Source organism: Dendropsophus ebraccatus, chromosome 8 (assembly GCF_027789765.1).
Source record: "Dendropsophus ebraccatus isolate aDenEbr1 chromosome 8, aDenEbr1.pat, whole genome shotgun sequence".
NCBI lineage: Eukaryota > Metazoa > Chordata > Amphibia > Anura > Hylidae > Dendropsophus > Dendropsophus ebraccatus.
The window spans coordinates 98,303,626-98,375,714 of NC_091461.1; the positions used below are offsets into that span (position 1 = coordinate 98,303,626).

Genomic DNA, 72,089 nt, shown 5'->3' on the forward strand with positions numbered 1-72,089 from the left:
TATGCAATGTAACATGCACTATAATTAATAAAAAAATTACATTTGTAGGGGAGGGGGGTTATGAAAGTGTACAGAACATGGCCTTTATTTGCTGTGCTCCCACCACTATCTTGTTGGACAGCTAGTCAGTTACCATTGGATCACTGTGATGCATGGATGAACTATACCTGTTAAGAGTTTGCCATTCAAGCAGGTTTCCCATAATAAAAGACTAATGGTATATTGTGTAGACTAGTAAATACACACAACAAGGGGGAGTCAAAATAATGGAGCATTGTTACCAATAAACTTGTTCGGTCACCTCACCTGCTCCTTCCTTCCATTCACTGCTCAGAAAACCCGGAACAGAGTTAGGTGAATGGAGAACATATCACCCAGCACCTCAAATGAAGTAAAATCACAACTTCATAGCCTTGGATGACTTATTTCGGCACACTCACCTTGCCCACACCCTCTAGTGTTACAAAGTTACTAGAGATGAGTGAACTGGGTTCGGGTTCGAGTCGATCCGAACCCGAACGTTCGGTATTTGATTAGTTGGGGGCTGCTGAACTTGGATAAAGCTCTAAGGTTGTCTGGAAAACATGGATACAGCCAATGACTATATCCATGTTTTCCACATAGCCTTAGGGCTTTATCCAACTTCAGCAGCCACCGCCAATCAAATGCCGAACGCTCGGGTTCGGATCGATTCGAGCATGCTCGAGGTTCGCTCATCTCTTAAAGTTACACATCCCCATATATGTGCCTCATAAATAGGGGAAGTCTAACTTTGTAACACTACAGGTTCTGAGCAAGGCAAGTTCACCGAAATGCATCAACCAAGTGTATGTTGTTTCCCGTTGTGATTTTACTTTATTCGAGGTGCCGGACCTATATGTTCTACAATGGAAGTGTGTTGTATTTCTTGCTTAGTTCTAATAAAAAAGGCTTAGGGTCCCTTAGTTGTAGACATAGGTGGCCAACCCAGAGGCCAGACCCCACCGCTCATTTATCCAATGAAAAATGTCATAAAGGGTTATCATCTGTCCACCATTGTCAGAGACTCCATTGAAATGATAAAATGTGATAATGTTGGTAGTATCACCACCGCACTGTGTCCGTAATTTATCAGATCATTACCATTGTGGTAGCTTCAGCCAGTGTGTTATATAAAGCAATGTGAGCTCTATAGAAAGGAGTGTTCCCAGAAAGGCTTGCAGCTGAGGGATCCCAAGCTGCAGTAACAAGTTGTAGGTTCCAAATCAATGAGATTTTTTTATTTTAATTTGCTGGAAGCAGCATTTGTCCATAAACGGTGAGAGTCCTCATTGGAGCCGTCTGAGATGGTAATGTACATTTACATATTATAAAAGGGTTGTCCTTGGAATGCTGGTGCTATGTGATATCCAGAAAGGCAAGTGTGTTGCTTAGACCCCCACTGATTGTTCCATAGAGTCGGGAGCATTGCAAGTGCTTTGTACAACAAAAAGACAAACTGATAAAAAGAGGAGTAAGAGCTTGGCTGCACACTTCTCTCTACTGGTTCTACCAATCAGAGGGAATCTAAAAAGTACATGTCAAAAGTTTGTTTTTTTTGATAATGGGAACACTTTAGTAGCATGTAGGTTAGACTTTCTGCATCCACCATTCAGCATTACATGAATGCAACTTTTTTTTATTTTTTTATCTGAATTGGGGGAAAGCTGCCATGTATACATACAGGGTATCCAAGCTCTTCCCTGCTGTGGACTCTTTGACTCTTTCATTGTTTTAATTCGGCTTCTTTAAACATTGCCCCATGACATTTTTTTCAGAGTAAACGGGAAGCACAACATGTGATATGCGGCTCCAGACTCCGCTGAACTTGTCCTCATCCATCCCATCATGGGAGGGCTTGGTCTTTGAATTTATTAGTTTCTGGATTAGAAATGCCCTCACTTTCTCCTCCAGCTCTGTGAGCGGCATGTCCTGATCCAGAGTTGGGTCATCAAGGAGCACGGTGAGCAGCAGCATCACATTCTTATACACCGCCGTTTCATGGTCACAATACTTATAGAGAATCAGCAGTGACCCTGCGGGTAGCATTTCTATGCGATTCAGCACTGCTGCCCGAGCTGAACCCTGGAAACTTGCACTTAGTTGATCATCAATGAATTCTTTAACCTTTTCATTGCTTCCAGATGCCCAATCTGATCCAGATATCACTATTCTGTCACCACTAAGGGAGGAGGAATAGACATCTGCTAGCCGTGTGCCAAGACAGAGCAGAGTTTGTTCTGCATCCTTGGCCCCTGTGAGAAGGATTATGGCCGGCTCTGTATTTCCATCCCACTTTTCCAGGTGGCGCTCTAGAACACGTCTACTTCTATTCCACATGATTGGAGACTGGTTAGTGAAAATTCTGGTAAGGTTTTCAAAGTCAACGGTGAGATCTTTCTTCACTTGTGGTCCGGCTACAAACTTTAACTTGCCTTGATTTATCATCTCAAGGACTGACTCTGGTGATGTGTAAAATACAGCCGCTAAGCCACCAAGTAGGAATAGCAAAAGAGTCAGAACTAAATATTTCATACAAGTTCCTGGGGAGAAGAAAAAAAAGTTAAAATATATCTAAGCCACAAGTTTTGATAATGTGTAAACTAGTATTTCTACATCCTTATCAGAAAATTAAAGGCCCCCATTACACCGGTCGACTATTGGCTAAGTGAGCATTCGTAAGAATACTCGTTCCCAATTGTAAAAGGGCGAGAGATTAGCAGAAGAATTAGGAACGACTGTTCATTGGCTGATTGGATGTTTTATACAGGCCACAATAAGTAAGCTGTGTAAGGGCTCATTATACAGGCATCGATCAACAAGTCATTGCTTGTTATGGGGACCAGCTCAGCCGGTCTGTGTCTATTTCATCAATAGGTTGGTATCTTCTCTTCGTGTTTCTCAGAAGTCTAGGCAGTGACCTGCTCAGTCTAAGGGCCCTATTCCACTGGACGATTATCGTTCAGATTATCGTTAAATCGTTCGAATCTAAACGATAATCGTTCGGTTGAAATGCAGTTAACGATTAACGACCGAACGAGAAATCGTTGATCGCTTTATAAGACCTGGACCTATTTTTATCGTTGCTCGTTCGCAAATCGTTCGCGTTGAATAAGACATCGTTCGGTCGTTCGCAATAGATACGAATGCAATAGCGAATAAATAGCGAAGAAAAAACGATCGCAATTACGATCATAAGTAACGATTATCGTTCAATGGAAATGAGTGAACGTTTTCAGGTCTTTCGCAATAGTGGTCGTTTGCGATCGTTAATCGTTAATGATATGCAAACGATAATCGTCCAGTGGAATAGGGCCCTAAATCGACCAGTTATAAAGGCACAGAACCTCACAGAGATCCCATATCCCTGAAAAGGACTGTCTGGGATAATTTGATACTTGCGGATGCAGGAGACATATCAGTGAGGTATACTTACCTGTCCTGCTCCGGTATCTTGGGTCACCCGTTCCTCACCGCTGTCAGTACTTCAGAAACATCCGGTGATATCCCGCTCCTTCCGGAAATGGCCGGTCAGCATAGATCCTACACTGTCTATGCAAACCATTTATTTTATGGAGAGAGCGAGATTTCACTGGATGTTTTCAAAACACAGACAGTGGCGAACAACAGGTGGCCCGATATCCGGCAATGTCGGCTGGAGCAAGACAGGTAAGTATACCTCACTGATTCTGGATAGGGGATAAGTGTCAGAATGTGGTGTCCAACCACTGCAGTCCCCAGTGATCTCCAGAATGGGGCTCCAAGCCTTCATTATGAATGGAGCAGCAAGTCACACATACAAGCTGCCATTCCATTCCATAGCTATAGGCCAGTACAACCCTCAGCTACCATAGACAATGAATAGAGTTGCAATAAAAGGTACTAACAGTTGTATTGCCCTAATACCCTAAATTTAACCATTCCAAATTAAAAGTAGTGTTACTGTCCATTTCTAGGTATAACAATGTATACATACCAACACAATGGATAAAGGACTTGGTAGGAGGTTTCTTTACAATGTTTGCTTCAAAAAGAAACAGAACGTAGAATAAGATAACCTATAATACGGATGACATGCGACATCATTCATATATCACACATATAATAACATGTTACCTTTCTGCCCAATGTTTCTTTCTGAATAGTGGTTTATCTTCTCTCCTCCGCCAAGTCCGGACCGGAAGTCTATGGAAAAAAAACAGTAATGATAAAAGAGAATGTAAAGAACACAGAATGTAACATTCTTACAGACAGGTTTTTGAATATTCAGGATTATCGGAAGGTCATAAAACAAACATTTAAAGGGGACCGGTTTATCCTCGGCTATTATCTGTCAGGGTCTCAGAACAGATGTATTATTTCCAGATGAAAAAAAAAAAAGTGATAGTCTCCATGTACCTTTCATTTGTTCATACGGATTTTTCTTCGTAACAGTTTCTGCATCATCTAAGACATGAAAAACAATAAGAGCGGCATTTTTCTACTTGTCGGAGCAGGGTTTATTAATAAATGTAATAATGTAATCATTTTTAAAGGACTCACATACCATCTGATGAATGTACATATAATCTAGACTGGTTGGGCTGTGTCATGGTATTCTCTGCAGTTAAAGTGAGAAGAAATTTAAGTTTTAATTTAGTAAATTTACAGAAAAGAAGGGGAACTACGAGAGAAATACAGATAAACACACACACCAAAAATATCATCCTCTATCGAGTGGTTTCTTCTCTTTATTGGGATAATATAGGCAAGAGAGTAATGAGGGTCACAGACATTAGATAAGTCTTGCCCTTGGTAGCCATGGCTTAGTGGGACCATCATCTAAGAAATCCCCTATAGTACCTACAGCAGACACCCTGTCATAAAAGTGGGGGGCAAGGTGAAGAGGCAGGTACCCTGAGTGACCCAATAACTGGTGGTAACAAGAGTTATGCCCCTATTCCACGAGTCGTTTGAAGGAGCAAACGAGCGCTATTAGCGCTCGTTTGCTCCTCGTTCCCCGCTCGCTGCCGCCGCTATTCAACGCGGCTGCAGCGAGCGGGTGAGTGCGGGAGGGGGCGGCGGGGAGCTGCGGGGGGGCTGCCCGGGGGATCGCTGATCGTCCGGGCAGCCCATAGGATACAGCAGCGCCTGCTGCCGATGCTCCTATTCAACGGAGCGACGGCAGCAGATCGCTGCTATATCAGTCGCTTGTTTTTCAACATGTTGAAAAACAAGTGACTGCAACGATCAGCCGACATGAACGATGTCGGCTGATCGTTGCACTCTATTCCACGGGACGAATATCGTTCGTAGCGGCCGTTATCGGCCGAATACGAACGATATTGCTCCTCTAAACGACCCGTGGAATAAGGCCTTTAGTCTGCTCTGTTTCTCACTCTCTTCTTGGAGGAGCGGGTTAAAATTAACTAAAGGAGGTTAGAACCCTCTTTCATATATAGGTAATAAAGTCAGTGATACAGTGATGCATCTTATTGATGGGGAAGGTGTACACCCAGCACACAGCCCATTTGCACACATAGTGCAAATTATTCGCCAATGCTGTGCTGACACCAAATCTCATGTGGCATTAAAATCTGCTGAAAAACTCTGCCCTGCCACAAGCTTCATGGCATTGATTTTTTTTAAGGCAGATGTAAGAATGATTATACCACCAACCTCTTATGTGACACCCCCCACACATACACACACACACACACAATAGTGCAACGCATCCGACGCTGAAAAACGTGTACAGAGCTACTACTGACAGAATCCAGGAGCTAAGCACTGCGCACACACACACACACACACACACACACACACGAACCTCTCCTTGTACCTTTGGGTTTTTGTTGATGGCGTGGATAGGCGAATGACCCCTCTCCGCGATCTGTGAATTATAGGGAAGCATGCAATGTTCAGCAGCATTTCACTGGGTGATAACTGAAAGACTTTACATATGACAAAGCAGCATGAACATACAATCCTATACAATGTAGATACAAGTAGCTGCATTTGAAGCTTTACAGAAACAAAATCAACCGGTTTGTATGTTCATCCAGGACTGAAATGATTTGGTGCAGATTTTCCTATTTAAAGCGAACCAATCACGCCGATTTTCTGGGTAAATCTACTAGCAGCACCTGGAAGATGTGCTAAAATGCTGCCTTAACATGTGTTCTGGGTCTTCTGTAGAAACGTTAGCTGCTGAATCTAATGGTGCGTTTACACAGGCAGATTTATCTGACAGATTTTGGAAGCCAAAGCCAGGAATGGATTTGAAAAGAGGAGAAATCTTAGTCTTTCCTTTATGACCCCTTCCCTGTTTATGGTCTGTTCCTGGCTTTGGCTTCAAAAATCTGTCAGATAAATCTGCCTGTGTAAACGCACCATTAGGGTCCTATTACACGGCCCGATAATAAACAGTAAACGAGCACTCATCTGCTAGATTGGCGCTCGTTTACTGAGCTATTACATGGGCCAATTATCAGGCAGCAGGGGCCGCATGGACATCTTTAGCGATGGCCGTGGCCAGTGATTGGCTGAGCGGCAAAGACCGAAGCAGAGGCAGAGCAGCACACAGCATGGAAGGCCCCAGAGGACACCCGGGAATGCGGTAAGGCGAGTTTATTACTTTACACTATAATCATCAGTCGTCGGCCGCGCATCGCTATTACACGTAGTGATGTGCAGTCAGCACCCGATGATTTTAATTCTGAACCTAAAAAAACAAACGACTGGCTGATGATCGTTTCATCGACTGATCGTTCTCTTTATTACAAGAATTGGCCGATTATCGCTTCGTGTAATAGGGCCCTTAGTCTTTTATTCTGGCGTGAGACAGGCAGGGAGCAGGGAGCTAGTCATCTGGGCCGTGATTAGTCTCAGCGCTCTGCAGGATGATCGACAGAAAAACAGGCCGGTTAGAAGCCTCTTTTCCTGTCAATCATCCTGCAGAGTGCTTTGACAGGCAGAGAGCCGTGACTAATCACAGCCCAGATGACTAGTCCTCAGCTCTCCCCCGGTCTTGCACGCCAGAATAAAAGACTACATTTCAGCAGCTAAATTTTTTACAGAAGGACCAAAACACATGGTAAGGCAGGGCTTTAGTGATTGGTTCGCTTTAACTTCATAAAATAAGTCTCCCTGTGATGCTTCTGTGGTTCCCTGCTGGCACATGTTTACATCCCTGCATAGAGGAAGGAGAAGCCAATCACTGACCATTTGTCCACCTTACATCCCCCTGGTGTCGCACGCTGGGGTGAACTAGAATCATGGAGAAGTGGGTGGATTCAAAGGAAATTAATAAATTATTTTAACCAATACACAAAACCAGAACTGGCTCCACTAAAATGCCATATGGAGAAGCCCAGCACCAATCACTGGCTGCGGGGCTGTCCCATCTTACTCAGTGATTGGCTGGGCAGGCTGTCTCTGAAGTGGAGGCTCTGCAGTCAGTGAAGGACACAGAGAGATTGCAGACAGGCATGGATATGATTGTTTTATATGCATAAAGAGAAATATATTAAAAAAGGTCCAAGCCTGAAGGACGAGAAAATGACTGCACATCTCACCCATATTTAATACTAAAGCTTCTCAGCTAAATTAAAAACCAAAAAAGTTAGTATATCATTTGATCAAACAATATTGCCTCACGTACCACGTGCAGTTCTTCTGATATACACAAGTTCCTACGCTAACAATGGCACAGTTGCAGTTGGCGACCACCACCATTGTAAAGCCAGCGCCTACAGGGGAAGGCAACTAAAAGGTCCAGCAACTCCAAAGTCGCAGAACCAAGCCAGAGCCAGGCTGGGTTCACACTACATTCTTGCAATCTGTTTTTTGACGGACACAAAAACGTGGTCGACCTCATTTTTGTGTCAGTCAAAAAAAGGATCCGTTTGGTTTTTTTTAATAATGGAAGTCAATGGAAAAACGGATCAAAACGGATGCACACAGTCGCATCGTTTTTTTTCATCATTTTTTTTTGCAAAAAACAGATTGCAAAAAGGTAGTGTGAACCCAGCCTAAGAGAAGGCATGCCCAATGATGTCATGTGATTGGTTTCAGCCAATGGTCGTGAGGCCATAAAAATCGTACTGTACACGCACAGACAGGTCCAATACTGGAGTAGTCATCAGTCTGTGCGTGTCTATCTCCGCCTGTATATATTAAACACTAAAAATATGATCTTTTTCCATGTACCTCTCTTGGGTTGATAGTAAGTTCTCTCCTCTTCTTCATCAGCTATGACACAAAAGACAATAATGTCAGCAGTTTTTCTATACAATAAACACTTATTTGGTTGAAACTTTGTCACATGTCAAAAGTTTTCACTGGTCGGAGTCAGTAGTGAAACCCCCACTAATCATTAGGTATAGCTGGAAAAAGTGCATAAGCTGTGTGCTTCACTCCACAGATCACTGCTCAAACTGACTTGGGAGCCCACCTTTATCATGTGGCAAGCCAGGGAGAAGCGCACGGCAGCATGCTCCATTAGGTTGTATCTAGCCATTACTGGGGGTCTCACCACCTATCAAAACCTCTGACATGTAATGTGACAGTAATGCTTTAGTGGACTCACATACCATCAGAAAAGCCACCACGTGTGCCAGACCGGTCAGACTGTATCCCTGTATAAATGGAGAAGCCAATATATAAGAAATATGCAGAAAACAACATCAACTACTGATACCCCACACATGCACCAAAATATCATCCCTGTAGGAGCATACAGTGATGGCTGCCAGGGAATATGGAGCTGGATACCGTCAGTGGCAGCACAAAGCCATTCGGCTCAGTAAAAACTATCCTTTTCCTTTCTACCCACAAAAATAAATAAAAAAAATCTAACAAACTGTATCACACAGCCGTCAGATTCCTTGGTACTCCCCACTGATAGTTATATGGTCCTCGACTGGTCTTTGTATACAACCCTATATAGATGACATAAGATCTGGGCACATAGACAGAGGCAGTCACTCACTTGGCCGCAGTGGTCGCCCTTATGTCACCCTGCAGCCTGTGATTGTCTGCTGAAGTCATGTGTCATGGATGAAGATCAGCAAACAAGGATCAGCAGGATGGATTATTAATCCCATACAAAAAAAATAAGAAGTTGCAAAAACAAAGATAAGAAGAAACGCAAGTTCTGGATTTACATATATTACACATAAACATACTTGTACTTCTCAGTGTTCGTTTCTCTTCCTTATATGATATTTCCTTTAATTCATCTGGGGAACACAATAGAAGTTAGTCAGCCGGACAAAGTATAAGGCCTCATTCACATGTCCAGCGTTTTTCAAGGAGGGTGATTTTGTCTGCTCTGTGAAAAACACTGCACGTCTGTTGATTGCATCCTTTTGGATGCGCTGGGTTGGGGTTTGGGAGGCACTGGTGTTGTCCGCGGGTGGATTTGGGGGGCTGACAGGAGCGGGGAGAGATGGGAGTGGGGAAGAAGGGAGATACGGGAGCAAGGAGAGGCATCCCATAGGGGTGGCACTGATAGTGTGAATACGCACACAGGATTTAATAGGCCCTAAAACTGTCCATGGTTGTGGATCTGCGACCCCAGACAATTTTACGGGACATGTCAATAAGGCCTAATACAGCAGAGGCTGAAGGTGTATTCAAACTGGGGTAAAAGAAAGTGTTGTTGCTCACAGCAGCCAATCAGATTTTAACTATTATTTTTAAAAAAAGATCAGCAAACTCATTGGCTTCCACGAGTAGCGGCTTTACAGCAGCTTAAAGGGATTTTCCCTTAAAGTGACACTGTCACCCCCTTTTGTGCATTCTGACATCTCTACACTGGTGTAAAGGGTAAATTAAGCGTTTTTCATACCTTATTTCATATCATACGTCATGGTGTTTGTTCAAGTGCCACTTAGCTCCGCCCACAATGCCACTGTTGGCACCGCCCCCTTGACACCCATTGCCCCGACTTAAAGGGGGTGGGGTCTAGACCTTTAGGCCAGCCTGTTCCAATGGCTGGCGAGGGGGCGGGGCCAACTGTGGTGTTGTGGGTGGGGCTAAGTGGTGCAAATGCAGTGAGGCCCCGCCCACTTAACACAATCTACAGTTGATAAAAGATTACTTTTTACTTGAACAAGCACCATGATTTAGGATATATAATAAGGTATGAAAACCGCTAAATTTACCCTTTACACCTGTGTAGAGATGTCAGAATGCAAAAAGGAGGTGACAGTGTCACTTTAAGGACAAATAGGTCTAGCTCCAGTAGTGAGATATAAGTTTTAGAAGATTTTTGCAAATTAGTAGATAAACCCCATGGCGTGTTCCAGTGAGCTGCAAAAGCTCAGCAATGTGTGGCTGTCAGTATGAACAGATTAGGCAGTTACTTGTGGAAAAATGGGCGTAACTTAGGACAGAAGGGGCGCACTCTTCTCCAGTTAGGACCAGTTTACAGGGGGAGGGGGACGTACTGGAGGAACAGAGCCACTTACAGAGAAAAAAAACAAGTGGTCTGAAAACAGGGTCAGTATGGAATTATTGTATGCCGCTAGTTTTATTTATTTGTGGTCAACACAAAGGTCCGAATACACCTTCAATAACTGATAGTCGATCATTAAGCAGTTAGATATATCTCCTATCCCCCATGTATATTGCACCCAGAGAATGCACAAACCTTTCCTAGTAGCTTCTGGCTTCAGATGATAAGAGGTTTCTTCTTTATCATCTGGAAGATAAAATGCAACATTAAAGGGGTATTCCCCCCAAAATTATTTTTGCATTAATACACTGCCCACCCGTAGCTTTCCATCTTTCCAATATCAAGTTATTATGGATTCTGCACAGTTTTGCCGTTATCTAGATGCGTTCACCTCCAGGGATTGCATAGAATCATCACATCTCAGTCCAACCCGACACGCTCCCTGCTCCTAGCCCCCAACCTCCGTGTCGGCATCACGTGTCCTCAGTCTCTTCAATGGGCCGGGTTAGCGCTTCTAACCAGTCTCACTGAAGCGAGGGAGGACAGTGAGACAGTGACAGCTGCAGCTGATCTCTGTCGGAGTCTCTGACAGCAGCCACCCCAACTGTGTAACCCCATTCACCCAACCCCCCTGATCTCATAACACTGTGTGCCCCCCCCCCCCCCTCTCGCCCTGGAGCTCACCAGCAATATGTATCCCCCCCCCCCAGCTTACCCGGTGGCCGCCCGCTGCGCTCCTTTCAGTGGAGCCCCCCAGGTCTCCCAGTGGCCGCCGGTGCCTACGGTCTGTAAACCCTCCGCAATTCACCCGGCGTCCGCCCACCTTTCAGTGCAGCCCCCCACGTCTCCCGTGCCCGCGGTCTGTGCAGTCCCCCTGCAGCTCACCCGGCGCGTCCGCCGCCCCGCTTCACTCAGTGTAGCTCCCTTAGGTCTCCCGTGCCCACGGTCTGTGCTGTCCCCCCGCAGCTCACCCGGCGCTCGCGCCGCTTCACTACCAGTGGCCGCCCGCGGTCTGTAAACCCCCCCGCAACTCATCCAGCATCCGCCCGCGCCGCTCCTTTCAGTGCAGCCCCGCAGGTCTTCTGGTGGCCGCCCGCGGTCCGTGTCATCTCCCCGCAGCTCACCCGACGCCCGCACCGTGGCCGCACACACAAAGACACTCTGTGCACCCCCCTCCCGGCTGTCCCGGTGGCCGCCTGCAGCACACGGCACTCCTGTGTATGCGGCCCCCCAGTCCCACCCCCCCTGCGGCCACCTGCAGCCCCCTCACCCCTGGACGCCCACAGTGCTCCTCTCCTGCTGCATCATCACCATCTCAGCACTGCTACATCGCCATTGCCATCTCCGCTCTGCTACATCGCCATCTCAGCACTGCTACATCGCCATCTACACTCTGCTACATCGCCATCTCAGCTCTGCTACATCACCATTGCCATCTCAGCACTCCTACATCGCCATCTACACTCTGCTACATCGCCATCTCAGCTCTGCTACATCGCCATCTCCGCTCTGCTACATCGCCATCTCCGCTCTGCTACATCGCCATCTTTGCTCTGCTACATCGCCATCTCCGCTCTACTACATCAACATCGCCATCTCCGCTCTACTACATCATCATCATCATCAGGCAAAAGCATTGCATGATGGGAAATGTAGTTTCCTTTCTTGCATAGACCATCTTTTAGAAAAACGTGTAACTCGGAACGGCAGCAGATAGAAGGACGGGAGACGGTTCAAAATACTCAGGGGGACTTGGTGAGTAAGACCAGCTAGGTTTGGGGGCATTTCATTTTTTTTAGCTCTTGGGCGGAATACCCCTTTAAATGGGAGAATGTGTAGAGCATAGGATTACATAGGAGTATGTGTAGAGCAGTCCTAGAGCTGTGGCTGCACTATGAAAACATATACTCATACCTTCAGAACTAGACTGCGACTGCCCTGTCTTTGTATTATCTGCAATTACAATTACATGAAAGTATAAATGAAGTTACACAGGAGCTATAAGGTGTATGGATATTAGATGCACAGAAGAATATGTACCTCTCCAGGCTTCTTCTTTATAGTACTGTGACTTGGCTTTATCTTGTGCAAAAAGATAATCAATTGAATAAAGAGAATCAAAGAGAATCTGTCACTGGTTTTACACATTGTAATCCAAAGGCACCCCTTTTATTTGTCAACCACCTTAATGCCCACAATGCAGGAATCATATGTTCAAGTGTGCAACATTTCCATCCTCTATTCCTGCCAAGAAATGCTGGGCACCTGAAGGGATTAGTCACACTCTGTGAGATGATTGGCTCTGCCCTGTGGGCACTCGAACTAGTTGACCCTGCCCTGTGGGCACTTGAGCTAGTCGGCTCTGCCCTGTGGGCACTTGCTGCCTATTTGTATATATTACAAAAAAAAAACTGCAGGCATGGCTATGAAGGTGCTTTTAACCCCCTACCTGGTGCTGAGTTACACTATATTAAATTTTATAGGGAACTGAACTCTTTTAGCCGCACCTGTCCTTCCCATACACAGGAACATTCAGCATGGCTGAGTGTTCCAATGTTCTCCATGGGAGGGGTAGGCTGCAGCGAGAGACCCAGGAGGAAGGTAAGACACATATGTTCCTCCTCAGTGTCCCAGGTGCTACAGGGGCTAGAGCAGGCTAGATTCATCTAAACAGCTGATAGTTTACCTTTAATTTAATTTTGAAAGACTTTTCAATAGGTATCAGAGACCTTTTCTATATCTTTCCAGGACATGTTCTAGAAGGCTGTGTATTTATTATAGTGTTATGTACATGCAAAACTTGCAGGGCCTGGTGAAGTATAGGAAAGCTTCTCAGGCGTCTGGAGGGAAGTATATACAACACCAAGTGACACAATGTTCAGGGTCGCACCAAGAGGTGGATAAGTAAGAATTCTTGCCGATGTCTTTAGGACTGGCCAACCATCTAATGTGTATGGTGGTCTCCTGACTCCCCCAACAGCGGACGGCAGGGAGGGAAGAATCCAGTGTTCATCTGACAGCTATGTGAAATGTATTGACAGATTGAGTTTATAATCATCAAGATAAAAAGTAGAACCCACCTACCTCTAGTATACCCGGTGTACTGACTAGCATAGGATGACTGCTTTCTTGTCACACCTGCAGGTTAATCAACACAATAAAAATCTTTGGATAAGAACATGTAATAGCTCAGGTATACATATAGGCATAGAAATGCGATAACCTGCCTGTGTACCTAGCTTATATTTAAGGTGCTGTTCCCTTTTCTCTTAAAGGGAACCGGTCACCCCCCCGTGCCGGGGTGACAGGCTCCCGACCCCCCTATACTCACCTGATCCCGCCGGGTCCCGCTTCTGGATCCGGTCAGGTGACGGAGATCTCAGCCGCTGCAGCCCGGCACGCGCTGAGAGATGAGTCCAACGCTCATAGAGAATGACGGAGCGCTGGACTCTCCTGTCATTCTCTATGAGCGTTGGACTCATCTCTCAGCGCGCGCGCCGGGCTGCAGCGGCTGAGATCTCCGTCACCCGACCGGATCCAGAAGCGGGACCCGGCAGGATCAGGTGAGTATAGGGGGCTCTAACGGGGGGTCGGGAGCCTGTCACCCCGGCACGGGGGGTGACAGGTTCCCTTTAAAGACGATGCAAAAGAAACAATCTGGGTAATTTACAAGGTGCTGAAAAAAAAAAGTGTTGCAGTGGGTTCAGCAATGAAAAAGCCATATGCACTTACCAGCAGAAATGGGAGGTCTCGTGAGGAAAGAAACGGAGTAATCTGCAGGTAAACACCAGAGAATTATTACCTTTGGGTTTCACTTTATGGACTTATGTGTTATAAAACAATATACACATACCTGTAGGGAGCGGAGACGGCTGTCTTACTGAACTTCCTGTTTTTAAAAGAAAGGAAAAAATAAAATATAAAACAGACTAGAAACAAACCCTATATATAGGCTGATCATGTGGTTGAAGGGGTTCTTCCACAAACAAAACTCATCACTTACATGCCGATCACAAGACCAGCGGTCCCGTGCCCTCCTGGTTGAATAGAGAAGCGGTCAGACATTTAGCTCTATGGGCCTGATAAGGATAGGCAAGTACACGCTCAGCTATCAGGCCTATAGAGATGAATGGTGCAGCAGCACACAAGTTAAACCACATCGTGACTTACAAGGGGCACATGGGCCCCCCATTCTTGTGAGGGTCTCAAATAGGTGATGATGAGTGTTGTTCTTTACCCCAATGAGTTGCAGGTCACTGCTGGATCTGACAAAACTGGATTCTTATTATTAGATTTTCAATCTGATTTCACTCAGAAGTCAAAGAATCCTAAAACTATACCTGAGCATGAAACATTTGTCATAGTCATCACTTCCTATCCACTTACTTGCTGGAGGAACATAGGACTGTCTGTCATGTTCAGATGTTTCGCTACTCCCACTATTATTGTAATCTGAGCCATCATCAGAGTTGTCATCCATGTCAGGATCGACTGTAAGAGAAGAACAAACCTTAAATCTCCCACACTGCATGACGTTGTGTGTATGTAGACTCTGGGCACGGAGGAGAAGCATTTTTTTGAATCTATATGGAAAGGTATACAGGTTCTGTTTTTATTATTTTATTTACTTGTAATATATTTTTCCACTATATATATTAGTCGCTGGCTGACATTAAGGGCCAGTTCACATGGAGCAAAAGCGGCGGAGAGAGAGAATCCCGCCTGTGACACAGTGTTTCTATGGGAGGGCTCGCGAGCCTCCTGTCAAGAATTGACAATTCCACCGCTTTTGCTCAGTGTGAACTGGCCCTAAGACTGGATCAGTTCCAGTCCTGATGGAAGCATTAAGATCAGCAATCACGGTGGTCCTACAGCATAGGGGTATCCAGGTTTGGCAGGAACCAGCATTCTTTGATCAAGTGGTAGATGAATTCACGTCTTAAAGGGATAATCTTGAAAAAATATTATTGTTTTTAATCAACTAGTGCCAAAAAAACTAAAGAGATTTATAAATTACTTGTATCTAAAAAACAAAACAAAAAAAAAACCAAAAAGCTTTAAGCCTCCCAGTATTATTATTAGCTGCTGTATGTCTGCAGTGTCCCAGAACAGAGGATTTGTTCTTATTTGTATGTTTCCTAATTATTCCTGTTCTGGAAAAATGGTCCCACTGCAAACTGTTTGTATTATGTCACCCCCGTCAGTATTCAGGTCTAATATTTTATTTATTTCCTTATGCATATTCATTTTGCCTGTATTCTAATGGTGTGATGATGCAATGGGCTTGGTGCCCTGTGACTATTCCTCGGCTGCCATAGTAACCCCAATAGCCGTCGAGCTTTGGCTGGGGATGCTATGTCACTTCCTGTCTACCTCGGTGGTCTTCTCTCTACCCTCAAGGGAGAAGGTTGTGTTGTTCTCTCCTCCACCTTCAGGAGGAAGAACATGCTCTGCTGCTTACAAGCAAGGCCGCAGCTCAGGGTGATTCGCTCCCCTGTTCTAGAGACAGTACTCCGGTCCAGTCAGGACCTTTCTCACTCTCAAGATTCTCTAAGATTCTCATCTTCAGCAAAGATCTGGGTGTCGTTCTTAAATCATTACTCTTCTCATCTATTATCATCAACAGCAAGTATTCAGTTTAATCCATTCCGCCCAGTATCATATCTCCGACACTACTACTCCCATCATTCAGTCTCCTTACTTCAAATAACACCTACCATCACAGCCTATTGCAGCATCAGTAGTGGACTATAGTAGGGGCGATCGGGGCGCCAGCCCGGGGCCCTGAGCTCCTGGGGGGCCCATGACCACCCAAAAAGACTTATACTTTCAGTGGTGTACTGTCTCCTGGCTACACTTCCGCCATGATTTGCAAAAAAAAAATCACTTTTTGGCAATTTTGCACAAATCAGGACATCATTACATTATCTGCCCTGTACTATGAACGCCAGGCTAGTGCTGACATAGTTACAGTAGGGGGGGGGGGGGGGGGGGGGCCAGGCTTGGTGAACAGCCCGGGGCCTATGGTAAAGTTAATTCGCCCCTGTGCAGCATCACCCATTGCTCAGTTACACTCAAGTTATATTCAAGTCTGCTTTCATCCTGGTTGCATCCAGAGAGACTTTTGCTATTGGTTACCACCATTACAATAAACGCACAACTACTGTTGTTTCTGAACCCTGGCATTGGTCTAGTTATTGGTGCCTTGACTAGGGACAACAAGGAATTGCCTGGGCCCCGCATGGTCAGGTTCCCGTGGGTTAGTCAGCTCCCCTCATGCCAATACCGTGACCTCACATCTGGCAACTGGCTACCCAGGTCCTACCCAGTACTACCACCTACTTCTACCCTCAGCGGGAGGCCCCAGCGCATGTCCTGCAGGAAGAGGGGTGTTCCTGCACGTGTATAAGGAACTGTCCAGAGCAGTAGCAAATCCCCATAGAAAACCTCTCCTGCTTAGGGAGCACACTGAACATGAAGGATAAGCTCATGCCGTATACATTGGATGAATTGAGGTCACTGTCAGGCATCTCCATTCAATGTATATAATGTTGGGAGCATTTCTCAGGGCATATGTTAAATAAAGGCCATAAATGTGGTCATGACCTGTTGGACTGTTCACACTTACCAGGCTTGGCGGCTTTCCGCGTGGATTTACTTCTGACGCTGGGCTCTACTGTGCTATCTTTTTAAAAGAAAAATAGAGACATTTATTCAGCATCAATTATTCCTCAGAAAATAATGGTTTTATTCTATATGAATATATTCTATAAAGCACAGATTCTTTCAGATAGATGACTTTTCTGCCCTGTCGTCTTCATGCAGAATCAGGAGCCTGAGCCTCAGAATAGGATGGCCACATACAAAAATAGTAGCATCAATGGTGCACAAGATAAATGGTGACCATATAAAACATATTAGTGCAGGGTCTTAGATGGAGTATCCACCCTGTATTACAGCCCTAGGCCTATAAATTATGTGCCAATTCAGCTCCTTTAAGGGGGTTCTAAAGATGGTAACACTGATGCTCTCTTCTTAGCTGTATGGTGCGGCTATGTGGGGTACTGCAGCTCAGTTTAAGTCAAGTGATCCTGACTACAAGCCATAGTACCATGTACAGCCACAATTCATATGGCACTGTACCTCTAATAACCTGTAATTGAAGGGGTTCCATTGCCCCTCACCTAGCTGATTGCCAGGGTTGAAATCCTTAAATATCCATGGTAGATCCAAAGAATAGGAAATCAATAAGACTTTCGTGGAAAAGATAAGTGTCTGATTGATGAGGTCCGACGGCTGGGACCCACACAGGTTACAAGAAAATCATGTGTGCTCTGTCTAAATAGGGAGTTGGTCGAGCATGTGTACTGCAGATCCATGACTACCTTTCTTTCATGCAGCATTAGTATATTTCTGGTCAAACTTGATCTTCAATAGGAAAGAGGATTTGTCACAAAAAAATAATCCTATCGGTGGGGACACATGGAGATCATATAGCATAGCTGATGTACAGTGGTATTAACAGCTGAACAGAAATACACACACACACACACACACACCGGATCCGCAGTGGATTTCACACAGCGAATTCGCAGCAAAATGAGCTGTGGATCCCTTGCCGGTCACTTTTTTTTATTGAGGTTACATACTCACAGTGGGATTGACAAGCCCCTTAATCCCCCACTGGCAGAGCATACCGTACCTGCTCCACGGCGTCTGCACATCCCGCTCAGCCAATCAGTGCGCTGCAGCAGAGCACTGTGTGTTTCTACCCTCAAAGGGAATCTGATTCGGTGTGTGTGCTTCTACCCTCAAAGCGAATTTACATTCCAAACTGCTGAAACTGTTAGGTCAAGGAGACACATGGTACCTTACATATATCAGTCTGTGCTCCCCCTCCCAAACCTGATCCTGCTTGGGACTCAGCTTCCAGGTGTCAATCAAGCAGGGATGGGGTGTGGGGGGACATTCCAGCTTGAAGTTATTCAAGAGCTTGGAAATGCCTCTTTTACTCCCTGTACCAGAAAATAAAAGCATGACTGTACATCCTGGATATAGGTAAGGTACCCTGTGTTTCCTTGTCTGGATATTTAACAGTGTCAGCAGTTTGGAATGTGAATTACAGCTGACAGATTCCCACGAGGACATAAAAATAAATAGTATGGAGAGTATGGAGTATGGAAATTACCTTTAGCGGTGCTCTTGATTTCTGGACGGACAAAGCCAGAAATATCTTCACTTACTGTACAGAAGAGAAGAAAGGTCAGAGAAAGCACATCCATCACATTACTTTTGGGTAGTATGTACAGTGATGAGTACAGACTGTAGGTATCCACAATGAAGAACATCTTCCAACACAACGCCTGGATTTCTGCATTACTAATAATCTGATTGTTACTGTGTAACAGTCAATTTGTTATTTATTTATTTTCTTTGCAGAAATCTATAGTACAAGTGATTTTAATAAACTTCGTAATACGTTTTATTAGGCAAAAAAGCCGTTTTACAGCTTCTCCCCCCCCCCCTCGCTTCTTATCTGTGCATTATCAGGCAAAGCCGTCTTCATTACAGAAAAGCAAGTGAAGATGGTTTTGCTGAGTCCATTATAACCTATGGAGCAGGAAGGGGTCGAGGGGGATGAGTGAGAAGGAAGAGGAGACAAGCAGCTGTACAGTTTACAGACTGTCTGGGCACCTAAAGTGCTGAATTTTCAGAAAGGTCACTGCTTATCTGGGAGCTTGGATAAGTTTGCAGGATGTTGTGCTGTGCAGGGATGACTTTTCTCCTCTCTGTTCTCACTCATCCCCCTCGACCCCCTCCCTTCTCCATAGACATAATGGACACAGGAGTCCTGCTTCTTCTGAAGTGAGGGGGGAGGTAGGAAAACTGCTTTTTCACAAAAGGGAACACTTTTGCTTAATGAAACTTATTACAGAGATTCTTAAAATCACTTGTACTATTCATATATATATTTATTTCTGAAAAATGACATATAAATGACACTCACACTTTAAGACTAAGTTCACACAATGTATGACAGCGGCAGTTCTGTGACAAGGCGGTGTCACAGAATGTACCGCTGTCTGAAGTTCAACCCGGCCGGTATTGCAGTAATGGGCCTGTGAACTTTATTTATTTCCTTTCACCCGTATGTGCCCGCGTTCCACTTAGCCATTGCAGACAACGAAAAGTCCGGAGACATTGGGGGAGATTTATCAAAGATGGTGTAAAATAGAACTGTCTTAGTTGCCCCTAGCAACCAATCAGATTCCACCTTTCATTCCTCACACACTCTTTGAAAAATGAAAGGTGGAATCTGATTGGTTGCTAGGGGCAACTGAGACAGTTTCATTATACACCATCTTTGATAAATCTCCCCCATTGTCTGCACTGTCAGTTTTCTGTGCAGCTGCATGGAATCTTCGACCGGAGTGTATACAGGCTGTATACAGTCCGTCCGGGATTCCATATAAAACAATGCAATGTATTTTTTCAATAAATAGTGGCCGGTGTTGCAATTTGCAACAACTGCCATTAGTAATTGAAAAAAAATGTTGTGTGAACGTGGCCTAAAAGGGGATTTACAGCCAAAATGGACTGATGGCCCCAGGATAGACCATCAACAGCTGATCACCCACTGCTCATTAGCTGTCTAAAGTGGAATTCTTGGATGCAAATACAATGTACAGGGAAAGCCTCCATACACTGTATAGTGGTTACTGCGACTCAGCTCCCGTTCACTTCAATGGTAGCCGCACTGAAGTAACACAGCACATGGAGGGAAGTTGTTTAGAATAAAAGTGACCGTTTTACCCTTTTGGTGCTGTAGCAAATTATATTACATTTATACCTGGAGGCTCATTTTGATAAAAAAAAAAGTGAATGACAACAGAGTGTTTATATTACTTAAATGAAAATGAAGCTGGGAGCTCCGAGTAATCCCACCTGATAATATAGACTGCCACACAGGGGGGTTCACATATTCAAGACACGGACATATGATGATGGATGACTATGTGAACACACAACTAAGCATATAAGATTATAAGTGTTATTGTATGATAATGTAAGAACTCTATAGGAGTAATGTTAGATCAGTGGTGCTTCTGACTATTACAAAAACCAAAGACTTAGAAGTTGGCATTGGTCTTGGGGGTCTGATGGCTCTTTCTGGATTCATCTCCTTCTCATTTTCGCTATGTATCTGTTCCGTCATATTTTGAGCAGCTTGCCAATTGTACTATAAGCATAAATAAAGCTTTTGAATAAGAAAAAAAAAAAAGTTTGCATTGGATTGGACATGGCATGATGGGGGTTGTAGTTCTGCAAGGCTCCTGGGATCTCTCCAGTCTTGTAATATGCAGCTATTTAATAAAGATTTTAACATAATCACTATTATCTTTCTTACCAGGTTCAGGTGTCTGAGGATTGGTTTGTGTGATAGTACTCACAGATGGACTGTCATAGGACGGCTGGGGTGCATTTACTAAGACAAATTGTGGTTAAAAAAAAACAAAAACAAAACAAAAACAATGAATGAAACAAATAAATACAAAGAAAATGTGAAAACAAGATGCTTTTTTGTCGTCGTAGTGCATGAGCTTACTGGTCTAACCTACAGGTCCTGTATATAAGCTTTATCCTAGTAATCTGGTGAACATATATATACTGTATGCCTGCACTGATCTGGAGAGCACAAGTGGGAAAATCAAAAAGAAAAAAATAAATAAATTTCTATACAGTGTGATCCAGTTCTCAATTTTCAATGGCCCTTACACTATAAAAAGAGGAACCCCTCCCCCTTTAGCTGTTGTCTGATTACAGAGTTCTATTTGGGTTACTATATAGCGGAGTCTATGGCTGGGGCGTTGCACCCCCCCTCCGTCCTTCCTCCCCACCCTCTTAATCATTAGGAATGCCACTGGAACATTTTCTCCTGTCTGAACATTGCACAGGTGCCTGTGGGCACAGGGCTGCCAGTTTAAAAGTTGTTTTTTTAGAACAATAACTGCATCACTTCCGAATGGACCCCAGGACAGATCTTGGATTAAAAGCAGCTATCCAAAGGTACAAGTGGTTTTGGGGGGTCAGATTGTGGGTACAGAGTCACTTTAAGATAGACTTACAAAAGGAGTCAGTCTTGTGTGCACAAAGAGCAGGGGAAGAAGCGCTCAGTTATGTGCTTCTCCCAGCTTGTTCTGGGGATCATGAGGGCCTAAACACCCAAATTCTGACTGATCCAAACTTAAGACGTGTCTCTACAAAATCAAGTGGAGAGTAATCCGTCACACTTCTATTTCCACAAAGGCGTTTCTCCACACATTTGTGTCTGGTGCTGTAGGACTTTTGATATACACTTCAGGCTACTGTTATCAGACAGCAATTCTGTAGAATAAAGAAGCGGACACGGACATTGTTTTGTGTACTCACTTTTGCGACCCCTAAGTTCGTATGTTCCTGGGGGGGGGGGGGGGAAGAAAAAAAAAAAAAAGGTAGGGAAAAAATTGGTAAAGTTGCTTGTAATTTAGTAGCTAGGGTATACGCAAAATGTTAAAGTATAAAAGAACATAAAACACAACAAACAAAAAAAAAAGAATCCCATGTTAAAGATAGAAAGAATGTGTAAGGGTATGTTCACACAAGCAAAAATTGTGCTATAAACCACACAGTATCCATTGCCTATCAAAAAAGCACTGAAAGAAGAAGCGATGACATTGAAATCAATGCAAGCTTAAAGGGGTTATCCAGTGCTACAAAAACATGGCCACTTTCTTTCAGAGACAACACGACTGTTGTCTCCAGTTCAGGTGCAGTTTGCAATTAGGCTCCATTTACTCCAATAAAACTGAGTAGCAAAACCCGCCCAAGCTGGAGACAAGAGTGTGGCTGTCTCTGGAAGAAAGTGGCCATGTTTTTGTAGCGCTGGATAACCCACTTAAAACAAACCTATGAAAATCCACATCAAAATCAGCACTAAAAACCATACAGCGAGTTCCACACTGATTTTGAGTCCAGACTCCCAACCACAATTGGTTCCCTTTAAGGGCTTTTTACGCAAGCGGATTATCAGCCAGGAGTGTTGGTAAAAATGTGTAAAAGTGACAGCGATCAGCCGCGGACAGGGAAAATGTCTGATCGTAGGTTTCAAAATTCATGGTTATCAACCAACATCTCCCTGTGTAAACAGGGTTTTGTGTGACCGATAACAATAAAAGACAACCGATGGCACAGATATTTATACATCCATGTTGTCAGTTTCTAGATCTCGAGCAGCAGTGTATACTTACCATCCACGCTGCTGTGTGATCCGGCATCCCACTCTTCTGTCCTCCTTCTGCTGCTGTATCTTCAGGCCACCACCGCTGCCTCCTCCAAACTGACTGACAGCTGGAGGAGGCAAGGCTAGAAGATACAGGACGAGAGAGCCGGTAGAGCGGGATGCCAGATCACAAGCAGCATGGATGGTAAGTATACATTGCTGCATCTGATCTAGAAACTGACAGCACCGATATACACATATAGCCCGGACCCTCAATTTCTCGAGCTGTGTAAAAGCGTGTTTGCAGCTGCCCAAAGATGAAATATCTCTGTAATGTAAAAGGACCCTTAGGGGTCATTCACACGTCCGTAGAATCCCGTCCATACACGTGAATGACCCTTGAGCCTGGTGTTGTCACTGGACCAGGGGCGGCTTCAGCTGTTTGGGACAACCCCTTTAAAAGAAGTTTAGTAGATGAAGTATAAGCAGCCAGCAGGATAGAAGATTCGCTTAGGGCAGGTAGGAAAGCAGAGCGACCACACAGGAAAGGTTTTATATTAATACTTACTTTTCTCTACAGGTGTGGAATTGCCTAAAAAACAGGAGGACATATTAATGACACAGAGAACCTTTAGTCTATATAGAATTCTATATACGGTGAAAATTTTTAAAAAAGGATTTTCTCCTGCAGTTCTCATGCCGATGAAGGTGTACAGACGGAGAATTAGGCCTCATTCAACTGCTTCAGAGAGCACTACGCTAAAGGGGTACCCCAGCGAAAACCTTTTTCTTTCAAATCAACTGGTGTCAGAAAGTTATATAGATTTGTAATTTACTTCTATTTAAAAAGCTATGCGATTGCGGAGGGGAGATCCCTTCTGCCTACCGGGCCGGGGCTCAGCGTTGCACTGACGCTGATCCCGGCTCGGCAATCCATTCATCTGATCTGATCGATCATTGCTGTATTAAGTATACTGCAGTGATCTCTATGGGAGATCACTGCAGTATGACAAAGTCCCCCAGGGGGACTAAAAGTTAATGTATACTGTGTGTTTTTATTAATTTAAAAAAATCCCCTCCCCTAATAAGAGTTTGAATCACCCCCCTTTTCCCATTTTATAAATAAAAAAAAAAAGTAAACAAACTTATTTGGTATCGCCGCGTGTGTAATCGCCCGAACTATTAAATTATTACATTCTGGATCTCGCAGGGTAAATGGCGTAAGTGCAAAAATCCGCCAAAGTGCTAAATTGCACATTTTTTGTCACATAAAAAATGATCAAAAAGTCACATACATGCAAGTAAGGTGCCGATAGAAAGTATAGATCATGGCGAAAGTTTGGGTTGCTGTATAATCGCCAGATAATCTGCCTGGGTAAAAGGGCAGGGATGTCAACCTCACGGCTCCTCCAGCTGTTGCAAAACTACAATTCCCATCATGCCTGGATAGACGAAGCCAATACTCTTTCTAGGCATGATGGGAATTTCAGAAGCAACATGAGAAAATATTACTTTGCTGAAAGAGTAGTAGATGCTTGGAACAAACTTCCAGCAGATGTGGTAGGTAAATCTGCAATAACTGAGTGTAAATCTGCCTGGAATAAATATATATATATATATATATATATATATATATATATATATATATATATATATATATATATAATCTATACTAAGATAATAGGAAGGGAAATACTAAAAGGGCAGACTAGATGGACCCAGTGGTCTTCTTCTACCGACAATCTTCTATGTTTCTAGTTTTGCAACAGCTGGAAAATTGCAGTTTGACACCAGAAGCCTAAGGGTTCAAAGCTTGTACAGACCTAGGAGTATGGTACAGAGCTGCCGACAAAAAAACTGGTTTGGAAACTAACAATAGTTACATAGTAAGGATGGAAAGGAAAAGAAAGAACAGGAAATCAAGCTCTACCAGACCTATTAGCGGTTCATGGTACTGATATTGATGACTACAGGATAGCCCATCAATAGCAGATCAATAGGACCCCCCGACAGATCAGCTGACTAAAGGGGCCTTTCATTGCTTACTAGGTGCCGCGCTACACATTTGGTAGCATTTGTGCCCCGTATTGCAGGTTATTTTATTCACTTCCTGAACAATACAAAATGCTCCTATCATTACAAAAAAATATTTGGCATGTTACAGAGTGGCTTGCTGTCTGTACTTGGATATGCAATTAAAGCCATGAAACTTAAAGGGGAAGTCCGGCCATTTGAAACATTTCACAGCTGACAGCTCACCTCTCCCCGGGCTGTAGCTGAGCTGGATTGCCGCTCCAGGATTTCCTGCACTGCTGATGTCATGACCTGGCTGATGGACAGCCCCCTCAGCTTGTGAACAGCCACTTCATGGGCAGGGGGAGAGGTAAGTAGTGATTGTTTATTATGTTCCCCCCTCCCGGCTGTGAAATTTTTTAAATGACCGAACTTCTCCTTTAATTATTTGCTGAGGCTGCCATTGGACTTTCCTTTTGGGGCTGCTGACTTTCCAGCGCGCATCCTCCACTCCTTCTACCATTGGAATCGCACTGCTCTGCTATTGGACCTTCTCCATTGGATTGGTTACAGAGACACGTTAAAGCTTTTGATCGATGGGGGTCTGAGCATCCAGTAAAAGGAGGAGGTTGAGCGCGTCTTGGCACTTGTGCTTTTTCCATCAGATATGGACGTATATTGGAGCTTGTGAGAGGGATCCAGAGAGAGAAGCACATAACCATATGCTTCTCCCCCATTGCTATAGTGAACACTTACACCTCGACCAATCAACACTTTTGACAAGTCTCTGCAATATTAAAAGTTGTTTTTTTTTTACCAATAACATGGCCGCTTTAGCTCTCTGTGATAAGCTGAAGGTTAATATAACCTATAGGCGATGGTCTCTTCCAATCAGGGAGGCTGGAGGATTTCCACACAACAAAGCCTGTTGCTGGTTATACTGCCGTTCTTTGCCGTTATGGTCACCACACGTATTTCTAACTACACTATTCTTGTGTTATGTAAGACCCCGATCCTACATGTATACTACACAACAATTCTTGGTTTTAAGATAAACTGTAGTGACGGACAAGTCACACACCCACAGTCGGGGCTCGTATACTGATAAAGAGAGACAGAAAGAGACCGCGCTTTTATCTGTGGCCTCCACAACCAGCGCCTCATCCACCGCACCCGCCTCCCACACACAACGCCAACCTTTATATTGTTAGACTCTGCACTGACAGGACCATGATCTCACATCCAGTGTATCACTATATCTGTACAAAGAGAGGAAGGTTTCCTATAAGGCCATGTATAAAGGTCTAACCTATGTATGGTATTTATCTATATGACAGAGGTCATTGGGGTTAACCCCTTCCTGATCCAGTCAATTCGAATTTTTCACTGCCCATCCCCCATAACAATTTTATTTTTTTGCTTAGATATGAAAGGACTGATTTGTAAGGGGGACAAGCTGTACTAAATACTGGCACCTGTCCTTGTACCATACACTTATTGCAAAAGAAGACAAAAAAAAGGGGCAAAAAAAAAAAAAAAATTTAAACAAAATTTTTGACACTAGGAGAGTCAATATGTCAAATGTTTGGGGTTTTTTTGTTTTGAAATAGGATACATTTCATTTACTTCTTGTACACATTTCCCCCCAAAAAAATGCAGCTACAAACACAACAAAGATAAACTTTGTACCACATATCAACCTGTGTCAGATTTGTACATTAGTTTCAGATATCACCAATGACAGAACATCAGTGACATCCGTCTGACAATTATGTTCCTACAAGGAGAGTATATTAGGCATAATAAACATTAGAACAGCACTGCCAGTCCTCATGGCCCACCAACAGGTCATGTTTTGGAGATATCCCATATAAAGGCTGTGTATACACAGGGGACACAGGGAACAGATCATAAAGGAGAGACTGAGATTTCTCCTTTTTTCACATCCATTCCTGGCGTTGGCTTCAATAATCTGTCAGCTAAATTCTCACCAAAAGCAGGGGCTCCTGCAATACCCTGGGCACCTTGAGCTGTCATCATTTGCAGCAAAAAGTTGGCCAAGGGGGCCTGCCGTGATCTGCAAATGTCCCTTTAACTGAAAGCACTGCAGTTCTAACTACACTTCACGGCTTGGTGCAGTCGGGAGGGGGGCCCAATCAAAAGTTTGCTATGGGGCCCAGCCATTTCTAGCTACACCACTGACCAAAAGAATACCAGATGCACTGCATATAATTATATTACCTGTAAAATATTTAAAGGGGTACTCCAGCGTGGGGGCACTTTTGCGCTGGGACCGGGGACGAGGTGGCCGAGGGAAAAGATGTCCACTCACCTCCCCGGTTCCAGTGACGGGTCGTGCATCGCGGCGTATCAGGTCGTGACGTCTCAGATCCGCTCAGCCACTCACGTTTTGGGCCCGCGTCAGACACCCGGAAGCGGCCGGGAATGGGGGACCAGAGCGCCGCGATGCGGGACCCGCCACTGGAACCGGGGAGGTGAGTGGACGTCTTTTCCCTTGGCCACCTCGTCCCCGATCCCAGCGCAAAAGTGCCCCCACGCTGGAGTACCCCTTTAAGAAATCCTCGAAACATGACCTGTTGGTGGCCATGAGGACTGGAATTAGAAAACATTAGCACTAAAGAGAGTAGTGAAGAGCACTGCTGCACACTTCTCCCAATAGAATCTAGGGATCAGCGTGGTCTCAGCATTGAGATTCGGACCCATCAGGACATTACTTGGCATGTACTAAGGAAAGATACAATAAACACTGGGGTTTATTTGAACCTCTATAGACCTCTATGGGTAGCATACAACCTTATCCACTGTGAGCGGATAGCCCATCCCTCAAAACAAACGCTTAGTTTTCAGAGTGAATGATTAGTTTAAAGGGGTTATCCAGTGGTCTTAAAATGTGGCCACTTTGTTTTCAGAGACAACACGACTCTTGTCCCCAGTTTGGGAGGGGATTTGTAACTCAGTTCCATTGAAGTGAATGGAGCTTAATTGCAAACCGCACCTGAACTGGAGACAAGAGCGGGGCTGTCTCTGAAAGAAAGTAACCATGTTTTTGTAGCACTTGATAACCCCTTTAAGGGGGGGCACACAAATCACAGCCTTATAATAGTACATTCACATGTGGTAGATTTGCTGTACAAAGTCGTGCACAGGCTGCAGAAGCATGTAAGGAATTTTTTGCAAAAATTTCTGCAATAAATCTGCCAGGTATGAATGGAATGAGACTTTGGCTTTCCAGGTATGATGGGAGGACAGCACTTGGACACCGCTGCTTTAAAAAAAAAATCCAAAATGTAAAGTTTTGACCCAGAGGGGTGGCTGAGCACTTGTTTCCTTGTTGTGTGTGGGTGACCAAGATGGTCCCACAGACTTAAATAGGGAGTTTGCCCTATGGCACAGAGCTGGGACAGAACACATTTAGCGCATACTTCTCCCTCCTTGTTCTAGCAATAGATCATGGTCTGAACACCCAGACCAAATAAAAACTTCTGACATGTCTCAAACATGTGTTTTTGTTTTTAGTTTGTTTTTTTTAAGTGACAGTATGGCAAAGTGTGTAGACAATTGTTTTAATAGATATGTAGAGATGAGCGATGATGCTTGAGTCCATCCGAACCCGAACGTTCGGCATTTGATTAGCGGTGGCTGCTGGATAAAGCCCTAAGGCTATGTGGAAATCATGGATATAGTCATTGGCTGTATCCATGTTTTACAGACAACCTTAGAGCTTTATCCAAGTTCAGCAGCCCAATCTAATCAAATACCGAATGTTTGGGTTCATGTTTGGGTTCGCTCATCTCTAAAGATATGTGAATGGGATGAGGGTAGAGATGAGGCTGAGAAACTGACCTGCCATGGATAAGCACCTAGGTGATGATTATAGAAAGCACGAACATCATGAGTACCCATCCCAAAACTGGGGCATTTTGAGGTAAACTGCACATTCTAAGGGTATGGTCACATGATGCAGGAGATCGGCCGGGTCACGGAACGGCCGGTCTCAGAAAAAGTCATCCCGGCTGGTACTGCAGTACCGGCTGGATGATCTTTAGCACCGTTGAGTTCTGATGCAGGCGCATCTGTGCGCGCCCGCATCAGAACTCCCCACACAATGGAGCGTGCGGCTGGAGTCGTTTGCTCCATTGTGAGCACTAACAGGGTTTTCTGTGGCCGCTATTCAATGAATAACGGCCGCAGAAAACTGACAAGTCAGTTTCTCGCGGAGCCGATAGGGATCCCGGCCGGAGTGTATACACTCCAGCCGGTATTCCATAGGTGGCAACGTAACGTATATTTTCGTATTAATCACGCTAGTCAATCGGCAACAACGGCCGTAGTGTTACGAAAATATAGGTAGTGTGAGCATAGCCTAATGGTGCGAAGAGCGATAATTTGCCCAACTGAACGATTAACGATTTCGAAGTAATGATGAGTTTTTTATAACTATTAGCATTCAGACAGAATCATATATTGTTTGAAAAAATTGGTATTGCGTTCGTTTTAACATTGCTTAAGCCTATCTCACACACAGGGTGAATCGGTGAAGGACCGTTTAGAAATTTTCTACGAACGACGATTTGAGAACATGTTGAAAGATCACAATGAACCATTTCTCGCTCATCGCTTGATCGTTCGCTGTGTTTACAAGAGCCGATTATCGCTCGAATGCGTTATTGCGAAAATCCGAACGATAATGGTTCCGTGTAAACGCACCATTAGCCTTGACATACACGTTCAAGCTTCAGGCACTCAGAAGACCAATGCTCTGTACACAGCAGCTATGAATCCTATTTATATACATAGAGGAAGCTGCAGTTTCACTTTACTGGTCCTGGTGATCACATGAGAAGAACGGGAGGAAGCGCCCATCAGTCGTGTATTAGGCCCGGGTTCCAATGTGGTTCTTCTACACAGGCCGTGTACATAAATGGTTAACGTTGAAGGCACAAATAAATGCGTTTTATTAAAAAAAAAAAAAAATGGTACTTTAGCTGATTTTACATCTCTGTCAATAGACTCTACAATGGAATGGACAAAATAGCATCCGGTACAGTAACTAGCCACTACTCCTCATATCGGTATAGCTAATCTATATAAGTCTCATCTTCTTTGTTTATGTCCACATCCTGTCAAAATGGGATATAGAGAAATATATGTGAACATACAGGCCCAGGCCCCATTTACATGAATGGCCAGCTAGGGACTCTGTTCAGATTGGTGATGTATATAAAGAACATCTGGCCCCCATGTGACATTGTGCACAGAGAGATGGATAAGGCCTGGTGATACTTGCTGAGCATCAAGTGGTTTCCTTGGCAACTTCCCAGTTTAGTAAATAGCAACCAATCAGATTGCAGTTTTCATTTTTTAGAGGTCTTTTTAAAAATTAAAGCTGGAATCTGATTGGTTGTTATGGGCAACAGTTTCTCTGCTTCTTTGCACAAAGTTTGATAAATCTCCCCTTTAGTGTATTTTGCAGTGAGTCTCAATTTGTTCTCTTTGGGGGCTGTGGCTGCTGCATCCCTCTGCCATCATCCTCTCCAGCAGCCACAGCCCGCACAGCTCTGGGAGACGGGTCGTGACATCACCATGTTATCCAGGAAGTGACATCACCATGTTATCCAGGAAGTGACATCACCATGTTATCCAGGAAGTGAAGCCTTGATGCAGTAGTAAGTGCAGGGAAAAAAGCACTTTAGAAGTATTTCCCGTAATAAGTGTATATCGGTAATTTGTATAACTTTTGGGGGACAATACAATACTTTAATAATAATTTTAGCCAGACTTCTCCTTTAACTGTTTATGTGCCGGATAATACGTAACATCAAATTCCAGACATCAAACTCGCAGCCCTCCAGCTGTTGGAGAACTACAATTCCCATCATGTCTGGGCAGCCAAAGTTTTAGCTCTCCAGGCATGATGGGAATTGTAGTTATGCACCAGCTGGAGGGCCTGACCTGAAATCTAAACCAATAAGAGATTAGGAAATATCTGATAATTTGACCCCTTTAAGCTTCCAAAAAAAAGACTCTAAAAAACTGTGATGGGTGTTTCATTCTATGGTCTGAATGAATGAACAAGTGACAGCAGCTGAGAGGACAATGCAGATGTCTATAGGGACAGCCCAGTCACATCCTCATAGTACCACAACCTCCAGCTGCTGCAAAACTACAACTCCCAGCATGCCCCAACATCCTGGGAGTTATACACCAGCATAGGAGCTGGGGATCACTGCTCTATACTATCTTCTCAATAACGTAAATGAAACTCACTGCCGTACTTTCGGTTTTTAATGCCACTTGCCACCCCGTCTCCGTTTAGCCCCCCGGTAACCCTTTTATTGATTAACTCACCGGTATTTCCTGCTCTCTTCCGAGAACTCATCTTTCCCGCTCCTTATTAACAACCGACGTAAGAGTCCGCTACTCGACAGCAGTGACTAACCGCGGGGTGTGTTTTCGGCGCCCTTACTTCCTGGTTAGGAAATATTTTATCGTGTATGTGTTTCCGGGGGGAGAGATATTCGTGCTGCACCGGGAATGAAGCTGCGTCGCACGGGCGGTAGGAACTTCCGGTGTGCAGACAAGTTTATGACAGCTAGGAATTCGAAACTAAGCCAAAGATGGGGGAGCAGGGCTGGTCGCTTTAACAGGTCGGTATGACTCCCTTATACCCTGAAAGACACATTGTGTGTGACTGCTTATCTAAATCAATGTAGGGTAAAGTCCCCCTTGAAGGTGTATTATATTGCATGCTTCCCAAATCCCCCTCTTTTGGGGTGACAGCTTTTACTTTTGATCCCTGGCCCACTTTATTCCATGATATGTTGGCACTTGCTTGCAGATCAATAGTGGATGTGCACCCTAGAGCAGTGATTTTCAACCAGTGTGCCGCGACACATGGTCGGGTGTGCCGCGGGGAAAGTTCCCCAAACTATGGTGCCCCTGCAGATCGCCCCGCTGCTGCTGTCCGCCTCACCTACTGGCCGCCTGTAGCGCCCGGACGTGCTCCTCCTATCCAATCAGCGGAGACCGGGAGCGTGGTGCGCTGCGGTGGGCCGTGATGCGCGCATCCAATCAACGTGTGCGCTATGGCCCAGCGCACCACGCTACCGGTCTCCACTGATTGGAGGAGCACGTCCGGGCCCTACGGGCGGCCAGTAGGTGAGACGGACAGCAGCCGCGACCATCTCGGAGGAGGTGAGGTGGAAGGGGGGGAGAGAAACAGGAGAAAACAAGGGGGGAGAGAAACCTGGGGATGGGGGAGAGAAGCAGGGGGAAGAGAAGTATGGTGGAGAGATGCATGGAGAGAAGCAGGGGGAAGAGAAGTATGGTGGAGAGATGCATGGTGGAGAGAAGCACAGGAGAGAAGCAGGGGGGAGAGAAGTATGGTGGATAGAAGCACATGAGAGAAGTATGGTGGAGAGAAGCACAGGAGGAGAAGAAAACAGGCCCAGGTTTCACACTGAGTGAGTATAAATACATTTAGAATCTATATTATTAACTATATGTATAATATGTACTGTTGTAGTGTCATTTTGTGCCATTTTGGTTGGTGGTGTGCCCCGGATTTTAAAGTATAAAAAGTGTGCCGCGGCTCAAAAAAGGTTGAAAATCACTGCCCTAGAGGTCTAGTATCGTATGTTATGTATTGCACATGTCCATTTTTATGTCCGAATACATTATAGAAGATATCCCGGTGTATACTTGGTGGCGTACAGACAAAATGTGCACAGGCCCTAAGGCCGGCTTCATATGGGTGTAGCTCCATATTACTGTTGCAAGTCCTGGCCTAACCACTGTCACAGCTGTCAGTCCAGATCATAAGACCTGCGGTCAGTCCGCGACTTCTGGCTGTGAGGGTATGTGCATCCCGAATCCCGATGGAACACCCACTGCAAATTCCGCAGCTTGCACCCGCTCGCATCTCTGCTGCTCCCATAGGCTTAAAGAGGTACTCCGGGCTGGGGTTGTTCTTATTATATGGCCGGGGAAGGGGTGGAAAGAGAGGCCACCGACCACTTACCTCCCTGGTTCCAGTGCCGGGTCCCGGATCGCGCCGGCCTGTTCTCCCGTCCGGCCGCCGCTTCCTGCTCTGAGCTGCGGCTTGAGACGTGACGTCTCAAGGCAGCTCAGCCATTCAGCGGTCGGAGTGGAGTCCCGCCTTGGCCGCTAAATGGCTAAGCTGCCTTGAGACATCACGTCAGCCGCAGCTCAGACCAGGAAGCGGCAGCCGGACGGGAGAATCGGGTGGCGCGATCCCAGACCCGGCACTGGGGAGGTAAGTGGTCGGTGGCCTCTATATCCACAGAGTACCTCTTTAATTATGTTGTTTGCCAGATTCCGCTGTCCGCCCAAAGAATGGACCCGCAAACCATAGAATGAAGTCTATGGGACCAGTGAAAATACGCACTTCCGCTCGCGGGTGCTCCGTCGGGATACCCTAATAGGGACACAATAAACGCATTAATATTATGCCTGGGTTAAACCAGCCTAACTGTGCAGTTTTATACAGGTAGGCAGGTGCCTTGAGACCCATATGCAGATCTAGATGCAGACGCAACTTTTATAACTTGTGTACTTGTAACTTGTATCACAATTAAAGGGGCGTGCTGGGTGTATATACTCTGATAGCTGTCTGACCAGTTCAGATAGAGGGTGCCTTCACACGTACCGTAATGCTGTGTATTTAACGCTGCGTTTTTATATCTGCGTGTTTGGTGCGATTTTTACATGCGAGTTTTGATTTTCACATGATTTTCATGTGAAAATCAAAACTCGCATGTAAAAATCGCACCAAACACACAGCGATAAAAACGCAGCATTAAATATGCAGTGATACGGTACTTGTCAAGCTACCCAGAAAGGAAGTTTTCCCCCTGTGATGGGACAGTTGGCATCTGGCTCATAAGGGTTTATGCCTTCCTCTGGATCAACACATTAGGGTTTATGTAGGTTGACCTTGATGGACTCTTGTCGTCTTTCAACCTTATTAACTATGTTACTATGTTATCACTCAATGGGGTAGAAATCAACTAATGTCAGGAAGTTATACAGATTTGTAAATTACTTCTATTAAAAAATTTCCAGTCTTCCAGTACTTATCAGCTGCTGGATGTCCTGAAGAAAGTGGTGTATTCTTTCCAGTCTGCCACACTGCTCTCTGCTGCCACCTCTGTCCATGTCAGCAACTGTCCAAAGCAGGAGAGGTTTTCTTTGGGAATTTGCCAGTGCTCTAGCCCAGTGCTTCTCAAACTTTTTCTACTTGAGCCTCACCCAACAGACCAAGGCAATGCCTGGGCCTCACTATACTGACCAAGAGGGTTTTTGGGCCTCACCATCTGTGGTGAAGTCCATTTAAAAGCTAAAAATAATGTTAGGGCTACCTTTCACCCATCTCCCAAGCTCTAGATCAGCGTTTCCCAACCGGGGTGCCGCGGCAACACTGGTGTGCCGGGAGAACCCGCCAGGGGTGCCGCGGGATCCCGGTGGGAAATGTGCACTGTCTCTTTAAGCATCCCGAGAAGCTGCGGCCGCGCAGCTTCTCGGGATGCACGGATCACTTTGATGTTCTGCCCACACTGTGAGCGGGCGGAACATTAAAGTAAGCAGAATATAGGAGCAGGAAGTGTCAGCGTCCTGCTCCTATATTCACTCTCATAAGCTGCCAGCACTTCATGCCAGCAGCCTATGGGAGGCCGGGACGTGACCTCTCCGGCAGGTGTCATCACGCCTGCCGGAAGTCCCGTCCCCGCGGCTCGCAAGATGGAGCCCGAAGAGGAGGAGGGCTGCTTTCTGCAGCCACAGCGCGGATTAGGCATTATTAGTTCATGGGGGCACCTCGGGGGCATTATTAGTATATGGGGGCACCTCTGGGGGCATTATTAGTTCATGGAGGCACCTCTGGGGGCATTATTAGTTCATGGGGGCACCTCTGGGGCATTATTAGCTCATGGGGGCACCTCTGGGGGCATTATTAGTATATGGGGGAACCTCTGGGGGCATTATTAGTTCATGGAGGCACCTCTGGGGGCATTATTAGTTCATGGGGGCACCTCTGGGGGCATTATTAGCTCATGGGGGCACCTCTGGGGGCATTATTAGTATATGGGGGAACCTCTGGGGGCATTATTAGTTCATGGGGCACCTCTGGGGGCATTATTAGTTCATAGGGGCACCTCTGGGGGCATTATTAGTTCATGGGGGCACCTCTGGGGGCATTATTAGTTCATGGGAGCACCTCTGGGGGCATTATTGGTTCATAGGGGGCACGTCTGGGGGCATTATTAGCTCATGGGGGCACCTCTGGGGGCATTATTAGTTCATGGGGGCACCTCTGGGGGCATTATTAGTATATGGGGGCACCTCTGGGGGCATTATTAGCTCATGGGGGAACCATTAGCTCATGGGGGCACCTCTGTGGGCATTATTAGTATATGGGGGCATTATTAGTATATGGGGGCACCTCTGGGGGCATTATTAGTTCATAGGGGCACCTCTGGGGGCATTATTAGTTCATGGGGGCACCTCTGGGGGCATTATTAGTTCATGGGAGCACCTCTGGGGGCATTATTAGTTCATAGGGGGCACGTCTGGGGGCATTATTAGCTCATGGGGGCACCTCTGGGGGCATTATTAGTTCATGGGGGCACCTCTGGGGGCATTATTAGTATATGGGGGCACCTCTGGGGGCATTATTAGCTCATGGGGGAACCATTAGCTCATGGGGGCACCTCTGTGGGCATTATTAGTATATGGGGGCATTATTAGTATATGGGGGCACCTCTGGGGGCATTATTAGCTCATGGGGGGCACCTCTGGGGGCATTATTAGTTCATGGGGGGCACCTCTGGGGGCATTATTAGTTCATGGGGGGCACCTCTGGGGGCATTATTAGTTCATGGGGGGCACCTCTGGGGGCATTATTAGTTCATAGGGGGCACCTCAGGGGGCATTATTAGTTCATAGGGGGCACCTCGGGGGGCATTATTAGTATATGGGGGCACCTCTGGGGGCATTATTAGCTCATGGGGGGCACCTCTGGGGGCATTATTAGTTCATGGGGGGCACCTCTGGGGGCATTATTAGCTCATGGGGGCACCTCTGTGGGCATTATTAGTATATGGGGGCATTATTAGTATATGGGGGCACATCTGGGGGCATTATTAGTTCATGGGGGGCACCTCTGGGGGCATTATTAGTTCATGGGGGGCACCTCTGGGGGCATTATTAGTTCATGGGGGGCACCTCTGGGGGCATTATTAGTTCATAGGGGGCACCTCTGGGGGCATTATTAGTTCATAGGGGGCACCTCGGGGGGCATTATTAGTATATGGGGGCATCTCTGGGGGCATTATTAGCTCATGGGGGGCACCTCTGGGGGCATTATTAGTTCATGGGGGGCACCTCTGGGGGCATTATTAGTTCATGGGGGCCACCTCTGGGGGCATTATTAATTCATAGGGGGCACGTCTGGGGGCATTATTAGTTCATGGGGGCACCTCTGGGGCATTATTAGTTCATCACAGCAGGGGATCCTACATACAGGGGGCACAGCAGGGGATCCTACATACAGGGGGCACAGCAGGGGATCCTACATACAGGGGGCATCCCACATTCCTACTCGCTTTACTGCACATAACACCAAACAGCGCAGTTACTTTGGGAGCCGACAGGAGGGAGAAAGGAAAGGAAGTTGCTAGAAATGTGCGGAGCCTAAATTGTTTGTCTCACAGGTTCTGAAGAGATGAAAAGTAGCTGGAAGAAATCATCATGGCGGATGGAGAGGAAAAGGAAAAGTGACTCCTCAGATCAAAGAAGACGTCACCTGTGAGTCACTGTATGACTGTTTTCTTATTTTGTAGAACATTATTTAGTAGGGGTGCCCCGAGGAAATTTTTTTTTCCAAGGGGTACCCCGAGGTGGAAAAAATTGGGAAGCACTGCTCTAGATACTAATAAAGCAAGTTCAAAATAAATGAATAATGTTGGTAAAATGGAGATTTTTGCAAACCACAAAAGGACTGTGCAGATCATAGTTACTTTTGTGAAAACTGCCTCCCCAGCTGGGCCTCACCAACAACTAGGGGGCGCCTCACAGTTTGAGAAGCACTGCTCTAGACAGCTCCTGACATGGACAGCGGTTGCAGCAAAGAACACTGTGTCAGACTGGAAAGAATACATCACTTCCTTCGGGACATACAGCAGCTGATAAGTACTGGAAGACTTAAAAAAATATATATATATTATTCCAATCTAATTTTATTGAAGTTCAAGCAAATTCAAAGGCAGGACAGTTAGCAATCCAAAGTCAAACAGAGACACGCAAGTCTCGCCAAGTTCTATTACAATGCGCTTGAAAAAAGTACATTTTAGATATGCCATACATAAGGTAAAACATTAGATAAACAGTAACCATGGAACCTTAGAAGACCTGGGATTTTTTATTAGAAGTCATTTATAAATCAGTATAACTTTCTGACACCAGTTGATTGAAAAACAATCTCCAGAGTGCCCCTTTAAGAGGTATCTCTGCCTTCTTTTGATAGCTTTGCCCCTCTTTCCCTAATATTGATTTGTGGAGGGATAATATTTTTTTTACCATGTACATGACCTGTGTATGTATTTCCCCTGCTATCATGATAGTGTTTTATCTATCCCACCCACTCCTTTACTGTTTATCAGGACAAAGGTCAGGAAGTCCTACCACGTCTTTCATTCATTAGTTTAGTTTCTGTTTCAACATGAGAAGCAGCTGAGACTGGAAACCGGTGCAAGAAGCGTACAGATTATTACGTTGCATTCACTGTTCAGAAGATTGGAGGACTGAGCTGTGACCACATCACTATACCATGATGGTTTAGCATCGAAATTTTTGTCTGGAGGGAGATTCCTTATATTTCAAGGTATGAGACAATGTCTAATATCTCCAATTGCTTGTTTCTCCAAAGGGTGCGTTAAGAGTCCTTTTACACAAAAAGATTTATCTGACCGATATTTGAAGCCAAAGCCAGGAACAGACTAGGAACAGGGAACAGGTCATAAAAGAAAGACTGAGATTTTTCCTCTCCTCAGATATCAGTGTGTGTAAAAGGACCTTTACACCTACTTAATCCACAAACATGTCCTGTTCTGCAGTGATATGACAGTGGGGGTATCCCAAACATTGTGTATTGCCCTAAAGAGTCTGACGCAGCTGCTGCGAGGGGGGTGTATGGACAGCTTTAATTTCTGTTGGCAGTATTATCTGATAGCTGTCTGTGGCAATCACAATCACAGCTTAAAGGGGTATTCCAGTGAATTTATTTTTATTTTTTCAAATCAACAGGTGTCAGAAAGTTATATAGATTTGTAATTTACTTCTGTTTAAAAATCTCAAATCTTCCAGTACTTATCAGCTAATGTATGCTCTGCAGGAGTTGATGGTTTCTTTCCTGTGACAGGGTGCTCTTTCTTTCACATCTGTCCATGACAGGAACGGTCCAGAGCAGGAGAGGTTTTCTATGGGGATTTGCTGCTGCTTTGGACAGTTCTTGTCAAGGACAGAGGTGGCAGCAGAGAGCACTGTGTAAAAAAACACCACTTTGTGCAGGACATAAAGCAGCTGATAAGTACTGGAAGTCCCCCCTCTCATCTCAGAAGTTATCACCAGAGATGGTCAGAGAGAGGAAGTGGAGCACTGGAGAGCAGAAGAGGTAGGACCTTTTCTGCTTTGCGATCCCCTTGAAGCTGGGTTCACACACTGTAAATTGGGGACAAAAAGGCCATAAAATCAGTATAAAAAAAGTATTTTATGTTTAAAAACCCTAGTTTTAACTAAACACCACTCCTTCACCGATAAGCCACATCCTTAGATAAGAAAAGTACAAAGAGAGCGTCTGATGTATTTAAAATCATAAATGTGCCCTATCTTCTAGATTCTTTGGTGTTTCCCTAGATCAGGAGTCTGGAACCTTGGATCTTCAGCTATTGCAAATCTACAACTCCTATCATGCCTGGACTGCTAAAGCTTTGGCTTTCTATACATGATGGGAGTTGTAGTTTTGCAACAGCTGGAGGGCCAAGGTTCCCTACCCCTGTTCTAGATGCTTATAGGCACAATTTAGTCTAGCCCAGATGTTCTTACTAGGGAGTAGAGGTTCTCTCCTTACACATGTAGATCTAACTTTTCAAGTAGTGGACTAATGCACTTTGGCTTCAATAGTGGTGAGAGTGACCCATAGGTACTGTGAAATCTTGGGGCTCTAAGAAACTTCTTGCAGCATCTGGCATTCTGCTTTCAGCCCAAGTGTGCTGGCATAGCCTGGTCTTGGCATGTTGGCAGCTGAAGGATCAGTGGCATTTAATCACCTAGATTCCACTCACAGTGGTGACATGGCATCTAGGCAAATAGACACCACCTCCCAGTGACTTTCCGATTGTAATCTGTTGTGATAATATACATGTTCTTCCTAGTTCTTGCAATCAGTCAGGGTCTGAGTGTTCAATTGATCACTAGAATGAATCAGGAGAGAAGCTTGTGGCTGAGCGCTTCTCTTTTGACTCATTCTAGAACTTGTTGCTAGAACAAGTTAGTGGAAAAGCATCTGGGCGAGCGCTTCTCCTCACTCTCTGTGCATACGTTCCATCCCATGTCAGAAGTTTGACAAATACACATCTTTCTGTATTAATAAAAGTAAGGTTATGTTCACACAAGTGTAATTACTTTTTTCCTTAAATTTATCCTTCTTCTCTCTGAATAGAATCCAGTATATGAGCAACTATAAAATAGAGAATTCCATTAAAGGATATACATGATAAAGAAGGCAATACCTTAGTGTGAGGCCTAACCACTGCAGTTCTATCTTAAGTCTTTTTGGCATGGAAATGTCTTCAGACAAATCTACATCTGATCCACAGTCACAGATGAACATCTCCGAGAAGTCTTTTGGAGAGGAAGGATCCCCAGACAAGTCTTCTGGTGAACCCCACGCAAGCCCTACAGACAAGTCTTCTAGTGAACCGCACGCAAGCCCTACAGACAAGTCTTCTAGTGAACCGCACGCAAGCCCTACAGACAAGTGTTCTTCTGAGGAAAATCCACTAGTGGGCACCAGAAACAAGTATGTTGTAGAGGAAAAGCAACACGTGGATTCCATAGATGAATGTATAGATGACGACGAGTCACAGACTGTTACCCCAGACAAGTCTGTAGAGCAGGAGACACTAATACGACCCATAGATATACAGTCACAGGCAAGTACCATAGACATGTCACCTGGCATGGGAAAATCACATGGAAGCACCACAGATGGGTCTACTGGTGAAGAGAAGTTACAGATGAATGCTACAGACAATTCCTCCAGTGAACCGGAGTTGCAAGTGAGCAGCACAAATGAGTCTTTAGCCGAGGAGAAGTCACAGGGGAACGTTACAGACATGTATTCCGATAAGCCACAATCACCAGTGAGCATCACAAATGCGTCTTCTACTGAGGAAAAGCCACTAGTGGGCATAAGGAACATTACAGCTGTATCTTCTAGAGGGGAAGATTCACAAGTGGACTCCTCAGCTACATTGCTAGTGAACCCTACTGACCAGTCATCTGAGAAGCCACCGTCACAGGTGACCACCACAGGCGAGTCACAGGACAGTGTCACAGTCCAAGCTCTAGAAGAGTCAAAGAGAAGCATCAGCAGCAAGTCATCTAGCGGTGAAAAGTCACGGGGGAATTCCAAAGAAAAATCTGTAATTGACCCTAAAGCACAGACAGACACCACATACAAGCCTGAGCAAAAGCCGCCAACAAGCCCCTCAGACGAGTCAGGTGACCAGAAGTCAGCGGAGGATTCTAGTGAGCAGGATAGCACCACTGCAGGTATCACTGAGAAACAAGACTTACAGGCAGATCAGATGAAGTACCCAAGGCACAGACGGATGCCCCATTCTGAGGAGGGAGATCAACCACTAGATAAAACCGAAAGAACTGTCATCGATGAGAAACCCGCTACAGGATATAATTGGCTGATTGGTAAGAAATGACATCTGACACAGTCATTGATATTGGGTTGTCTGTGAATGACGCTGTACTTCAAAGATTCACTGGTACCCCCTTGCACCGATTACCACCATCCACTGCTAACCTACAACCTGTACTTTGGTTCTGTTACTGATGTCTGTAGTTACATCACATGGACATAACATTGCGCTGGCATGCCAATCACTCATGTATACATACGGAATCTATACAACTTACAGGAGTTGTTCCATCATAGTAATGCTTCTCAGTCTGCCCCATTACACTTTATAGAGTTGACTTTGATGGTTGGGATATTTTTCTCTTCCACAGTCCACAGTGGAAAGTCTCCAACAAGCAGTATTATGTAGGTGGCCATTAAAGAAGAAGTCTGCTGAAAATTTTCACATAAGTATTGTATTGCCCCCAAAAAGTTAGATAAATCCCCAATATACACTTATTACGGGGAAATGCACATAAAGTGCTTTTTCCCTGCGGGCTGTGGCTGCTGGAGAGGATGATGGCAGAGGGATGCTCAGTGTCCCCCCAGTGTCCTGTGACCCTCAGTGTCCCCCTGCAGCAGCCACAGCCCGCAAAGCTCTGGGAGTCGGGTCGTGACATCACTATTTTATCCAGGAAGAGAAGCCTTGATGCAGTAGTAAGTGCAGGGAAAAAAGCACTTTATAAACATTTCCCGTCATAAGTGTATATTGGTAATTTGTATAACTTTTGGGGGGGTGGGGCCAATACAATACTTTAATAAAAATTTTTGCCGCACTTCTCCTTTTAAGATGAAAAAAATAAAAAACCACTTCTGTGACATATCTGGCTGACCGTGGCATCCATCTGTTTGCCTAGTGTTAGTCGGACCCTCAGGTGTCCAGTAATCGCTGCAGCTTGTTTTATATGTAACAATTATAGCTTAATGCCACTAGTTTAAACAGTTTTTATGGCCGTCCTACTGGTGGCATCAGCAAGAAAACAACATTCATCATGTAGCATATACACATTAGGTGTTGCCCATCCTCTGGATGATCCTTTTCCTGTAACGTTCCTGGGTTTTCATCAGTGGGGCCTCTAGCGCTTCCCTTGATCATATGTGAACTTCCACTCAGGACCTGGGGGAGATGTTTGGGAAACTTCACTAAAGAAAACCTGTGAACATTACTGGTAAAAGAGAACCCAGCAGATGACTGGTGTCTGAATTGCATAAGCCACAACAGAATAATACAGGTATTTCAACTAACAGTGTTAGTAGAGTCATAGGTAGCACGAGTATGTGTACAGTGAGGCCTTCTTTTGCTAACTGTGAAGAGTCTGTGCTTTGGTCGGTGCTTCTCCCAAATCCCTTGACCGATTGGGGTCTAAACACCCTAACTCCCGCCAATGTAAACTCTTTAAACTCTCTACCATATGACAAATTATTATTTTTTTTTAAGTGACAATTACACTTGAAAAAAAAATTAGATTACATCGGGAGACACAACCTTTTTTAGTCTTGTTCTATTTTAAGAGGCCATAATAAACTTGCCTAAAATGTGTAAATTCCACCTAAATGTGTCTATGCGGGCCACAGGGTTGGCACCCCCAGTTTCCACCATTTAGAGGTTAGATTGTCTGTCTCATCTTCCTTACATAGAGACTAGTGTACTCTTTATCTTCTGTAAGGGTATGTGCTCACAATGGAATCCGCACAGGTAACTTTCAGCGGATTCCGCCACTCGCCCCCTCGCGCTTATGCTTGAATCTCCACCCGTCCTATAAACTGCATTCTATGCTCTGGCGCATTCTGCCGTCTGCTATGATGGTCTGATCATAGAATGAAGTCTATGGGATGGGCGGAACTTCAAGTGGAAGCACGCATGGAATCTGCTGGAAGTTATTTGCGTGAATTTCGTAGTGTGCACATACCCTAAGACAGCATAAACTAAGTTCTGGTCATATTAAAATCTACTATTTTCTCTCCCCTATCTAGGTTTAATAGCTTCAGCATTGGTTCTGGCTGTTTTATACTCTTTGTTCTCAAGTAAAGGACAACCTCCAGCCCGCCAGGAGTCTGAACTTGAAATTTTTTTAAAAGAATTTGCACGACTGAAGAAAGATTTCCCCGGACAGTATGAAGGTTTATGGTTTAGAAGCGAAAAACTACTGAAGAGACACCTTAACACGTCTCATCCAAGTGCACCTTCCATAATAATCCTCACTGCAGCCCAGGATGGGGAATGGACTTTACGTTGTGTCAGCCAGCGCCTAGCCAAGTCCTATGCAGACTCCTTCAGTGCCAGGTGGTTAATGGTACATGGACCATCTAAGTCGAAGTATGACAGTGCCACCAGTAAAATGCAGATAGATGAAGAACTAAGCACGGGATTCCAGTCCAATAGTCGGGCAGCAGTATTGTACCGCTTAGAAACATTACCCTCAGGGTCTTTACTCATCCTCTATAAGTACTGCGATCATGAAAATGCCGCCTTCAAAAACGTGGCTCTGGTGCTTACTGTTCTCCTAGATGAGCCGACACTAGAGCGGGATCTCTCCTTTACAGAGGTGGAAGAGAAAGTGAAGGATTTCCTTTGGGAACGGTTCGCTTATTCAGAAGTTAGCGCACACAATGAAATGGACGTTGACAAACTGAGTGGAGTGTGGAGCCGCATTTCTCATGTTGTTCTTCCTGTTCTGCCTGTGGGGTCTATAGAAGGTGGGAGCTGTCCTGGGATTAAAGGTTAAAAGTAGAGATGTGCAAATTTACAGTACGTTTAGCCCCTCGAATGCTGGGCATCTGACTCCTGATGGCTGGAGAAGATGGATGCAGCCTGGATAACATGGATACAGACTATGGCCACTGGTTACAAATGCTAGAGCTTACTTACTGTAAGTTTGGTCATCTCTACTCTTTAGCGTTCGGTTGTGCAGGTGTTGAACTCTTTCATCCAAATGTGCCTTAATATTTCAGGATTCTGCCATCCAAAGCGAAAGCCTGATTCAATCATGTAGATGGAAAGGTAATAGGATTTTTTTAACGGGACGTCAAGTGTTTTTATATAGTCTATGGTTAGGACTGTGGAGGACCTGTGGGCCCTCCTATCATGACAGTAGTAATTCTCATATTATGCTTATTATTCTTTTACTCCTCCTAGAAATATAGGAATTGACAATTGAGTGTTACACTTTCCCTTGTCGGTGAGCAGGTTTCTACACAATCTGACATTGTTCAGTCCATGCTGGCGATGTCTGACTGTGTGGCGGCATACCTCATTGACAAGGAGGTCTAGAACACCTAGTTGTCTATGTATTGTTACATTTCCCGGAGGAATAATGGAGGTAGTAAACAGGTATTTCTGGAGACCTGGCAGCACCTATTCAATTATCATAGATAAACGCCAATCTATAGCAATCATATACATAACATTGTATACTTGATGATTTTTATGTATAGAATCTATAAGGACGTATGAAGGTAATGGAGGGAGGGGCTTGTAGCTATTGGAAACCCCACTATTAGCCAGAAATTAAGCTGCTGAAACTCCTTGTAAGGGTATGTTCACACTGAGGAATCCACGCGGAATCAGCGGCAGAATCCGCAGCAAATTTGCCATGGGTACAGCTTCAAATCCCGCCCGTAAAATATGAACTTAGCATTGTCCCATCGATTTTCATAGGATTTCCACACTGTTGTTCACACAGCGGAATTTCCGCGCCAAAATTTCTGCCGCGGATCTGCTTTCCACCTGAAGAATGGAAGTGTCAATTCTTTGGCCTGATTCCGCTAGAGGAATCCTATAGAAGTCCATGGGGCTTGAAATTTAAATGCTTGAAATTTAGATTGCATTCCATTTGAATTCTGCTCCTATTGTGCCAGAGCTGAATAGGCAAGGAATTTCAAGCAGAAAACTTTCTTCTTCAATTCCTCGTTAAATACTCGCCTATTCCTCAGTGTGAACATACCCTAAGGGTTCACATTGAGGAATTCTCATGGATAAACTCCGCGTAATTCCGCCGGCTGTATGCGCTCACGGACGCGTGCCTTTCCGCCCGCTCCATAGACGCCATTCTATGGGCCGGCTGATTCCACATTCCACCAAAAGAACTGACATGTCAATTCTTTCGGTGGAATGCGGAATCAGCAGGCCCATAGAATCGTGTCTGTGGAGCCGGCAGAAAGGCTCGCGTCCGTGAGCGTGTACAGCCGGCGGAATTCCGCTGAGTTGATCCACGAGAATTCCTCCGTGTGAACCCACCCTTATATTGGAATTCAGTAGAAACAATCCATACAATAAGCTATTATCCAAGGTCCCCTCTCCCCTGATCCCTCCATAATTAAAAAAAAAAAAAAGTTTTAAAATGCACTTTTAATTATGTAAATAACAGAGGCTCAAAATATATGAATTATATTTTTGTTCTGTAAATTGCCGTCATTTTAAAGTAAAGATGGCTTTTAATCCTGTGTTTAAAACTTTTCCTTTGTTTTTTTTTTCATAGATGTGTCTGTGATCTGTGTGTATTCTGTTATTAGATGACATTTATTTATAGGCAGCAGAGGCTTCTGTCTACAGGCCACTTCCCTGTTTTGTCTGATTGTATGACCATTCTAGAGCTCCAGTCACACATCTGTTATATATGGGTGATATACCGTGCTGGATGGATGTCATGGATTGACGTCATCTCCCTGCATCATAGTTCATTTAGATAGAGTGAGCTCTGAAATGGCTAATGCACTACCCTACTGAACTGACACAGCTGTATCAGTTCAGTAGCAGAGGGCTTTAGCAGTTTCGGAGCCCACGCTATCATAATGAATGATATTCAGAACCAGAGATGAGCAAATATTGAGCATGCTCGAGTTTGTCCGAATCCGGTGGCTGCTGAAGTTGGATAAAGCCCTAAATTTGTCTGGAAAACATGGATACAGCCTATGACTATATTTATGTTTTTCAGATAGCCTTAGGGCTTTATCCAACTTCAGCAGCCACCGCTAATCAAATGCCGAATGCTCGGGTTCGGATGGACTCGAGCATGCTCGATATTCGCTCATTTCTATTCAGAACGTATATCACAAATTTATTAATGCAACCTTACTGCTTTTTGCACATCCATAGCATTCAGAGAGGGTTTCACTGGTAACAAGCAGAAAGTCAGATGATAGATACATTTGTGAAATGATTGAATGTAAGGGAAGTATTTTTAACACTTACAGGTTTTTTTTTTTACACTTTTTTTTTTATTTCTCGAATGCAAAATTTAAAAAAAGTCCTCTTTAGGGTACCGTATCGCAGCAGATTTTCTGCTGCGGATCCGTAGCTGACTTGACTAAATGAATGAACACAGAGTCAAATCTACACCATCAAATCTGCTGCGGATCTGCAGCAGATTTGACAGTGCGGAATTAATGCTGTGCTAATTCATTTAGTCAAATCTGCTGCGGATCCGCAGCAGATTTGATGGTGCAGATTTAATGCTGTGTTCATTCATTTAGTCAAGTCAGCTGCGGCAAAAAATCTACTGTGATACGGTACGTGTGAAGCTACCCTTAAACATTTCCTACCGTTTAGATGCCACCTAGAGAAAGATTAGCCACCTAGGGGAACTTTGTGCTGTTTTTGTTAGAGATCACAGCAGGGAAAGGGGGGTTAAACACCAGCTCAGATTGTGGACAAGAGGAAGAGAATGCTTGGAGTGCAGTTCATGCAGGATGGAGAGAAAGGAGCAGAGTAGATACAATCACATGTATACCAGCATATAGAGAAAATAGAACTCATACTGCAGAGAAACAAAGTAACATTTTTAGATAAGGGCCTATGGAGAATATTAGGTATAAAAGAACAAACAGAAATAAAAAAAATTATTTTCAAATGGAACCACAGCTTGTAATGACCACTAGATCTGTCACTAAGGGTTAAAGCGGCTGTGTACCCACAATCTGCCCGTACCATTGGATAGCTGCTTTAAATCCAAGATCTGTTCTAAGGGGCGGTCTGGCAGGTGATGCAGTTATTGTCCTAAAAAACAACTTTTAAACTTGAAGTCCTGTGTTAAATTGGCGTGGCCTAGACACCCGAGAAGGCAGGATTTCCCCTATTCATCACTTGTCTGAACACTGCACATGTGCTGGATCGTTAAGTCACATGTGCATTGGCCAGGCAAGAGATGAATAGGAAAAATCCTTCACAATGGCATTTCTAATGGTGAAGAGGGCGGGGAGGAGGGAAGGAGAGGCGGTTCAGGCCTAGGGCATAGACACACTAGGCCACACCAATTTGACACAGGGATGCAAATTTAAAAGTTGTTTTTTAGGACAATAACTGCATCACCTCATCTGGGGTTAAAAGCAGCTATCTGGCGGTACAAGCAGTTTTTCAGACCAACTGGTGTCAAAGTGCCATAGATTTCATATTTACTTCTGTTAAAAAAAAAATCTCAAGTGTTCCAGTACTTATCAATTGCTGTGTGCCCTGCAGGGAGTGGTGTATTCTTTCCAGTCTGGAGAGAAGGAGAGGTTTTCTATGGGGATTTGTTACTGCTCTGGAAAGTTCCTGACATGGACAGAGGTGGCAGCAGAGAGCACTTTGTCGGACTGGAAAGAATACACCTCTTCCTGCAGGACATACAGCAGCTGATAAGTACTGGAAGACTGAAGATTTTTAAATAGAAGTATATTACAAATCCCTGGCAATTTCTGGTACCAGTGGATTTGAAAGAATTTTTTTTTAGGTAAACAACCCCTTTAAAAGGAGGAGCTGGGGAAAATACTCAGGGCACTGGGTACTAGCAATAACAGTATGATCAGAACTTTTTTTTATTCGTCTCCTTGCCCCTGGCTGTGAGCTGTTTTTGAAACAATATTTTTTTTTCTGACCCTGCACAAACCTATGTACTATAGTGTTTTTGGGCGACCCTATGGCTTAAAAATAATATTTTCTGAATTTGTAGAATTGTCTGGTTACAGCGTTTTGCCAGTTGTCGATATACATGGCACTTTGCCTACATAATTACATAGAATTCTACTTGGCACTATGATCAAAGTGCAGCACAATTTATGCTTGGACATTATCAGGGATGACAGACTGGTTTAGCTTGTTTCGTGTGATAGTCAGTAGGACTCTAAGCGTGAAAAGGCATGAAAATATTTGAGCTACTGCTCTGCAAGAAGTGAAAATATTAAAGGGGTACTCCAGAAAAAAAAAAACAGGTGTTAGAAAGGTATATAGATTTGTAAATTACTTCTATTTTCGTAACAACTCTAGCCTTCCAGTACTTATCAGCTAGTGTATGTCCTGCTGGAAGTGGTGTATTCTTTCCATTTTGACACACTGTTCTCTGCTGCCACCCTTGTCCTTGACAGGAACTGTCCAGAGTAGTAGTAAATCCCCATAGAAAACCTCTTCTGCTTTGGACAGTTCCTGTCACGGTTAGAGGTGGCAGCAGTGACAGTGTCAGACTGGTTAGAGTACACCACTTCCTACAGGGCATACGGCAGCTCATAGGTACCGGAAGATTTACGTTTTTTTTAATTAGAAGTAAATTGCACATCTGTATAACTTTCTGACACCAGCTGATTGAAAAACATTATTTTATTCTCTGGAGTGCCCCTTATGTAAGGGATATGTTTTTATTTTTTATTTATTTATATGATAGATAAATAAATAAATGGAGTAAGGCCGGGGAATGTGGAAAAATGATAAACAATGTAAACTCGCCTGTCCTCATACCTCCGTAGCGCCGCTCCCGGGTCCTACTGACAGCCACAGTATGTCATTATCTGCTGGAAACCGGGGGTGTCACATCACGTACCCAACTCTTCTAGCTGCAACATCACAGCCCAGTCACTGACTGGCTGAATGGGCAATCACCCAGCCGGGTATGTGACACTGGCGACTGTCCGCTGGACCCAGGAGCGATGCTACGGGGATAGGTAAGTTTACTTTGTTATTTTACCGCACTCCCTTGTCTTTATGTCATTTTTGGATTTCATGAGACTTCTTCCTTAAAGCGTACCTGTCACTACAAATAACTTTTGACAAGTCATCAGACATGTCAAAAGTTATTGATCACAGTGGGTCTCGCTCTGATCAGATGATATAGCCGTGGAGTGCCATCCACTACTCAGTTGGTCGCCTATTCTGTCAATGTAAGTCTTTGAAAAAATATTGACGGAATGGCTGGCTGGGGAGCCTCTCCACAACTATATCTTGTGATAAGAGTTGGTCTCAGCAGTGAGACCCACTGTGATCAATACCTTTTCATACGCCTGATAACATGTCAAAAGTTGTTTGTAGTGACAGTGCCCATTTAAATCATCAACTAGAACCACATAAATTAAGACAGGTCAGATTTGAAAAGTAGGGCCCATTCCTTAAAGCGACTCTGTACCCACAATCTGACCCCCCCCCCCCCCCCCCCCCAAACCACTTGTACCTTCGGATAGCTGCTTCTAATCCAAGATCTGTCCTTGGGTCCGTTTGGCAGGTGATGCAGTTATTGTCCTAAAAAACAACTTTTAATCCTGCAGCCCCTGTGCCCAACGGAAGTATCTGTGCCCTAACTTTGCACCACTCCTCCCCACCCTCTTCAGCATTAAGAATGCCACTGGAACATTTTCTACTTGCTGAACACTGCACAGATGCTTAACGATCCAGCCCATGTTCAGTATTCACACAGCTGAGGAATAGGAGACAATCTGCCTGGAGAATTCCTAATGATGAGGAGGGACAGAGGGTTGTGCCAGCCTAATGCATACACAATCTAGACCACTCCTGTTAGGCACGGGGCTGCCAGTTTAAAAGTTGTTTTTTAGGACAATAACTGCATCACCTGCCGAACGGACCCCAGGACAGATCTTGGATTAAAAGCAGCTATCCGAAGGTTCAAGTCGTTTGTGGGGGTCAGATTGTGGGTACAAAGTCGCTTTAAGGCCAAAATTAGCCTGGCCCTAATGGGGTTAAATGGGTTATCCAGGCTTGCAAAAAAAATGGCCACTTTCTTCCAGAAACAGCACCATTCTTGTCTTTAGTTCGTTTTGCAGCTCAGTTCAACTAAAATGATTGAATGTTGCTGAATTGTAACAACAGATACAAGCAGGGGTGGCGCTGACATGCATGAAACCATGAGACCATTTCATCAGCCTTCTTTTCCCCATGGCATATTTGATTTGTAAACCAGCTATCTTTTGGAATTCAGACAATAGGTAAGGAGGGGTATTTCCCAAATTAAAAAAAAAAAAATAATCGCATGCACTTAATATTACAGCCATAATATGTTACTGTCTGGGAATTACCGTAAAATTAATGTAAAATTCAAAAAAGAGTAAAACGGAAAACTGGTTGTGTGTTGTCTTCACATAAAAGCCCCTGTATCTCTGTATAAAAGTATACTTTTGAATTACCACTCGACCCAGCACAGCGACATTACATGGCACTAACACTTCTCACCATTAAGCCATGTTCACACAACGCATGTGTTGTATAAATCACGGCCTTTGTTGCAAATTGCAACAACGGCTGTGATTTATACTAACCATACATTGTCTGTGAATGGGATCCCGTCCCGAGCGTATACACCTATACACAGCCGCACCAGAAACTGACATGTCAGTTTTCTGCGGCCGCTATTCAGTTCACACAATTTGGTTGTGGGTGCACACGGGTGGCCGCATCCGAATTCAGTAGAAGTGAAGGTCATCTGGCCAGTACTGCAGTACCAGCCGGGATGATCTTCAGTAACACCGGCCTTTCTGTGATCCAGCCGGGTCACAGAATGGCTGATGTTATACTTAGTGTGAACGTGGCCTTAAAGGGGTAGTCTGGTGAAAAACGTTTTTTACGAAATAACACACATTACAAAGTTATACAACATGATGAGATGAGAAAAAGATTGCCTGCAGCCAGATGTAAGATCTTGTCCTCTGAGAATTCCTTCACAGGGCTGATGGTGAGTTTTCCACAACTTTCACGGCCAGGAATTTCTTCCCGATGTTGTCCATCACCTTTATCACGACTCCAAAGCTGCCCTTGCCAATTACTTTTCCTTGTGTGAATCTCTTCGGGTTGATTGTGGATGATGCCCGCCTATTGATGTTAAAACCTTAAGGGTGCCTTCACACGTACCACATCACTGCATATTGAACGCTGCGCATTTATCGCATCGATAAAAACGCAGCGATACGGTACGTGTGAAGCTACCCTAAGGGTGCCTTCACACCTATCGGATCCACAGCGGATCTCACTTCTGTGGATTCTCAGCGAGAACCGCTGCGGATCCAGTATCATTCACCCCTATAATAGCACATACTCGCAGCGTGATTGACATCCCGCTGTGAATATGTGCTTTAATCCCCCGCTGTCCGCAGCGCCGCCGCCGCGTCAGCCCATCCCCGGCTGCATCCAGCAGCCCGCATCCCCCATCCTCGCCCGCATCCTTCAGCCCGCCGCCGACAGCATACAGTACGTGCTCGGCGACGTGGCTGCAGTGAGGCTGCCGGCTCCGGTCCCGCTCAGATCAGCTGAGCGAGACCGGAGCCGGGAGCCTCACTGCAGCCGCGCCGCCGAGCAGGTAATGTATGCTCTCGGCGGCGGGCTGAAGGATGTGGCCAGGGATGGGGGATGCGAGCTGCGGCCGGGGATGGGCTGATGCGGCCAGGGATGGTCTATGCGGGCGGCGGTGGGCTGCAAGATGCGGCCAGGGATGGGGGATGCGAAGGCGGGGCTGTGGACAGCGGGGGGTTAAAGCACATATTCACAGCAGGATGTCAATCCCGCTGCGAGTATGTGCTATCATAGGGGTGAATGGTACCGGATCCCCAGCGGTTCTCGCTACGAATCCGCAGAAGTGAGACCTGCTGCAGATCCGGTAGGTGTGAAGGCACCCTAAAGCGATGTACCTGCCGGTACATTCACTTTAAGCTAGAGGCGTAGTTAGCACTTTGTCCAGCAGATGGAGACATCAGACCACATGTTACAGTTACCAGATGTAAGTATCACCGCTTGTGTCTTGATTCTTCATTGTTCAACAGTGCAGTACTGAGGTAAGTATGAGTACAAGAAGATGGCACTTACCATCCCGACTTGCAGAAGAAACACTTTATTGAAGATCCAGCAGGTCGGGAGAATGAAAAGGTCAGGAGTAGGGATGAGGGATTTTACAGTACTAGTGAATTAAAGCACTTTGTTGCCTTTGAACTCTGTGCCACGCCGGGTGCCTGGAAAAGCTAAATTAAGTCCTGGGCTACTTCTTCCAGTTTCCCAGGACTGGATCCAGCTTTTCCAAGTACCAAGAGCGGAGAAGCACTGAGTTCACAGGCGGCAGGCTGACAAGCCAACGGCCGAGTCTAGTGAAGTACTGTAAATATATGTGGTGAAGTTTATTGTGCTGCTGTATCTTATTTTGTCATGCGTAAAATATTTTGGCGATACACTGTACCTAATCCTATGCTGATTCAGCCTGTGAACTGTGTATGTCATGCAGTCAGGTGTTATAATGTTTGCTGAGTTGCTGTAGCTAATCCTATCCTGTGATACTGTCTGCCAAGCTGTTGTATCTAATTCGATAATGAGTGGTAGTATCTAAGTCCTTGTATCTAAACCTTTTATTATTAGCAATAAGACAGTATTGCTAATAATGAAAGGTTTAGATACAATGACTTAGATACTGTATTTAATCTGTACTTTGAGCTACTGTATCTAATCCTATCATGTTTAATATTGTCTTCTGAGCTTGTGTATCTAAATGTCACGTGATACTGTCTACTGAAGTGATGTATCTAAGCCCGTCATGTGTGATACTGTCTGCTGAGCCAAGATTGCCATGTGAGATACTGTCAAGGACACAAGAGGACATCATCATTTCCACAAAACGCAGCCATATATATAGTGCCAGTGTGCCACCTTCTGCGGTGCAGCTATTGATTTATACTATTAATTCTCAGGTGATACATAACACATGGCATCCAGGGGCAGCCAGGATGGCAATGCTTGCTGGGTACAGTTGGAATCATGGAGCTGACATCACACATTGTTCCAGACTCAAAGAGACCCGATCACCATCCTTCAGCAATGGATATAAATCTTGCACTCCGTATTCTGGGACATTGGCTAAAAATGCTTAAAATTGGCCACATGTGACGAGCTCGTGTTGACAGTGGAAAATTTTAAAAACTTTCAGAGGCTGAGCGGTATTAATAGCTGTAACACTCACGTTACACTGCGACGACTGATCCAAGGGACTGACAGCCACCTAGGGAGCATGAGGAGATCCAGTGACCCCAGGCCAGGAACAGATACAAACCCCCTCCCATTAGGACTGTGGTACACAGGCAATATGATATATACATATGATATTGTACATCAAATCAACAGAGTATAATAGAGTATATGACAATAGTACACAACATAAAACAGGAACAATATCACAGTGTAATTTGATGTAATACATTGTAAAGGTTTCACTGTATAGCTTAACATAAGACAAAAAAAAACATAGCAGTGTTAGGGCCCTATTCCACCGGATGATTATCGTTCAGATTATCGTTAAATCGTTCGAATCTAAACGATAATCGTTCGGTTGAAATGCAGTTAACGATTAACAACCGAACAAGAAATCGTTGATCGCTTTATAATGGGCCTATTACACAGGTCGTTTAGAGGAGCAAACGAGCGCTCTCAGCGCTCGTTTGCTCCTTGTTCCCCGCTCGCTGACGCCGCTATTCAACGCGGCTGCAGCGAGCGGGTGAGTGAGGGAGGGGGCGGCGGGGAGCTGCGGGGGGGCTGCCCGGGGGATCGCTGATCGTCCGGGCAGCCCATAGGATATAGCAGCGTCTGCTGCCGACGCTCCTATTTAATGGAGCGACGGCAGCAGATCGCTGCTATATCAGTCGCTTGTTTTTCAACATGTTGAAAAACAAGCGACTGCAACGATCAGCCGACATGAACGATGTCGGCTGATCGTTGCACTCTATTCCACGGGACGATTATCGTCCGTAGCGGCCGATATCGGCCGAATACGAACGATAATCGTTACGTGAAATAGGGCCTTAAGACCTGGACCTATTTTTATTGTTGCTCGTTCGCAAAACGTTCGCAAATCGTTCGCATAGAATAAGAAATTGTTTGGTCATTTGCAATAGATATGAACGCAATAGCGAATAAATAGCAAAGAAAAACGATCGCAATTACGATCATAAGTAACGATTATCGTTCCATGGAAATGAGTGAACGTTTTCAGGTCTTTCGCAATAGCGGTCGTTTGAGATCGTTAATCGTTAACGATTATGCAAACGATAATCGCCCGGTGGAATAGGGCCCTTACACAAAAAGCCACTATAAACTTCAAGACACAGTAATACAATATATAACATTAGGACATGGTATAATACATCAAAAACAATATAAAACAATACAACACAATTAACAAATTGAAATACAATTTTTATTCTTCCTTTGTTTCCAATGTTCTGACTGGTTTCTTGGTCACAGTCATGTCAGGTGCTTGCAGTCACTTTTTGATTAGTTTCTCGGTCGTACTCGCATTGTTGGTTGTTTTTAGTCGCAATGTCATGTCATGTTGGGTGTTTGTGGATGATTTTTTTGGTCACAGTCGTGTTATCAGGTGTTTGTGGTTACTTTCTTGGTCATTTGTTTGCTGTTGTGGTGTCCCACCACTGGTGATGTCTAGCACCTTAGTAAGTCACTCTCTCAGGTTCACAAGAGTGGGAGATGTAGTATTGTGTTTTCCCCACTAGGTGTCTCTACTGTTCTTTTTAACCTGTTGCACAGCCAGGGCCGATTCTGGGGTCTCTGCCCCATGAAGCAAACCTCAGACGGCCGCCCCCTCAGTGACGGCCGGCATTCCGCCCCCCCCCCCCCTCCGCAAGCCTCATAACGCCGCCCGCACCACATCAAACCGCAACACACACACACCCTGGCGGCCCTGTGCGTCCCCCACCGACCCCGGGCATTTACCACAGCCTGGAGGTCAATGGCAGCTGCAGGGTAACGTCGCGGGACTCTACGGGATGTAGAGACAGCGCAGAGAGCGCGGGTGGCGTGACAGGTGAACGGCTGCTGTCATTTGTGTTAAGTGAAACTTAACAAAAATGACAGCAGGGGGTACATAATGCCACCCCCTGCCGGACCGCAGAATCTGCCGCCTGAGGCCTGTGCACAGCTGAAGGAATCAAAGGGTTAATTGTTTTGTACAATGTGTTATGCGTTAACCAATCTCAGGTACTTGTTCTTTTCTGTCCTATCTCTTCTCTCACACACACTCAGCCTCACCACTCACAGGAGGGTTTAGTTTAACCTCGGTAGGAGTTAGTTCTTGGTGGTAGGAAGCTAGGAGTTAGTAGTTGGAGGTCCAAGCGGACGGATGTGTGAGATACTACTCTGTTACAAAGTTTTCCTACTAGATCCTAAGATCAGTATGCAGTGCTAAGCTTTACTTAGAGGAGAGAAGCCACCTAGGAAAACCCTTGCCCATGCAAGAAACCCCTCTAAAAAGTGCAGAGCAGTTACCTGAAGCAGGAGGTCTACCATGCAAAGGTCTACGTATCTTACTGCGCAGTGCAGGACGACTGGGAAACCTTAAAGTTTGCTACACCCAGATAACCGACAACTGGGGCTCGTATTACCCACTTAGGAGGGGTATCCCGCATAAGGCAGTTCAGAGCCAGTATAGGCATGCGTGAGTACGAGTATCTGCTTATCTCTCTGTATATACACCTGTTTCGGCAGAGCACAGACACTACCTGGGGCAGGGCTCCTCTAGCAACTCCTCTCTCTCTCTCTACAAAGCAACTACTACTGTTTCTACCTTACTTTCAGGACCTATGTTCTGTGTTAAGAATTGCACTGTTTTCATAACGTGTACTGTTCACCCTGAGCTATTCACAGTAAAGTATTACATTTTTTACTAAAACGCATGGGACTCTGGTCTACTCTGTTAGCACCTGCACCTACACACCATCTTATACTTGGGTTATTTCCTCTTTCTGTGAGTGGCGGTACCAACAACTAGGGTTGGTCTGTTACCACTCCAGGCTACCGTGGCAAGTGCCCAAGTGACCCTAAACACTGCCGGAAGTTACCGACCATAGGAGCAGCCAAAGACCATGAACTTCTGGTTCCAAAGGCCAGCGGCTTACTAAACTAATAGTAAAGCCCCATCACACTGTGACTTTTTGGTCATGCTCACAGTAGTCTTTTTGGGTATTTGTATTTCACAGTGTCTGGTGTTTGTGGTAATTTTGGTCATGATCACTTTGTGAGGTGTATGTGGTTGGCGTCTTGTATGTAGTCATGTTGTGTGGCTTTCTTGGTCAGCATTGTGTTGTCATGGTGCGTTTACACAGGCAGATTTATCTGACAGATTTTTGAAGCCAAAGCCAGGAACAGACCATAAACAAGGAACGGGTCATAAAGGAAGTATTGAGATTTCTCCTCTTTTTAAATCCATTCCTGGTTTTGGCTTCCAAAATCTGTCAGATAAATCTGCCAGTGTAAACGCACCATTATGCTGGGTTTACACGGAACGATTATCGAGCGAATTTTCACGATAACAATCGAATTCGAACGATAATCGTACGTGTAAACGCGGCGAACGAACGAAAAATCGTTCATTTTGATCTTTTAACATGTTCTTAAATCGTCAGTCGTCGTTCGCAAAAAATTCGCCGATCGTTCCGTGTAAACAGTCGTTCACTGATTTTACCTATGTGTGAGATAGGCTTAAGCGATCGCAAAACGATCGCAAAAAGAATTTTCTGTTCGATATATCGTACCGTCTAAACGCTGATCGTTATTAAAAAAAAAAATCGTTACTTCGAAATCGTTAATCGTACGATCGGGTGAATTATCGCTCTGTGTAAACTTAGCGTAAGTTATGGTGGTGCTCTTGATTGATTGTGGTTTATTTCTTGGTCACAGCCAATTTGTTGGATGTTTGCATTAATTTCCTTTCTCATGTGTTGACAGGAGTTTAATCACTATGTTGATAATGGTTTTTATGGTTGTGGTGAGAATCTTGGTTGCTGTTATGTTGTTGGATGTTTGCATGCGGTTTCTTGGTTGTAGACACAGTGCTTGTTGGTGGTCAGTCTCAATAAGTTTCATGGTGTTGAGTGTGTAGTGAGTTTCTTGGTTGCGCTGTTGAGTGTTTATGCTTTGTTTCTTGGTCATTGTCATGGTGTTTGTAGTCAGTCTCTTCGTAGTGGTCATGGTGTTGGGTGACTGCAGTCTGGTTCTTGGTTGTAAATACCAAAATAGAAAAAAAAGCATATGCACAAAAAGGAAGCACATCAACCAATACTTTATTGAAAAAATTCTAACCAGGAGCAGTAAAACAAGGGAGACAAGCCCTTAATACTACCAAACTTTAAAAACACTTAAAAGTGAATGTACCGTTATAGTATAGAACGGCGCTGACTTGGGGAAGCCGGTGTCGCTGTCCTTTTTTTTGAACTGCGGCCCAGTTCCCACGCATGGCGCCGGTCCATTACCGAGCATTGGCCAGGGTGATGCACTTGAGGCAGGCCTCCTCCCCCAGTGAGAAGAAACCCCCGCCCCTCTATGACGCTGCTTCATTACAAACAATGGAGCGATATCATAGAGGGGAGGGGGTTTCCTCCCACTGGGGGCGGGCTGGCCCACCTCCAGGGCTTGGTACAGGGGCGTAACTAGAAATGGCTGGGCCCCATAGCGAACTTTTGAATGGGGCCCCCCTGGAGTCACGGCAATAATATTAATAGTACTACTTATATACTTACATCCAGCCAGGATAACAGTGTGTGCGTTATATACAGCCAGAACAGCAGTGTGTGTGTTATATACAGCCAGAACAGCAGTGTGTGTGTGTTATATACAGCCATGACAGGGAGAGAGGGTGGGGGGGTGTTATATACAGCCAGGACAGGGAGAGAGGGGGTGTTATATACAGCCAGAACAGGGGGGTGGAGGGGTGGGTGTTATATACAGCCAGAACAGGGGGGTGGAGGGGTGGGTGTTATATACAGCCAGGACGGGGGGGGGGGGGGGGGGGGGTGATATACACAGTCAGGACAGGGAGAGGGGGGTGTTATATACAGCCAGGACAGGGGGGGAGATATATAAACAGCCAGAACAGGGAGAGAGGGGGGTGCTGTATACAGCCAGGACAGGGAGAGAGGGGGTGTTATATACAGCCAGGACAGGGGATGGGGGGGGAGTTTGATATATACAGTCAGGACAGGGAGAGGGGGGGTGTTATATACAGCCAGGACAGGGAGAGAGGGGGTGTTTGACATATACAGTCAGGACAGGGAGAGAGGGGGTGTTATATACAGCCAGGACAGGGAGAGAGGGGGGTGCTATACACAGCCAGGACAGGGGGGGATGATATATACAGTCAGGACAGGGAGAGAGGGGGTGTTATATACAGCCAGGACAGGGAGAGAGGGGGGTGCTATACACAGCCAGGACAGGGGGGGGTGATATATACAGCCAGGACAGGGAGAGAGGGGGGTGCTGTATACAGCCAGGACAGGGAGAGAGGGGGGGTGCTATACACAGCCAGGACAGGGAGAGAGGGGGGGTGCTATACACAGCCAGGACAGGGAGAGAGGGGGGTGCTATATACAGCCAGGACAGGAGAGGGGGTATATACAGCCAGGACAGGAGAGGGGGTATATACAGCCAGGACAGGAGAGGGAGTATATACAGCCAGGACAGGAGAGGAGGTATATACAGCCAGGACAGGAGAGTGGGTATATACAGCCAGGACAGGAGAGGAGGTATATACAGCCAGGACAGGAGAGGGAGTATATACAGCCAGGACAGGAGAGGGAGTATATACAGCCAGGACAGGAGAGGGAGTATATACAGCCAGGACAGGAGAGGGGGTATATACAGCCAGGACAGGAGAGGGGGTATATACAGCCAGGACAGGAGAGGGGGTATATACAGCCAGGACAGGAGAGGGGGTATATACAGCCAGGACAGGAGAGGAGGTATATACAGCCAGGACAGGAGAGGGGGTATATACAGCCAGGACAGGAGAGGAGGTATATACAGCCAGGACAGGAGAGGAGGTATATACAGCCAGGACAGGAGAGGGAGTATATACAGCCAGGACAGGGGGGTATATACAGCCAGGACAGGGGGGTATATACAGCCAGGACAGGAGAGGAGGTATATACAGCCAGGACAGGGGGGTATATACAACCAGGACCTGTGTGTGTTTCCTTACCCTCCTGTCTGTCCCGACACAACACTGCAGCTCTGGTCACAGATCACAGGAAGGAGATAATGCTGATCAGGCTGTACAGAGCTCCATGATACTCACGTCCCTGCAGGTCTCTCCCATCCCCCGAGCTGTCTGATCCCTGTGAGGAGGCCGGGTCCTGAGAGGAAGGAGACTGCCTCACTGCTGCCCGGCTACTGACACACAGTAAGTAGGGATCACTGTGTGTCAGCTATTACCTGCAAATGGTAGCAGCAGAGATCCAGAGCAGGGGCAGGGGGGAAACAGGAAGTTGGGAAGAGGTGGGTGGGGGGCCCGGCCGGCTTCACTACACACTATTCTCCCGGTTAGCAGATGTCAGGACAAAGTCCCTGAACAGCTAACCGGGGACATGACAGCCTGCCCGGGCCCCCTGATGTGCCGGGCCCCGTAGCAGCGGCTATGGCTGCTACTGCGGTAGTTCCGCCCCTGGCTTGGTAATAGACAGATGCCAATACGCGGGAACTGGGCTGCAGTTAAAAAAAAAAAGGACCACGGCACAGGCTTCCCTGCGCCGGCGCCATTCTATTCATGTGTAAAATTTAAAGTGAACGTACTGATGGTACATTTGCTTTAAAATGTCACCTGCTAATCCTACTTGCATCCAAGTTGGGATACCCCAATCAACCTAGCCCTAGACAACATCACATGGAATCACATGATCCTTTGAATAATGCAGTATATAGATGGAAAAAGGTGATGGAAAATGTTTAGGGTTCACCATATGTGGTCCAGATCAAAGGGTCAGGTGGGGACAGGAACACCCCATGCGTTCCACCATCCTAACTGCTTCCTCAGGAGTGTAAATGGTAGTTGGAACAGTCTTATATAGGTAATAATTAATCTTAAGGACTACCCACAAACGTCACATAGTGTGTGCATGAAATAGTGTATGATCCGGCACCATCTTGTTTCCTACAACGCCTGTGCAACAAGTCAGCCATTAGAGGACAAGTGTGACGTTTACAATAAGATGGCATAGGTCGCGTTTGCACATTTTCCACGAGATGACGTTGATCATGCATGCGCACTCTCCAGTAATTCCCATACTATTACTTGGTTTTTCCCTTGTCATTACATTGACTTATAGGGCCACTTAATATTGTGGTTTTGGTGGTTTCCCTACAGGAGCCACCCCTTGGCTGGGTCCTTCCTGGAGGGATATCTGGCTAGTCCTGTGTTTTGAGACTCTTAAATAAGGCTCTGATAAGGCCAGCGATGCGATTTTACCTACCTGCACCGTACCTGTATTACTACATATATATATAGGCCTCTTGCTCAGAAGCTCCAGCATATTAGAGAGTCCCTGATAGGGTTAACTTATAGTTGGACCATTTCTTACCTTGGAAAACTTCTGATATGGACACTAGAAAGAATGTTTTGTCTCAAGAACTATTTCCCTCAGAGACATGTTTATCAGCGTTCAAGGCCATTCTCAGAGGAAAGCTGCCTGTCTGTTACAGTGGGAATAATGTGAAAGTATCATTGCACAGAATGTATTGTTCTAACCTTTTTGAATAATAATAATGAATACTAATATAGATGCCATTGCGCATGACTGAATATCTAAATCACTAGCACCGCCTCATCTATGTCTTATTAGCATTTGTTACCACCCTATATTTTATCTGTCTATAAAATGTGATGACCATAATAAAACTTGGGCCATTTTCTCCAGGCTTATAATCATGATACATTGTCTTATCTGTGTCAGTGACGTATAAGTAACGAGCTGGTAATACTGCAGGATTCCAACTCTAGATATAATTAAAAAACCATCCTTTACCTGGGTTTTTGGCTTCTCTCCATAGAGAGAGGTCAACATATAAATTTAACCTTAACATTTGGCGTCCGAACTGGGACTCAGCCTCTTGCAAACTAGAACGCAGACAGACGGGATGTGGTGATTTATCCGTCATCGGACGCGCAGATATAACTGGCCAGGTAAGAAAGACTTTCCTTTCTTACGTACTATCTGTGCCTCAGGGGAACGGATCTAATGAGATTCCCGTCACCTGTGTTCTATATATGTTTGTAAAGCTGAGTCTATTTGTTAGACAAAGAACTCTGTAACCCAGGATAGGACAAGGTTAAAGTGCTGCATTGCCGTCGCAAACTGTTGTGTGATTGAGATAAGCTGTTGCTGTATTTATGCTGAATTAAGGAAAGGGATTGCCGAACATGATCACTTCTGCGTCCTTACGGGGAGGCTGTGATTAATTCTTAACCCTTGTAATACAGCATGGCATCGAGAACAGCTGCGAGGTCACAGACAGCAGGCACATAACTTTTGGAGTGAACGGGTTCCTGATAAGTGATATCTGTCTCGAGCAGCGGGAACAATACTTGTATTGATCCCATTATTTGTGCTTGTACTGTGGTAGAGAGCAGGTCAGAAGATCTGTGACTTACCCCCTTGCCCCCTAGGAGGAATTAGCAACGAGGGACAGTAGGTTGCTGTAGTGCGTCGCCATAGTGTGTCACTGTGACGGCTGGGCCTATAGCAAGGTTGCTGTAGTGCGTCGCCATAGTGTGTCACTGTGACGGCTGGGCCTATAGCGGCTGTGCTTGTTAAAACCTAAGGTTTAGGTTTCGTTCCCCAATACGCTACCTAGGGATTAGCTGAGCAAGGATGAGACAGTTATTCTCTAAAAAAAAGGGATCACCAGTCTCCACAAGAAGTTTATGTGAAGCTGATGTGAAGCTAAGGAAGATATAGTTAGCGATGGGCATGAGAAGATGCAGTGCAAGATCTAGAACAGATCTTTAGGAGGTTTGATATGAAGGCAGATGCATGCCTTAGCCCCACCAACCTCTGGCTCTCTGACCAACACTTGGGAAACCCCTTACACTCCTGTGCACACTTATTTTTGCCTTGTGGGTAGGTAACCAGACCTACATGTAACATGCAGGGCAAATGGGTCCTTGGAATTTCCAGGAACCTTAGGGGTTAATGTAAATACTATCCCTAAGGGGGAATCAAGGATTAGAGTTCTAAGAGGGGAGGGTGTGGAGTAGATAGATGAGAGCCAGAGGGTCAGACAGAAGGAAAACATTTAGGATAATGGGTGGGAAGCACAGGTCCAGCTGGGTGGACATGTCATGTGCCGGTGACCAACAATATCTAGATAAGACAGAATATTGTAGTGTGTGTGGCAGACCCAAGCCACATCATTATGTTACACCATTGTACCCAGTTTATATCTGTATACAAACCCCAGATCCTGCGAAAAGCCAACCTACGTCCAATGGTGGCGTATAGACCCTATGTTCTGCAGGAATCTTCCCCTTGGTTGGCTGTTGAAGTAGTTACTTTGATTTAAAGTGCCCCTTACCTGATAGTAAGACCAATGCCTTTGTGGAGGTGGGCAGCCTAACCTCAAATAGTGTATATTGCCATGTAAGTGTCTAAGTACAATGCCACGTACTCAGACAAGGAGAACAGTCCAGCTCATTGCTAGATACAGTACTGAGAGAGCTGAAGAGGTTAATGAATGCTGCGTAGTGAAGCAGCATACAATGATTTTGGCACATAATGTGTGTTATTTGTTATCTTTTGTACAAGGCCATCAACCAGCTCTGAGGGCTGCAGATCACATGCAAGCAGCATTAGGAAAAAAAAAAAAAAAAAAGAGAATCAGAGCTGTTAGTGTAATGTAATGTACACTCCTACATTATACTATATTTCAGCCAGTCTTACTAAGCTGGTGTTCCCCTTTAGAAGTAGTATGTGACTTGTTACAAAATGTTGATCATTTTCTGTTGTCCCGATCATAAAACGTGTATTTAGTTATGTACGCCACTTTTCTGTAACCAAAGATGGCGACGGAAAGCCAACCACTCCCACATATCATCCACGTCTGTATTATAATTGTGACGTCTCAAAACCATGCCCTAAGCCAACACCCCTATATCCGGTTATCTAGTCCGGTGGCCATTTTAACTCCTGGCATTTCTGTCCTCCGCCCATACTGCTTAGTGTCACTGAGGGGGCGGGCACAGGACTCTCCGATAGAGTCTAACAACTGTTTTGCACATTTATTAATGAATGTTATTACCTGATGGTGAAGAAAGTTAGACAAAGGTTTGTTGAAAGGAAAAGTATAGAGATTGTTTGAAGGAATCAGGTCTAGTAGACCTATTAGTGTATAAGATTGTTATACGGAAGTGTCAGTAGGAGTTAGAGAGAAAAAGTACGTTTTATTAGGAATGTCAAGAGAAAGTGATAATTGGTAAAGATCAAACGCATAATTTTGTGCACTTATTAAGAACCCAATGGTATAAGGAGCCTGTAGTAACTTATTACTGTAACTTACACATTTGTATTTAAAAAGTATGTTGTAGGTATATATATGTATCCCAATATATATTGTAAGCAGATTTTCTTTAAGTGTGTGTCCCCAACGTATGATATTTCTAAGAAGAAGTAGTTTACTACAGAAAAATATATATATATTTCTATGTAACTTTATTTAACAAGTATATATATATGTGTATATATGTGTACACATCTATCCTAATAAGTTCTATGCAAATTGTTTTTTTTCCCTACTAAGTTATAAGGATGTGTGCCACTGTCCAAGGTTACAGTCTGGTGTATAAGAGCACAGCGCTGATATCTTCTGTAACTTCAAGGATGTTAGAAAAAAAAAAAAAAAAATCCAAGAAGTTTTAACTCTTGTATCTATGATTTTACTGCTCACTGCTCAAGGTTAGAAGTGAGGCACAGAGCGTTCTGCTTACTGATAAGAGCAGCGTATTGAAGGAATATTCATTTCAGTGGATTTATTTAATTTTTTTTTATCAAAAGAAGGTTAATATGGGACGAGTGTACAATGTTTAATTATTTTTTTAATGTTTTTATTTTTAGGGTTAACAGTTTTGTGATGATTATAGCAAACTTAGCTCATGAATATATATGTACTTTTATCCCTAGTAAAAACCAAACCCATGTCCATGGCTCCAGTCTGCACGCCTTATGCCCCCCCAATATATATATATTTTGTGTTAAGTGCATTGAATCCAGCATCTCGGTTGCCTCTTGATGTAGATTCAAATGGGGGAGGGGATAGAGGTGAATGGAAATGGGAGCAGCCCATTTTGATGGAGTAGCCAATTTTGATGTTTTAAATTTTTTTTTTAAACACCGTACAAATTTTTTATTTTTGAATAAGGATGTTTTTATTACTTATTGTGTTTGATATTTTAAATTGTGAAAGATGAAAATGTAATTGAAAGCCCAAATATTAATGAAAGTTTAAAAGTTTTCATTGTAGATTATCCCAGACTTTTCAAAGATGGATGACACAAGACGCAAGGATATATGGTGACCGCCATGCAGTGTGACGTTCCACTGCAGAAACCGCTCCTGCCATAAGCTGGAGGTGAGGACAATCACTGAGACATGTAAGATGGTTGAGGGTAACTGTGCAGATGTCTATATGAAGCCCACCATTATGGGTTAATTGGCAAATTAGAGATTTGTTTGGTCCCTGGGCTTACCAAAAAGCTGCCATAGAGCGGCTGACGCAACGTTCACGCAGACAAACCCTGATGCCAAAAAGGGTGATGGATGATGGATAAAGCTGGTGATGCGGTGGTTTCTGTGCTCTTCCCAAGGTAACAGCGTACAAAGCGTACAAGGGAATGGGGAGATGTTTCCAGTCTCTTCCTGAGGTAACCGTACATAGTGTACAGGTGGAGGAGGAGATGTGGATCTGTTTGTTTTTAAGTCTTTTCCAGAGACAATCAGCAACAAGCTGTGAGACCAGCGGATGGAGAAGAGGTACTGGGTAAAGATGGCAGTCAGACAGTAAGTAACTGTGTTTGCCGCCTGCCTTGTATCCCACTGTAAGTTATCTGACAAAACCAGCAGAAGGAAGCCATGTGTAATGTGGTGTAGTATCCTCACATTGGGCGGCCCAGGGGACAACAAATATAGCAGAGAGGGTTGTGTACAGCTGTATTATCTACACCTGCCATAACCTACTGTAAGTAACACCATAAAGTGCCTGTCTGCATAGTCTGTCATCTTCCTGCCTGTTTCAGGGAATGTAAGTGGACGTCATCCAGCTGCCACAGGTGGTCCATATAGGTATGTCCTTGTCTGTACTGATGTCTTCTTTACAGGTCAAGCCAAAACTATGGGAGACGACAAAGCCAATGTCTGAGGTGATACTAGTGGCCTTAAAAGAAGCGATATAACTGAGGCCAAGAGTCCAAGTGTCTGTAAAGAGGCCTGTCAGTCAAAAGATGGGTTTAAGGATAAAGGATCCATACCAATGCTACTATTACAAAAAGGATCATATGATATATATTATTCTCATAAAAAGGCTTTGAAACCTTAGGTGATGTATACACGTTTACACTTTGCTTTTATTTCTATGGTGGTTATCTTATGTGTAATATGTGATGATCTCAGTGAAACAAGAGACAATTCAGTAGGATCCAAATATTATATCGGTAATAAGCGCTAAGTTACTTCATATTATTGGTGTATGTATTATACTATATGATTATGTACAGGAAGAGATGTGACCATGCGACCAGTCATTAGTCCTGTGTGATCTAATCATAAAGACGTTTTCTAGGTACAAAATGAAGTAAAAAGACTAAAAAGAAGTGGGAATTTTGAGAATCCGGTACTAAAGATTGTGAATTCACTAATTGGTTATTATAAGTGAATCTAGTGGTTACATAGTAGGTCACATTGTGGAGATTTTATTGCATTTACCTGTTATGCTGTTTTTGGTTTATGTATCAATGAACTTTTATTTTTTGCTTTTGCCATGAGATAAGACTTGTTCACATCTAAACTTTTCTTTTTCAGAAACTTTTTAAAGTTAGTTGTTGTGACTTTCCAATACCCACATGATACCAAAGTGGTAGAGTCCTTGTGATAGAGTCACGTCTATTATATACAGTGAAGAACTTATTGTCTGATCACTCAGTGTCACAGGGAGATGTAGGAGTGACAGGAGACTAGGTTAGGTTCGGGACGGAGGATTGTCTTACCTTTAAAGCAGTCCTACGGTAAAGGGACCTAGAGAAGGGGGCTACATCTGTAGTCAAGATTAGGGATAAATCTTAGGGACAGGAGTGATGAGACAATAAGGTTTGGTTATTTTGATAAAATCCGGAGAGGTATTTGTCATATATATATGATTGTTTGAGTATTGATAATAAGCTTTTATTTGTCTTGTTGTAACTAAGCTGTATATTGATGTATACTATACAGACTCACCCATTGTTTGGTATTTTCTTTCGGTTATTGCAGATCTTACTACCACATCTGCTGTAAGTTTGTTCCGCCATCTATAACTTTCAATAAAACGTATGGTACTATTTTTGTCTATCCTATGGTGATGCCCCTAAACTAATGGGAGTCCTCCAGGGTCTCTTCCAAGTGGTCTTATGCACAATACTGATCTGTTTTTCAGTAAAAGTGTTCATGTGTATTTTCTCTCGTATAAAACCTCGACAAACAGGAAGAAGCTTCACCCTCATATAAGAGACTAACGTTACTATGCTTTCTTTCTCTTATCGGTTCTCTTGAATCTGTGCCGCCTGGACATTTCTGGAGGTTGGATGCTGTACTAGTACTTGGAGGATGTTTTCACCTGTGGTCCCTTGATCAACCTGCGACTGAGGGTAGAGTCCTTAAAACCTCCGGCTACGACCCAACCACCAGTGATGAACCATATCCATGCTCCACGGATGTCAAATGGGGGAATGATAAGGCCAGCGATGCGATTTTACCTACCTGCACCGTACCTGTATTACTACATATATATATAGGCCTCTTGCTCAGAAGCTCCAGCATATTAGAGAGTCCCTGATAGGGTTAACTTATAGTTGGACCATTTCTTACCTTGGAAAACTTCTGATATGGACACTAGAAAGAATGTTTTGTCTCAAGAACTATTTCCCTCAGAGACATGTTTATCAGCGTTCAAGGCCATTCTCAGAGGAAAGCTGCCTGTCTGTTACAGTGGGAATAATGTGAAAGTATCATTGCACAGAATGTATTGTTCTAACCTTTTTGAATAATAATAATGAATACTAATATAGATGCCATTGCGCATGACTGAATATCTAAATCACTAGCACCGCCTCATCTATGTCTTATTAGCATTTGTTACCACCCTATATTTTATCTGTCTATAAAATGTGATGACCATAATAAAACTTGGGCCATTTTCTCCAGGCTTATAATCATGATACATTGTCTTATCTGTGTCAGTGACGTATAAGTAACGAGCTGGTAATACTGCAGGATTCCAACTCTAGATATAATTAAAAAACCATCCTTTACCTGGGTTTTTGGCTTCTCTCCATAGAGAGAGGTCAACATATAAATTTAACCTTAACAGCTCCATAGGCTCTTTTTTGCATATTCATACTATCACAATGTACTCCTGGGCTGATATGTGGCGGACAACTGCATGTCTTGTTATAATATAGAGAGATGAGTGCCACCTATATATACATTTTGAAGATGAGGATATCAATTAGATAAAACGGATCTCAAATTAACTTTTTAGACACTTGTGCAGAAGGGCAACATAACAGTATTAACAACATTAACCCCTGCTACAACATCACAAAAATACATGCATGTGCAGAGGTCTGTATGGTCATTACATATGTACAAATGCACACTTGGATGTAGAATGCGCATATACCAAGGAAAAGACGCATGTTGTGGAGTGTGCATGTACCAAAAAAGAAGACGCATGTTATTCCTTACAATACATATTCAATACAAGGCAGACTTGTTATTCCATAAGGGTGTGTTCATACTGAGGAATTCTCGCGAATGATATCTGCGGAATTCCGTCGGCTGTCCGCGCGCCTTTCCGCCAGCTCCATAGACACCATTCTATCCGCCGAAAGAAGTGACATATATATATATATATATATATATATATATATATATAATCACGATATCCCTTTATTGTCAATCCATATGTACAGTAATATTTCAATCCTATGACAGTGCCCATACAAGGATGTGCTTAACCTAAGTATACGTAGAGCAATAACCCAAAAGTACATGGCAAACATACTTATGCTGTCACATAATATAGTCAGACAATTCTAACCCTTGTAAGCCGGGCCTGGGCAGCTCAACAAAGGGCGCATGTATAATTAACTCCCTATCACATCGCGGGTATCTCAATATATGCAGAAACTAGTAAAATGTATGGCCATTTAAGCATAACTTGTGTAGAAATTGTTCACGTATTTTTAAAGAGACACCCTATTCATAATGTCAGATACTGCTGCATCAACGTAAATGTAGAACAGTATGTAACGCATGTGGGTAGGCTACCAGTACCCTTAAAAATACTGCTGATGTTACTCTTATAACAAAGTCAATAAAGGCACAACATGGTACCGTCCAAAATCACCAGCTATAATAAATGAATGTGTAATGACCCGGTACGGGCCCCTAAGTCTCTATTGCACCTGAGTAATGTAACTGCCTTGGGTTCATACAAGTGGGATGAGGTATCCACTGCAGTTAGTCTTTTTACCCACTAGGGGTCACTACTGTGTTTGCATGTAGCTTATTCTATGCACAGACGGAGTCTGCCGAGGGTTACCTGTTTGTGTGTCACATGTTGTCCTTTATCCACTTACAGGTGCAGGTGCTTTCCCTCCTTTCTTCTAGCCTATCTTCTACAATCTCTGTCTCTGTCTCTCTCTCTCTCTCTCTCTGCACACAAACAGCCCACCAATCACAGACAGGGTTAGGCGGACCCCTGTTGAAAGGACTTAGTTCCCGGTGGGAGGAGTCAGGGCAGTTGTAGTCTGGATTGAGCGTGAGAGGAAGCACAACAGACAAGTCTTTGCTGAAGCCAAGCCAGGGCCTGGCTTTGGCCAGGTCCTCTAACAGGGACACAACTAAGCAAGTGAGCCACAGTTCTTCCTAATGAGCAACAGAACCACTATGCAGTGCTAGAGCTCTACAGGGGGAGAGAAGCCATAGAGGGATCATCTTGTCCACGCCAGGAACCTCTCTAAAAGTGCAGGGCAGTTACCTCAGCAGCTATAGGAACTGACCCCAGTGGAACAACTACGTATTCCACTGGAAGTCTACGTATTCCACTGCACAGTGCCAGACAACTGGGAAGTCTCGGGAGTCAGCTTGGCCCAGCTACCCTGTCTAAACAAGAGTGTGAGTATTCTCTATTTCTCTTCTACACACCTCTACTGTTTCAGGCAGAGTACACTTCTACATTGGACAAGGCCCCTCAGGCAACCCCTCTCCTCTCTCTACTGCAAAGCACTTCCTTCATAAAGCACCTTACATCTACCTCGACTACAAGCACCTAAGTAACTTGCAAGATTGTGTTCTAGTACTGCACTGGGCTGTGTTCTTACCAACATACTCTCCTTGTATTGCACTACGTTCTCCAATAAACTGCTCTATTCTTTTAAAGCACTGGACTCTGGCCTATTTTTGATCACCCACACCTACACACCTGTACACTTGGGTTTATCTCTTTTGTGTGCTGGTGAGGTGCCAAACTGTCTGGGGTGGGTCCTACACCACTCCAGGCTACGTGACAAGGGCCCAAGTGACCCTAGACCCATTCAGCTACCACACCACTGTACCAGCTGGCCCGGCTGAGAGACCACCAAAATTCCCCAGTGCCTTACCGACATCGCGAAGTGGCATCACAAACAGGATACAAACCTCGCTTTTGCCTACAAGTATTCCTGTGTACAAAGACTATCTGTAGGAAAAACTAAAATTTTGGGAATTTTTGTGTGGTGTGTTTTTGGTTCGTTTTTCGTGCAATTCATTCTGGGCACTGCTACAAGTCTGCAAAGTGTTTCATGCCAAAAGTGTTTGGACCCCTAGAAAAAGCCAGCCAAAGAGGAAAACTGTGTCTAACCGCCTAAACGCTGTCTGCCCTAAAGATAACTGCCGCCCCAACCAAGGTTCTAAAAGTGGGGGAGCTCCCCTTGCTAAAGAGGACTTTTGTGCCTCTGTGTTTTTTGTCCCACAGGGGTGGGTTTTATGCGGCGCAGTCAGCCAATTTTTTTTGCTGTGCCATTACTCCAATAACCGCCCGCAGAGGCGCGGGGAAAAGTCCAGTGATTCCTGCCATGCTCCTGAGCACGCCTACAGTGCTGCCCAATGACTGAACTCAAAGCCACAGAATTGTTTCCAGGTGGAAAAAGGAAGGAGACTATCCAGCACAAAAATCCATAAAAGACTGGTTCTTTATTGAAGTTGAATCCATTAAAAATTACATGTTATCGAGTAGTAAAATTGTGCATTCTAGACGCGTTTCGGCCATTGGCCTTTGTCACAGCATAGTTTTAAAATCCAAAGTCATTTCATTAAATAGACCTAAAGAGGAGGGGGAGGGGAGAGAGGAAAGAGAAGAAAGAAAGGGAATGAAGGGGGATGGGAAAAAGTCCCATGGGAGTAGTAAAGGCAGTTTTCTCCCCATCTTCTGGAGCTACGGGTACTTGCCATTATCCACTGGTTAAGTCAAGTGGGGAGAAGTAGGATGCTGACCCCAATGCTGTGAGCGACTCCTCTATCTGGGGAGAGGATAGGCATCTTTGTGGGTGATGGTGTTCAGTTTTCTGTAGTCAACACAGAAGCTGATAACGCCATCTTTCTTTTTCACCAGGACAATGGGTGCAGCCCAAGGACTTTGGCCATCTTGGATGAGTTTGCCATCCCTCATTTCCTGGATGAGTTCTTTAACTGATTGATACATGGATGGAGACAGGGGGTGATGGTGTTCTTTGATAGGCGGAGGATTGCCAGTGTCATTGTGATGTTGCAGCAGTGTTGTCTTCCCATATTTAGGGGGTTCTTGCTAAAAGCCAGGTGATGTTTTTTGACTACCTTGAGGACTCCACTGATGTGCTCTGGAGGAGTGTTGGCATCTCCTATGTGGGTGTCAGACCACCAAGGGGTGGCAGGTGTGGAAACAGGGTGTAAGTTGACTGACCTCTGTTTGGCTTTGGTGTTCTCCGCCAGAACCTCTTCTGGATGCAGTTAGTGTAGCTGACCCACCACATGGTATGTAGGTCTGCGGATTGCATTCATGCCTAGTACCATATCAGAACTAGTACCACCATAGGTTTCAGTCACAAAAATACCTTGAACTGGTATCCTATGTCTACCTAACTGTACAGTAGCTCCCCAGTAGCCAATCTGGGGTATGGGTGTACCATTACTTGCAACAAGTGACAGACCCCCCTGGAAATTCACCAGACACTACACAGCGGTCAAAGTGTTTTTTGAACACCTGGTGATCAATAGTGGTTACTTGAGAGCCAGTGTCTATTAGAGCATCTAGTGGTGCCTTTACACATGCAGATTTATCTGACAGATCTTTGAAGCCAAAACCCAGGAACAGACTATAAACAGAGAACAGGTAATAAAGGAAAGACTGAAATTCGCAGTGCGAATATTCGTACGATATATCGTACCATCTAAACTCTGATCGTTATAAAAAAAACATCGCTAATCGTACGATCGGGCCAATAATCGTTACGTGTAAACGCAGCCTTAGTCTCTGCCATTGCCTCTACTTGTTCCTGCAAGGGGTTAATAGGAGTGGCTGCTGCCTGCAGTGCCTGACTTTGTGGAACAGCTGGTAGTACTGGAGGGACAGGTGCACTAGCCAGAACTGGGATAGGAGCTGCATAAACTGTCTTTGTGGATGTCTCACTAGCACCTGGAGGACCAAAAGATTTGAGCGCCAGACTTTTAAATTCAGTGAATGGCATGCCAGGGTTTTGTTTAGCTATGTCCAATCCTGTCTACCCTGTGTGGATCTGGAATCTACACCCTCTATGGGCCCTTTTACACAGAAAGATTATCTGACAGATTATCTGACAAAAATTTGAAGCCAAAACCAGGAATGGATTTGAAAAGAGGAGAAATCTCAGGCTTTCCTTTATTACCTGATCTCTGTTTATAGTCCATTCTTGGCTTTGGCTTCAAATCTTTGGCAGATAATCTGTCAGATAATCTTTCCGTGTAAAAGGGCCCTATGAATCTGTCCATGATTATGCGTTCAGCATCTGCAGGTGTAAAGGTGTCTATGAATGCAGCGTGTAGTGCAAGTG

At 44.7% G+C, this 72,089-nt stretch overlaps 2 protein-coding genes across 7 annotated transcripts; one reads left to right on the forward strand and one right to left on the reverse strand.

The window, feature by feature from the left end:
* Positions 1–655: 655 nt before the first annotated feature.
* Positions 656–31,218, reverse strand: LOC138799674 (torsin-1A-interacting protein 2-like). 3 transcript variants are annotated; one of them, XM_069981168.1, is made up of 22 exons: positions 31,101–31,218; positions 23,287–23,310; positions 21,890–21,916; positions 20,868–20,945; positions 18,648–18,701; positions 17,088–17,144; positions 14,846–14,950; positions 14,313–14,348; positions 14,192–14,233; positions 13,544–13,597; positions 12,500–12,541; positions 12,374–12,412; positions 10,655–10,705; positions 9,186–9,239; positions 8,592–8,636; positions 8,209–8,250; positions 5,840–5,890; positions 4,565–4,618; positions 4,417–4,464; positions 4,135–4,203; positions 3,995–4,042; positions 656–2,561 (listed from the first exon to the last, which is right to left on the reverse strand). In XM_069981168.1, exons 1-22 carry the CDS (start codon positions 31,129–31,131, stop codon positions 1,753–1,755), a joined length of 1,860 nt encoding a protein of 619 aa, XP_069837269.1. In that variant the 5' UTR covers positions 31,132–31,218; the 3' UTR covers positions 656–1,752. The 3 variants fall into 3 exon arrangements, with proteins under 3 accessions (XP_069837269.1, XP_069837270.1, XP_069837271.1); XM_069981169.1 differs by lacking the exon at positions 12,374–12,412; XM_069981170.1 differs by lacking the exons at positions 12,374–12,412; positions 12,500–12,541.
* A 68-nt stretch (positions 31,219–31,286) lies between these two features.
* Positions 31,287–44,826, forward strand: LOC138799673 (torsin-1A-interacting protein 2-like). Of its 4 annotated transcripts, none has more exons than XM_069981163.1 (4): positions 31,287–31,399; positions 37,430–37,650; positions 39,487–40,754; positions 42,715–44,826. In XM_069981163.1, the coding sequence occupies exons 3-4, from the start codon at positions 39,605–39,607 to the stop codon at positions 43,464–43,466; spliced, it is 1,902 nt and encodes a 633-aa protein (XP_069837264.1). In that variant the 5' UTR covers positions 31,287–31,399; positions 37,430–37,650; positions 39,487–39,604; the 3' UTR covers positions 43,467–44,826. The 4 variants fall into 4 exon arrangements, with proteins under 4 accessions (XP_069837264.1, XP_069837265.1, XP_069837266.1 ...); XM_069981164.1 differs by having other exon boundaries at positions 37,497–37,650; XM_069981165.1 differs by having other exon boundaries at positions 37,500–37,650.
* The last annotated feature ends 27,263 nt before the right edge of the window (positions 44,827–72,089 follow it).

Excerpts from the sequence above, each read along its gene's own strand:
- LOC138799674 (XM_069981168.1), bottom strand. The coding sequence starts at position 31,131 with ATGAGTTCTCGGAAGAGAGCAGGAAATACCG. Across the intron at positions 17,145-18,647 it reads AATCAAGAGCACCGCTAAAG|ATAGCACAGTAGAGCCCAGC; the intron begins GTAATTTCCATA and ends TCTTTTAAAAAG. Across the intron at positions 14,951-17,087 it reads GCGGAAAGCCGCCAAGCCTG|TCGATCCTGACATGGATGAC; the intron begins GTAAGTGTGAAC and ends CTTCTCTTACAG.
- LOC138799673 (XM_069981163.1), top strand. The coding sequence starts at position 39,605 with ATGGAAATGTCTTCAGACAAATCTACATCTGATCCACAGTCACAGATG. Across the intron at positions 40,755-42,714 it reads AGGATATAATTGGCTGATTG|GTTTAATAGCTTCAGCATTG; the intron begins GTAAGAAATGAC and ends TCCCCTATCTAG.